The 72,089-nt window shown below is 43.6% G+C and overlaps 3 protein-coding genes across 6 annotated transcripts; all 3 read right to left on the bottom strand.

Annotated features, from left to right (window-relative positions):
• Positions 1-27,217: 27,217 nt before the first annotated feature.
• LOC133890520 (transcription termination factor MTEF18, mitochondrial-like) lies at positions 27,218-29,512 on the bottom strand. The gene has a single exon (XM_062330915.1). It carries the CDS (start codon positions 29,327-29,329, stop codon positions 27,614-27,616), a length of 1,716 nt encoding a protein of 571 aa, XP_062186899.1. The 5' UTR covers positions 29,330-29,512; the 3' UTR covers positions 27,218-27,613.
• Positions 29,513-29,927: 415 nt separating this feature from the next.
• Positions 29,928-35,542, bottom strand: LOC133890521 (uncharacterized Rho GTPase-activating protein At5g61530-like). Of its 4 annotated transcripts, none has more exons than XM_062330917.1 (10): positions 35,303-35,542; positions 34,808-34,874; positions 34,214-34,455; positions 33,547-33,609; positions 33,434-33,452; positions 32,948-33,046; positions 32,786-32,863; positions 32,448-32,692; positions 31,207-31,363; positions 29,928-30,435 (listed from the first exon to the last, which is right to left on the bottom strand). In XM_062330917.1, the coding sequence occupies exons 2-10, from the start codon at positions 34,866-34,868 to the stop codon at positions 30,290-30,292; spliced, it is 1,110 nt and encodes a 369-aa protein (XP_062186901.1). In that variant the 5' UTR covers positions 34,869-34,874; positions 35,303-35,542; the 3' UTR covers positions 29,928-30,289. The 4 variants fall into 4 exon arrangements, with proteins under 4 accessions (XP_062186901.1, XP_062186900.1, XP_062186903.1 ...); XM_062330916.1 differs by having other exon boundaries at positions 35,381-35,541; XM_062330919.1 differs by having other exon boundaries at positions 29,928-30,432; positions 35,381-35,539.
• Positions 35,543-64,547: 29,005 nt separating this feature from the next.
• LOC133891552 (large ribosomal subunit protein eL15z-like) lies at positions 64,548-66,678 on the bottom strand. The gene is made up of 4 exons (XM_062332278.1): positions 66,567-66,678; positions 66,303-66,469; positions 65,087-65,284; positions 64,548-64,994 (listed from the first exon to the last, which is right to left on the bottom strand). The coding sequence occupies exons 1-4, from the start codon at positions 66,568-66,570 to the stop codon at positions 64,749-64,751; spliced, it is 615 nt and encodes a 204-aa protein (XP_062188262.1). The 5' UTR covers positions 66,571-66,678; the 3' UTR covers positions 64,548-64,748.
• Between the last annotated feature and the right edge of the window lie 5,411 nt (positions 66,679-72,089).

Here is a 72,089-nt window from a genome sequence, read left to right as displayed (position 1 = left end):
ACTAAATGAATTAGAAATAGCAAACGGACCCAGAAAAATAGCAAATTTTAACATCGAATATGCTATGTTGTATGTTGAGTGTAGAAAAAGTTTCAAGGTCAAACGACGATTCAAACATTACTTCGGGTTCAAACCTAATCCGTTCCCTCTCGAAACTACAATTCTTCGTGGGAGATGCTTCAATTTCTAAGCATCGTACATGACAACTTTTGCGAAACCTTCTCAATTTTTTATCTCAGCCTCTACGTATTATATCATGCCACTATGGCAAGTCTCATGTTTTTCTGACTTCGTTTGCTTTTTTTAGAATTACAAACCAATAAGCTAAATGTTGCTGGTCGAGTGTTGCCGCCCAGATGTTTCAAATTTCTTTTCATTTCTTGGTTAAGGCCTAAAAATAGACTCAAAAACATGAATATGATTTTTCTACCCATTTTTGTTCATTATTTCATGTACTTGCAGATCAAATTTGACTTATATCCATTAAAAGCCTAGAAAAGCACTTAATGAATTAAAAATAGCAAACTGACCCAGAAAAATGCCAAATTTTAACATCGAATATGCTATGTTCTATGTTGAGTGTAAAAAAAGTTTCAAGGTCAAACGACAATTCAAACATCACTTCGGGTTCAAATCTGATCCGTTCCCTCTCGAAACTACGATTCTTCCTCGGAGATGCTTCGGTTTCTAAGCATCGTACGTGACAACTTTTGCGAAACCTTCTCAATTTTTTATCTCGGCCTCTACGTATCATATAATGACACTATGGCAAGTCTCATATTTTTCTACCCATTTTTGTTCGTTATTTTATGTACTTGCAGATCAAATTTGACTTATATCTATCAAATAATTTCTTATGAAAAAGAGTTGTCCATAAAGTTAGATTTCGATGGAACATAGCAAACATGTTATCCATCCCAGAATCACCAAATGAAGTCGCTTTTTTGTTCCACCACTACTCACTATGCTACCAGCTACCTCCTCTGATGCACTTAACGATGAACCAAGCAAAACCCATAGATCAGAAGGGCAGCTTAGTGTGTCAAGCTAATCTGCTTTTGCTTATTCCACTTGGCAAGCATTGAAAATTCCTTTTTTTAAGGCAAGGAAGAAGAATTGTTATTCTCTTACAGAGCACAACTGATTCCAAGGGCCGCTCCCAGGAGTCCACATCTGCTGCATCTCAATCTTCAAGCACGACTGAATTCTAACTCCAAATTTATAACAATATCATTCTTAAATTATACTGTAGTAGTATCGGAATCGATGTGGCGGCCTTTGGTTGGTTGTTATTACGAGAAAGAAAAGAGAACAAAAGGAAACCAAAAAGGAAATAAATAAATAAAAGGTTTGCCGAGTGCTTAATATCGAGCACTCGGCAAAAATTTATGTTTGCCGAGTGTCCGTTAGACGACACTCGGCAAAGGGGTGACTCGCCGTCAGCCGCCGAACGGAGGGACACGTGGCGCTCTGTTTGCCGAGTGCCCGAATTCGTCGAGTGTTTGTTCTCAATTTTGCCGAGTGCTATGGTTGGCCGAGTGTTTTTTGATGTGTTTACCGAGTGCCTATTTGTTTGCCGAGTGCTTTCGTCTGGCACTCGGCGTAGGTGGTTGTTTGCCGAGTGCCCGATATATAGCACTCGGCATACATGTAGGCACTCGGTATACACATCGTTTCCGGTAGTGTTAAAGTAGAACCTAATGGAGAAGGTTCAAAATTATGGCCAACAACCGAAGATTCAAAACTTTCAACTTTTCAAGAATGACATTGTAACATGATATTGATCCTCCAGAGCATCAAAGACATCAAATAGGAGCCCCTGCAACTGAAAATTACATAGGCCATATTATAGAGGAACAGATACTAAAAGATCAAATTTTGTTAGTTGTTTGGCGCCAGTAGTTGAACTGACAAGTCAAACATTGTATGTTGATACAAACTGATCAGTGCAGCGAAAAGCCTGAAAACGCATGCAAGTATACCAACTCTCTGGACAGATGCTTGGAAACAGCTCATACACGTGGTACGGATGCTTGGAAGCATGGCTAGCAACATACATACAAATTATAAATATGGAACCAGGAAAAACATAGCGGCACGGTAGGCGAGCCCCAACAGACATGATGAGAGCCTTATGAGAAGCTCAAGTTTGAAGATTGAGTCTATAAGTGAAAAGGAGAGAGTGGAAGAAATATCATTTGTGTAATAAAAAAAGTACTAGATTCTCCTTCTCCTGCCCTTAGAGGATATATTCATAGAGAGAAGGGGTAGGAGAAATTACTGGTCTGCCTCTAAAATATTATATTACAATCATATGTCTATAGGAGTACTTTTGACATTTCACTCCTTCACATACTACGTGGTGGCTAAGATACTATGACAGCTATAATAATACCATATTGCACCGTTTAAATATCTCTAGGTTGGGACATTCCCCAACAATACCCTCTCATCTATGGCTTCGAGGTTATGAGGGGCAAGCGGATGATCAGAGAACTAGCTCCAGCCTCACCTAGGTGTTAGGATATCCTGAACAACTTTCCATTCTTGTAAAACCTCTCGGCGATGGCCGCAAGCAGCGGCGATGATGTTTGATGGAGGTGACATGGTCTGAAGCCCGTGACGATGCTCAATGGAGGTAAAGCCGACCGGAGCATCGCAAGGAAGTCAGGGGCGGAGTTGTTAGCAGAGCTGAGGGGCGTGACAGAGGTAGAGTCGTCCGGAGCCCCCAGTGGTGGAAGCCAGAGGCGGAGTCGACAATGAGGCTGAGGCAGCCCGCTACCCCCTCAGCGGTGGATGCCGGAGGTGGAGTCGATGACAAGGCCGAGGGGTGTAACGGGGCAAAGCCGTTTGGAGCCCTCAGCGGCGGAAGCTAGGGGTTGAGTAGATGGCGAAGCTGAGGCAGCCCGCTACCCCCTCAGCGGTGAAAGTTAGCAACAGAGTCATCGGGGAGGTTGAGGTGGCCCGCTACTGAATGTATGTGATGTCACCTAGAGGGGGGTGGATAGGTGATTCCTGAAAACTAAAATTTTACATCGGACAACAGATTCTAGATACTCTAGGTCAATCCGGAGATTTCGGGGTCTGGAGGTTCCGAGCTTAACCCGGATAATCTGGATGGAACTGGAAATTGAAAACTAAGAACACCTAAGCGGTCTAGTGGAATCTAAGGATTACCAAAGGTTTCAAATGAAGCTTAAGGTCAATTTCACCAACCACCTGCAGCTACAAACTCGCAAACATATAGATCGGATAACTTTCCCAAAAGATCAACTAGAACGAGAAAGAATGCAAGAAAGTAAAGGAGACAATAATTTATTTTCTGAAGTTCGGATCAAACGATCCTACGTCTCCGTTGAGATGCTCACAAAATCCGGATCTCTTTGAACCCTTATCCTCACCAAGTGACCACGAAGATCGAGCATGAACTTACTCAAAGCTTCCTCTTCCCTTGCGGAGACGAGGGTGACCTTCACAAACTTCCCGAGGCACTCCACAAGCTTGGGTTCTCTCCAGGTGACGCCTAGCCGTCTAGGAGCTTCAAGCTCCAAGATTAGCAAACGTGAATCAACGGCTTGATAACGAACTCAAGTGCTCAAAAGATGGATTTATGCTCACTAGTACTCAATCTCACTTTCCCAACCCAACTCTCAAAACCTTGTAAGATTTGATGCACTAGAGGAGTTATGAGGGCTATTAAATGGCTATGAATATGTTTGTCTCGAGTTGGTCTAGCAACAACAGCTCTTAAATGGAGAGGGAGAGGGGTATTTATACCCTTGTCCAAAAAAACTAATCGTTACAGTGTTTTTTTATTGACCCAGAGTATCTGGGTTCAACCAGGAGACTATAGGTTGGCACTTTAACGCGTAACCGAGAGCTCTATCTGGAACCCAACACGAAGAGTCCAGATGACTGATAGATCCCAGAGTCAACCCGGAGACTCCAGGTAAAACATAAGGGCCCTAATCGAACACCCCCTACCGGAGCTGGATTCGGAGACTCCAGGTAATCTAGAGTACCCGGGTCATCCCGGAGACTCCGGATACAGACCAAGGCTTAGAACTTTCCGATGTTCGTGGGGTGATTTGTGTCTCTCTTCTTTGATCTAAAAGGATACTTTGAGTACTGAGACATCTTCAAATCTATCTATACACATTTATCTTGATAGTACGGTATACCTATACTTAAATTTGAAAATAAAATCAATTTAAATCTATTGAGTGACTACATGCCACTTCTCTTTTTCTTTTGAGGGATGCCAACGTTATTTAACTTCTTTGATGAGACTAAAACTTGTTCATAACTTTAATAAACTCAGTAGTCCTTTAATTGTTTATCATCAATTATCTAAAACCCATATAAGGGTCTAGATGCACTTTCAATCTCTCTCTTTTTGTGATTGATGACAACACGATTAAAACTTACAAAAGATAATTAAATTAAATATTTTTGAATTCTAAGATATATGTGAGCTCTCCCTAAATGTATGCATTAGATAAATTTGAACTTAAGATCAAATGCACATATTTAAAAGAATTTTTTCTATTGAGAGCCCCCCCTATATCTTAGCATCTGTGGGGTACAAAGAGTCGGAGTGAACATGATAATCCGTGATGCATATGACATGGTATATCACATAATAAAAGAATGGGAGAAACAAAATATTACACCATAGAATGTTATAAAGTCTCACACTAACATAGATAAAATCTTACAAATTTAAAGATTGACAACTATCACACCACAACATAGTTCATCACATATTATTATAATAAGTCTTACATGTCCAACAGAATTGATAAAAAATTTAATAGATAAAGGAGACAGGATATTGCCTAGAACCCGGATACTCCGAGTGAATACGGATACTCCGGATTCAGGCAGAGAACAGACAACAGGAAGATAAAAGCATTCTCTCTCCCTTTATCATCAAGCACCAAAAAGGAAAGAGAAGCAAAGATAAAGATCTAGTCGCTGCCCTCTTGATAGTCTTCATCTCCATTTTCATCTCCACTGCCGCTACCATCATCATCACCTTGGGAGCTTTCCTCGGCACCACCCAAAACCTCTTTATCGGTTTCTTTCTCATCAACCTCTTGAGTATGAGATGTTCCCGCACCCTCTAAAGTAGTTTGAGCCTCATCATACAAGCCCATGAATTCTCAAAAACTTTAGACTCGCTTACTTCTTCTTCGGAGACAATCAGAGAGTAAGGAGGTTCAATCCTCAAATGTGTATGAACAGCCTTTTACCTCTCCTCAATCTTCCTCAACCTCAAATTGGTCTTGTCTTTGTGTTTCTTTATCTTCACGGCATTGTGAGTGCAAACATTAAATATAACTTTGAGGGCACTCTTGATAAATGATGGAGAGTCACGTGTGGAAGATGCACGCCTCGGAGCTGCCCTTTGTGCTACGCTAGGAGCTAACCTTGGAGGAGAAGGTGGCATAGATGAAGATAATTTTGAACCCACTAACCTTACCCTATAAGGCTCACGCTTCAATCCTTGAATAAATTCTTTTTTGTGACCTTCTCGATCATAAACATGATACATGGCGTATAAGCACAACTCCTGCTAGGTGTGTCAGATGTAGTGTGTATCTCTTCTAAAAAAAGTCCAGCACACTAAACTGATCACCCTCATTGGACATCCTAGCGAGCAAATTTCTTATGTTCCCTTGAACATTAGTGGAATCACCACTCTTTGGAGTGAAAGTGAGACGGAACAAGGAGTTTAGACACTTGTAGAATAGCCTCATGCCTTTTGTTGTGCCAAAAGTCACTTCACCTCGATTCTCATACATGAAGTCTATTTCTTCAAAGGAGAGTTGTGGCTCATTATGAATCTTGGTTTTGCTTGTGTCCTGGACATCCAAACAAACAAGCAAAAGACTGATTTTTGATCTTGTATTTCTCTCTTTCGATCATCCAAAACATTGATTGGTTTTCTTCATAGTCGTAGTAGAGAGTGGCACAAAATTGTGCTATGACCTCATCACTCCAATCATATTTCAATTCCATGCTATTCTTGATCCTTTTATCCTCACAAGCTGCAATGACCTCATTGAATGTAAGATCATTTTTGTTAGCTATGTAGTCACAATCAATCCATTGCATTTGGAGTGACTGGCTTTTTCTTCTTGAGGATCATAGTTTCATAGAAATCCGCTTAGAAATCATTCCAAAACCGATAATCTACTACATTTTCTCATAAACATATGGATCTTTATATCTTTCCTTTTTCACCTTGCCAGACCTTTTCATGTAATCAATCACTCTTCGCCTAGCTCACTGAATCTTACACCATTATATGGCTTGTGAAGCTTTAAATGTTGCACATAAGTTCTTTCTTCATCTTGTTCTTCCTTTATTTCCTCTTGCCCTCGAGCCCTAGAACTGGAGGCAATTGCCTTTTCCTTGCCTCTCCGTACTGCTGGTCCCCTTCCTCCTCTAGATGGCAAAGCATCACAACGAGGTACATTGACGGTTTGAGCCACCTCATCAATGTTAATGCCACCAGCATGTGAAGCCTTCACCTTACGAACCACCATGCAAGTATGACCATGTCCACTGTCACTGCCACTGTCTTCATCCTCTGAAGCAGGCTGCTGTGATGGAGAGTCGGTTTGGGCTAGTGGATCAAACTTAGCCTTTATCCTCCTTTGATAAGCTTGACCAACATATTTTGCATGAACCATCTTGAATTGCCCTGAGATAGAGATGGATGATATGCTAGAGATATGAAAAGGATTGGTCAAGAAATGGAATTGAGGAACAAAACTCGATGAACATGATCTGGACAATCCAGAGTATCCATATTCAACTCGGACTATCCGGGTTGCTTGATCCCAGTGCAAAAACTTGGGGTTTGAGGGATTTAACAAATACATTTGCAAACCCTTGGAATACATGATTCTAGTAAGGAAAAAGAGCATCTTCACTAAAGGAAATTGACTCTAGAGATAGGTATAGAGAGATCAGGAGGAACGGTTTTTAGGTTTACCTTGAGATCAAGCGAAGTACTTAGAGTCGATTTGGAGGGAGGGCCGAACAATCTGACCAAGAGATGAGTTCACTTGGTGAAGAACATGGAAATCCCACGGTGAAAACCTTAGATCGCTGGAGGGGAGGTCACCATGGTGGGAGGATGGGAGAGGAGGTGAAAGAGATAGAATGAAAGGGTAACTCCTTGGGCTGGGTATAAGACTGGATAACCCGGAGTATTTGGGTGGACCCGGAGTCTCCGGGTTGGGATATAAAATGTAATCGAGAGGGGCCACCCCGAGGGTAACTCGGAACCTCTGGGTTGAGTGATAGAATCCGGAGTATGCGGGTGAACCTGGACACTCCGGGTTCTGTCAACTCGACAAAGACACCCAGAGCCTGAGGACTTCTAGAATCCAGATACTCCAGGCTAGGCCGGATCTTCCGGGTTCTGGAATATGGTAGAACTTGAAATTGAGCTGAGATTCGGCGCGGATTTTTGAGAGAAGGACAGATGGACATATAAGACATTTTTGCCACTTATGATCAGCCAACAAGCAACAATACATAACAATGATCATAAGTAGCAAAATATGATTGAAAGATTAAAGAATAATTTTTTTGAAAATAGCACTAAAAAGAGACTTTCGCAATCTTCTAACTACCAAAACTATAAGACTAGAACAAACAATTGTGTGCAACATATCAAGCCACGTTGCAAGAATCTAGGATATTTAGCTTACTTCTCAACTCGCAAAACCTTTTTTCGTCTAGTGGCTTGGTGAGGATATCAGCTAGTTGTTTTTTGATTCTCACATGGCGAATATCAATATCCCCTTTGGTTGAGTGGTCTCTCAAGAAATAGTATTGGATATCTATATGTTTGGTTCTTGAATGTTGCACGGGATTGTTGGCTATTTTGATGGTACTCTCATTGTCACACAAAAATGGACTTTGGTCATGTTGTAGCCATAGTCTCTCAAGTTTGCCTCATCCAAAGTAGTTCAGTACAACAAGCGTCCATGGCAAGATACTCAGCTTCGATGGTGGATAGGCTACAGAATTTTGTTTCTTTGAGGTCCAAGACACCAAGGACCTACCCAAGAATTTGCAAGTCCCAGAGGTACTTTTCCTATCCACTTTGCAACCAGCATAGTTAGAATCTGAATAGCTGATAAGGTCAAAGGTTGAACTTTTAGGATACCATAAGCCAAGGTAAAGGGTATGAACCAAATATCTTAGAATTATTTTAACGTCCACTAAATGGCACTCTTATGGAGTGGCTTGAAATCTTACACACATGAACACACTTAGCATAATATCGGGCCTAAATGCACAAAGGTAAAGTAAAAACCAATCATAGAGCGATACACCTTTTGATCCACGGCCTTACCATCTTTGTTGAGGTCGAGATGTCTATTGGCTTATATAGGAGTCTTGATGGACTTGGCATTCTCCATTTCAAACTTCTTAAGTATATTTTTGATGTATTTGATTTGACATATGAATGTGACTTCCTTGAGTTGTTTGATTTGAAATCCTAGGAAGAACTTCAACTCCCCTATCATTGAAAAATACGTTCTTCACGTCCATTTGATATAACTTGAAATCATCATGAGTAGCATAGGCAAATAATATACGAATTGATTCAAGCCTTGCTACAGGAGTATAAGTCTCACCAAAATCCAAACCTTCTATTTGCGTGAAACCTTGAGCAACCAACCTTCCCTTGTTTCTAGTCATAATCCTGTCCTCATCTTGTTTGTTGCAGAAGATCTATTTGGTGCTAATCATATTTTGATTAGGTCTTTTCACCAATGACCAAACTTCATTTCTCCTAAAGTTGTTGAGCTCTTCTTGCATGGCTATCACCCAATCCAAATCTCTAAGTGCTTCTTGTACCTTCAAAGGCTCCAAATACAAAACAAAAGAGTAATATTCATAAAAATTTGCAATTCCAGAATGAGTGGTTACCCCTTTTCGTATATCACCAAGGATGTTGTCAACCGGGTGATCTCTTTGGAAATTTTGTTGAACTCTTGGATGTGGCACTTGGGATTGCGGTTGAATGTCATCCACATTATCAAGGAATTTGTTGGATTTATCATGAGCTTGATCTTGATCTTGACCTAGACTTTGGACTTGATCTTGAGTAATGTTGGTGGTTCCACTTGAGTTGATGAAGATGGATGAGCTTGATCATTATTAGCCACTTGTTGCTCTTAGGGTTCTCGAGACTTGATTTCACCAATTGCCATCTTCTTGATTGCCTCACTTGGAATTTCTTCATCAACCTAAAACATTAGAATCAACTTGCTCTACTTGGTAGCTGTTAGATTCATCAAATATCACATCACGCGTGATTTCAACACAACTAGTGGTTTTGTTGAAAACACGGTAAACGTAGGCATTTGATCCATAACTAAGCAAGAAACTTTCATCTACCTTAAGAGCAAACTTAGAAATTTTGGCCTTCTTGTTTAGAATAAAGCATTTACTGCCAAAAACTTTAAAGGAAGACACAATTGGCCTTCTTGATGGCATGACATGCGGTGTTGACGGCCTCCACCCAAAATTGATCAAAGATCTTGTAGTCATCAAGCATGGTACTTGCTGACTCTATGAGAGTTCTATTCTTTCTCTCGATAACTCCATTTTGTTGAGGGGAGTTGGATGCCGAGAATTCATGTTTGATCCCTTCTTCATCAAGAAAATTTTCAACTTGTGTATCTTGAATTCACTTTCGTTGTTGCTTCTCATCCTTTTTATCTTCATATCGAATTCATTTTGGGTTCTTCTCACAAATTTCTTGAATATGTCTTGTATATCACTCTTATCATGCAAATGAATACTCAAGTAAAACGAGAATAATCATCAATAATAACCAAATTATATTTGTTACCGCTAATGCTTATGTAGGCGATTGGTTCAAATAAATCCATGTCAAGAAGCTCCAATAGCCTTGTAGTTGTCATCACATTTTTGGCGGGATGAGAAGCTCCAATTTGCTTGTCCACTTAACATGCACTACAAATTATATATTTCTTAAAAGAGACATTTATTAGTCCTAGCATGTGCTCCCACTTTAGAAGTTTGGATAAGTTTCTCATGCTAACATAGTCTAGTCGATGGTGTTATAGCTAACCCATGCTAGACTTAGCAATCAAACAAGTCTTAGTCCTCACTTCATCCATTGAAAAGTCAACAAGATAAAAGCTTACCCTTCAAACGACCGGCGAAAGCTATTGAGGATTCTTCCCTTCTAGAGACAGTCACATCCTCATTAATAAAAAGATAATTGTAGGCTATTTCACAAAGTTGTAATACAAACAATAACTTATAACTAAGAGATTTGACTAACAACACATTTGAGATAAAATAATCATTGGAGATAACAATTTTACCTAAACCAATTACCTCTCCTCTCTCATTATCACCAAAAACAATATTTTCATGAGATCCTCCAATTTGTTTAAATGATGAGAATATTCTGTTCTCTCCGATCATATGATTTATGCATCCACTATCAAGCACCTAACTTAATCCATCAGAGGAGTATGCTTACAAAACAAGTCAAGATTTTGTTTTAGGTACCCAAATTGTGGGTTATTTTATATTAGTCACAAGCACTTTTGGCACCCACACATTCCTTTTTGACAACTCGATTCATTGTGCAGGCACCAACATATAGAGCAACAATTTTAATATGGTGGTTCCTTTTCAAAACATAAGATGCATAAAAAGTAGATTGAGGTGCATGGTTCTTTGGTTTCTTGAATTGTGATCAGATCATTTTGCCTGCCTCCCTTGATGAACTTGAGACACTCCTTGCCATTTATCACCATACGCTCACTTGGCTTGATTGTATACATATTGAACTCAAGGCCTCTCTTTTGTTTGTTGTCCTTAGCCTCAATGGTCTTGTATAGTGCATCCTTAGATATGTATGTCTTGATACACCTATACTTAACCAAGGCATTTAGCATCTCATTCTCCTTTTATAATGCTTGCAAAGATTGAACATTAGTAGAACAAACATTTATATTAACATTGTAACAATGATAGCAACCTTGACTAGTGGAGGTATTAGAGAATAAGGTTGCATCATTAGAGGGAGAAGAGCTACTCCTAAGAGAATCAATTTGCACTTCAAGAGTTTTATGACTTTCATCCAAATATTTGAATCTCTTGAAGTGTATAATTGCTACACTCTAGACTAGCAATTAAGACATTGGCCAAATTAAGATCTTTTATTAATTTCTCAACTTTCTCATTCTCTTTAGCAAGGAGCTCCTCGAGTTCAAGGTTTCTCTCCTTTTCAAGGATGAGCAAGTCCTCTTGTTTCTCGAGAATCTCCTCTTGACTCACTATTGTTTTCATTAGTTCCTTTATTTTAGACATGACATTTTTACATAAACCTTTAAGCAAAGATTTACAATCACTATCATCATTACTATCTAGGAGCTTGGGTTGTGATTTTACCTTGTGCCCTTTTGCCAAGAGACACTTAGAGTGTCATCATCGTCGCTCGTGTTACCAAAAAGTGACTTTTTCGGTGTATAGGAGCAGATGGTGATGATGGCAACCCCTTCATCATCGGAGTCGGAGTCAGAGTTGGAGTCCCACTCCTCACCAATGTAAGTTTGACTCGAATATTTCTTCTTGTAGGTCTTATACTTGTCCTTCTTGAAAGACTTGTTCTTCTTTTCTTCCTTTTCCTTGCTCTTTTTCTTGTTAGGACATTCGGAGATGAAGTGGCCAACTTTGCCGCTCATAGCAAGCTCTCTTAGATGTTCTTCTTTTAGACATATCTCTCTTGTGCTTGCTATAGCCACCATTCTTCATGAATTTCCTTACAAAGAAAGTAATCTCTTTGACATCGGAGCTCTTATCTTTACTTGAGCTCGATTCTTTAACTTGTTTTCTCTTGCTTGCCTTAAATGCTACTTCTCTGTTCATGGAGATTGAGTTTTGCCTGATTAGGTTCTTGACTTCATTGGCTTCATCCTCCATGAGCTCATGAGTAAGAATTCTACCGAGCACATCACTTGGTGTGAGCCTCTTGTAGTATCTTCTAAGCAATCTTTGCACCACCTTGTGATCATCTAGCTCTTCACTTCTAAGCCCTCTAATCTTGTTCACTAGCACCATCATGCGGTCATACTTTGCTTGGGGGGTTTCATCATCTTCCATAACAAACCTTCCTAAGTTGCCTTCTAGCAATTCTATCTTGGACTCTCTCACGCTTGTGGTGACTTCATGTGTGATTTGGAGTGTATCCCATATCACTTTGGCTTCCTCAAGCCTATCCACCTTGTTAAACTCTTCGGGGCTCAAGACGCAAAGCAATACACTTGCGGTTTGTGCATTGTGGTGAAGATTTTGTTCTTGTTCGGAAGTAAGTTCTTTGTCCTCATCCGTTAGCTCAAAACATCTGCAAATAATCTTCCAAATACTTGGTGAAGAGAGATTAGATGCAATTTTAATTTTGTGCATCCAAGCAGCATAGTGTGTACCATCAAAATATGAAGCACACCCGGATAGCATGGATAAATAAGAATTAGATGCATTCAATTTATCATAATTCAATTCAATTGAAACTCCCTTGCTTTTACCGTTACCTGAAGTCGAAAGATCATCCTTTGGACTCTTTGGGCTTTTCAGACTTTTCTCTCCAGACGCCAACATCCTCAATTTCCCCAAGCGATGAAGCCTTGTAGGAGATTAGACTCTGATACCAATTGAATGTACGTGATGTCACCTAGATGGGGGATGAATAGGCATTTCCTGAAAATTAAAACTTCACAGTGGATTACAGATTCTGGATACTCTGGGTCAATCCAGAGACTCTAGGGTCTGGAAGTTCTGATCTTAACCTAGACAGTCCGGATGGAACAGAAAATCGAAAAGTAAGAACACCTAAGCAAGTCTAGTTGAATCTAAGGATTACCATATGTTTCAAAGGAAGCTTAAGGATAATTTCACCAACCACCTATAGCTACAAACTCGCAAACATATAGATCAAACAACTTTCCCAAAAGATCGATCAGACAACTTTCCCAAAAGATCAAATAGAACGAGAAAGAATGCAAGAAAGTAAAGGAGACAAGAATTTGTTTCCCAAAGTTTGGATCAAACGATCATTCATCTCCGTTGAAGTGCTCACAAGAGCCGGGTCTCTTTCAATCCTTATCCTCACCAAACGACCATGAAGATCGAGCTTGGACTTACTCAAAGCTTCCTCTTCTCTTGTGAAGGCAAGGATGACATTCACAAACTTCCCGGGGCACTCCACAAGCTTGGGTGCTCTTCGGGTGACACCTAACCGTCTAGGAGCTCCAAGCTCCAAGAGTAGCGAATGCGAATCGACGGCTTGATGATGAACTCAAGTGCTAAAAAGATGGATTTATGCTCACTAGTAATTAATCTCACTTCCCCAACACAACTCTCAAAACCTTGCAATATTTGATGCACTAAAGGAGTTAGGAGGGCTATTCAATGTCTATGAATGTGTTTATCTCGAGTTGGTTCAGCAACAACAGCTCTTAAATGGAGAGGGGAAGGGTTATTTATACCCTTTCCCCAAAAATACTAGCCGTTATAGTATTTTTTTTGTACTGATCCAGATTATCGGGGTTCAACCCTGAGACTCTGGGTTGGCACTTTAATGCGTAACCGAGAGCCTTGTCCGGAACCCAAAACAAAGGGTCCAGATGACTGACAGGTCCTGCAGTATCGGGTCAACCCGGAGACTCCAGGTAGAACACAAGGGCCCTAACTGAACACCCCCTGCTGGAGCTGGACTTGGAGACTCCAGGTAATCAGGAGTATCCGGGTCAGCCCGTAGACTCCATGTACATACTAAGACTTAGAACTTCCCGGTGTTTGTGGGGTGATTTGTGTCTCTCTTCTTTGGTCTAAAAGGGTACTTTGAGCATTGAGACATCTTCAAGTCTATATATACGCATCCGTCTTGACAGTACGGCATACCTATTCTCTAATTCAAAAATAAAATCAATTTAAATCTATTGAGTGACTACATGCCGCTTCTATTTTCCTTTTGAGGGATGCCAATGTCATTTAACTTCTTTGATGGGACTAAAACATGTTAATAACTTTAATAAACTCATTAATCCCTTAATCGTTTAGCATCAATTATCCAAAACTCACATAGGGGACTAGATGCACTTTCAGCTACCTCCTCAGCGGTGGATGCCGGAGGTGGAGTCGATGATGAGGCTGGGGGGAGTGACGGAGCAAAGCTGTCCAGAGCCCTCAGCGGTGGAAGTCAGGGGCGGAGTAGACGGCAAGGCTAAGGCAGCCCGTTACCCCCTCAAAGGTGGAACTGGAGGTGGCCCGCTACCCCCTCAACGGTGGAAGCCGGATATGGCTTGCTACCCCCTCAATGGTGGATGCCGGAGGTGGAGTTAATGGCGAGGCTGGGGGGCATGGCGGGCAGAGCCATTAGGAGCCCTTGGCGACGAAAGCCAAATGCGGAGTCAACGGCTAGGCTAAGGCAGCCCACTACCCCCTCAGCGTTGGATGCTGGAGATGGAGTTGACAGCGAGGCTGAGGTGGTGTGGGGCCGTTCGGAGCCAACATATTCTGAGTTCCACTCAAGTTTGTTGGAATCTCAGCTCCTGCATTGTTCCTATAATTGTTTGGAGAATAATTACCTCTCCAGCATGGAGGGTTTTGCCATCAAAATGTCGAAGATTTTCGAACATAATGTGTTCTGACAGGGAATAGAAAAATTATGTAACTTATCCAGGATCGACCCAGCCTTTTGGCTCCCTAACTCCCCGGCCCCCTTGCTCTTTTTAGTCATGAGCGGGTGGAGGGTGCATTCTATTAGTGCTAATGCCATGTCTTTAGCCGAGGCAAGGAAGCTTCAAAGGCTGTTGTACCACGCGTATGCCTGTGTACGCATGGATGTATGTATGATGTATGAAAGAAATTGTATTGTGTTGACTTTCACCTTTCAACTTTGGTCATACCAACACTTCGTTTGTCTCCCCTTCTTGGCCCCCTCGCACTATGTAGTCGCTAGCGGCTGGAGAGTGCAATTTTTTTAGAGGCACTTAGTTGCGTTGGTTAGGGGCAAAACTGAATTCTACGTTGGCTAGGGGTTTGCCGTGACATGCGTATTTATTAAGTGTAAGGTGTTAGATCTCTCCGGCACGGAGGCTAGGCCTTCAAGATGTTGTAGGGTCCAATGCTAATCTGGCACGGAGGCTATGCCTTCAAGATGCCGGAGGGTGCATGCTGCAACTGTCATAGGGGCTGGCTAGGCCTTCAAGATGACGGAGGGTCTAATGCTGATTTGGTATGGAGGCTAGGCCTTCAAGATGCCAGAGGGTGCATGCCGCAGCCGTCATGGAGGCTAGCTAGACCTTCAAGATGATAGAGGGTCCAATGCTGATCCGTTAGGGAGGCTTTGTCTTCAAGATGCTGAAAGGTGCATGCCGCAACTGTCAGCTAGGCCTTCAAGATGACGGTGGGTCCAATGCTGATCTGGCATGGAGGCTTTGCCTTCAAGATATCGAAGGGTGCCTGCCACAGTTGTCACGGAGGCTAGCTAGGCCTTCAAGATGACAAAGGGTCCAATGTTGATCCGGCACGGAGGCTTTGCCTTCAAGATGCCAGAGGGTTTTGCACCTCTCTGGCACAGAGGCTTTGCCTTCAAGATGCTGGAGGGTTTTGCACCTCTCTGACACGGAGGCTTTGCCTTCAAGATGCCAGAGGGTTTGTACGATAGGTCTTTAAGATCTCTTCGCCACCGAGGCTATGCTATCAGTGAGGAGATTTTTAAGACATCTACTCGTGCGGAGGTTTTTAATGCATCTCTTTCATCGAGGCTATGCTATCGGTGATGAAGCTTGAGCAAAGGCATAACTTAAGCTAAGTTTGGTACCTTACTATTATCGGTGAATAGCTAGTTGTAGTATAAGTTATGAATAGGCCGGGGCTATTTTTAGCACATGCCAAACTAAAATATAATTTAAGTTTTGTTGTCTACTGTGAATAGGAATATGACTTAGGTTTTACTGTCTATTGTCGAATAGAGATATGGCTTAAGCTTAACAATCTACTATTGTCAGCGAATAGCTAGTTGCAGCATAAATTATGACTAGGTCAGATGGCTATTCTTAGCGCATGCCAGACTAAGGTATAACTCTAAGTTTTGATATTTTACGGTTGCTAGTGAATAGCTAATTGCAGTAGAATGTTGTGTAAAGCTTGAAAGTAAGCAGCGATGCTAAACTTGAGGCGGCAACAGTGAGGCATACCTGGTGATCAGTAGGAGTTTAGGTACATCAAGCGCGCGCGGCCAGAGTCCTATCGGGTCAGAGGCGGAGCCGGCGAGGCCAGAGGGGCTCGCACGCATGCCTAGAGGGGGTCCACCAATTTGGTCCTTGCGAAGCCGGGTCTCAACCACTCCTTGCTCCCAAGCCTACTCAAGGTCCTGCTTCCAGCTCCTGAAACACAGAGAAAGTTGTTCTTTTATGTGTGAGGAAAAGAGTGCATGCCTACTAAGCATTAAATACACATGCTACGCTCAGACGCCTAGCACACGTTGGTCGGTCGTCGGAAATTTTAGCTTGCGATGGGCATGGCCATGCACCAGTACTACCTTGTAAAGGATATGCATGCAAAGAACATGCACTAGAAGGGTAACACATACCTTGCAAAGGAATGCAAAACTATGCACTGGTGGTCTAGCACATTCCTTATTATATTGATTATGCATGTAGCCAACTTGCCCCATGTGGCCCAGGATGCTAACTCTCATTGCTGCTCATGGGTTGTAGGGGCAAGCTAGCTCGTTAGAGCTCCTGTGGTAGCCAACGCAACATGAGGAGGCGGGTTTTCTCGACCAACGAGCGCGAAAGGGTGGTAGTCGGAGCGTGGCCTCTGTCGAGGATGGTGGTTGGAGCGAGGCCCCCGGCGAGGAGCTCGACCCTCATCATGGAATATGACCGGAGCACCTCCTCCAGCGAGCAGCTCAGAGCCCACGGAACGTGCATGCACGGGGAAGCTACGTGCAATGATGAAGGCTAGCAAGAAACAGACATTAGCCAGTCTAATGCATGAGCACCCGGGGGAGGACATGAAGCTCCAGCGGGGAGCCCGGCTCTGGGTGACACCTCTAGCGGGAGCACGGAAGGTCTTCAATGAGGTGCGCGGAGGGGTTTTCACCATGTGAAGCTCGGCCTCTGGTGGAGAGTCGATTGAAGGATAGCTCGGCCTCTCGCGTGGACGCTCCGAGATTTGATTACTCAATATTCAATTGGAATGGATTGTTGGCCTCCAGTGAGTACGCGCGGCCTCTGGCGAGGTGGTTCAGAGCTCTGACTTTGGCATGGAGGTGACCAGAGCCAGAGGAAGCCTCCAGCACGGCAAGAGCTTGGAGGAGGTCTCCGATATGGTAGCGAGCCGGATGAGGCTCGGCTATAACCAGAGGCTTCAGAGTCATTGTAGGTGATACCAGAGTGGAGCGGACAAGGACTTCGGAGGCCGGTGCAGGTGATGCCAGAGTGGCACGGTTGGAGGCATCAGAGTGGATGTAAGCGACGCTACAGTGGAGCAGCCGGAGGCTTCGGAGGTGGTGTAGGTAATGTCAAAGTGGCACAACTAGAGGCTTAGAGCCGATGTAAGCAACACTACAGTGGCGCGGCTGGAGGCTTCAGTGCAGTCGTGGCCGGAGACTCCAGAAGTCGGAGTAGGCGTGGCTTGAAGGCTCTGGAGACTTTGAAGGCCGGAGTAGGCACAACTTGGAGGCTCTGGTGGCCGGAGATGGGCTCCGGTCTAGGCGACGCTTGAGTAGAGCGGCTGGAGGCTTCGGAGCTGGTGTAGGCGACGCTGGAGTGGAGCGGCCTGAGGCTTCGAAGTTGGTGTAGGCAACACTGAAGTGGCACGGACGGATGCATCGAAATCAGTGTAGGCAATGCCAGAGTGGCACAATTGGAGGCTTCGATGCAGTTATGGCTGAAGATTCCAGAAGCCGGAGTAGGCGTGGCTTGGAGGCCCTGGTGTAGTCATGGCCGGAGACTCTAGAAGCTAGAGTAGGCACGGCTTGGAAGCTCCGGTGACCGGAGATGAGCTCCGATGTAGGGGGCTAGAGTGGAGCAGCCGGAGCTCTGGTAAGGTGGGTCGGAGCTCTGACTTTGGTACGGAGGTGACCAGAGTTGGAGGAAGCCTCCGACGTGGTAAGAGCTTGGAGGAGGTCTCCAGCGTGGCAACGAGTCAGAGGAGGCTCGACAACAGCCGGAGGCTTTAAGCCAGTGTAGGTGATGCCAAAGTGGAGCAACTAGAGGCTTCAGAGGCCGGTGCAGGCAATGCCAGAGTGACACGGCTGGAGGCATCGGAGCCAGTGTAGGCGATGATGGAGTGGAGCGGCTAGAGGCTTCAGAGTTGGTGTAGGCGACGCTAGAGTGGCACGACTAGAGGAATCAAAGCTGGTGTAAGCGACGCTAGAGTAGCGCGGCTGGAGGCTTTGGTGTAGTCATGGCCGGAGACTCCAGAAGCCAGAGTAGGTGCAACTTGGTGTCTCTGGTGTAGTCATGGCCGAAGACTCCAGAGGCCAGAGTAGGAACGGGTTGGAGGCTCTGGTGGCCGAAGATGGGCTCCAGTGTAGGTGACGCTGGAGTGGAGTGGCCAGAGGCTTTGGAGCTGGTGTAGGCAACGCTAGAGTGGAGTGGCCAGAGGCTTCAGAGCTAGTGTAGGCGATGCAGGAGTGGCTTGACCAGAGGCATCGGAGCCAATGTAGGTGACACCGGAGTGGCACGGTTGAAGGCTTTAGTGCAGGTGTGGCCGGAGACTTTAGAAGCCGGAGTAGGCGTGGCTTGGAGGCTCTGGTGTAGTCGTAGCCAGAGACTCTGGAGGCCAGAGTAGGCACAGCTTGGAGGCTCCAATGTAGGCGACGCTGGAGTGGAGCAGCTAGAGGCTTCGGAGCTGGGGTAGATGATGCCAGAATGGCACAACCTGAAGCATTGGAGCCGATTTAGGCGACACTGAGTGGCGCAGCTAGAGGCTTTGGTGTAGTCGTGATTGGAGACTCCAGAAACCGGAGTAAGTTGCTTGGAGCCTTCGGTGTAGTCGTGGCCGGTGACTCCAAAGGCCAAAGTAGGCACGGCATGGAGGCTCCGGTGGCCAGAGATGGGCTCTGGTGTAGGCGACGCTGGAGTGGAGCTGCCGGAGGCTTCGAAGCTGGTGTAGGTGACGCTGGGGTGGAGCGGCCAGAGGCTTTGAAGCTGGTTTAAGTAATGCCAGAGTGGCACGGGCGGAGGCATCGAAGCTGGTGTAGGCGACGCCGGAGTGGCGCAGCTGGAGGCTTTAGTGCAGTTGTGGCTAGAGACTCCAGAAGCCAGAGTAGGCACGACTTGGGGCTTTGGTGTAGTCGTGGCCAGAGACTCCAGAGGCCAGAGTAGGCACGGCTTGGAGGCTCCGATGGTCGGAGATGGGCTCCACCAATAACGAGGCAGACGGATTCCAGCCGTAGAGCACAGTGGTTCGAGAAGCTGGACAGAGCTCTGGCCGTGAGGTGTTCCTCTCGTGTGTATTCAGTTTGTGAGCTTCTGTGGTGTAAGCAGTGTTAGCTTTCTTCTCTGTGTGCATGTGCTCACGTATGTGTTCGTGTTGAGTCTAAGTGTTAACTTCTCTTCAATGCTTTCATGTGCTCCCTGAAAGCTTGTGTGCAGGCCCGGTCCTGAGATTTCGGGACCCGGTGCGAAACTAAACATAGGGGCCCTTAATATATATGAGTTGTTACCGATAAAAACTTAAATTGCATCCAAAAACAATATTTATATGGAATACTTCATACATATTACCTTAAAAATTTCTTCGGACATTTCTAGATGCGAAGTCATTAATGATGGTATCAATATCAATCTCATCCAATAATTTCTTAATGCATAAAGTTGCCAGACCGTTTAACCTTTCTTGGGACATTGTAGACCTCAAATGCTTCTTCAATAATTTCAACTTTGAAAAGCTTCTTTCAGCAGATACTACAGTCACAGGCACAGTAAATAAGATCCAATAAGCAACAAAAATATTAGGATAACAATCTGCAGCTCTCACAAACTCAAAAATCTCCATAGCAGACATTGGTCTATCTGGTAAAGTCAACTGCATAACACTTAACTCAGAAATTAGATTATTTAACTCAACATCAAATGAACCCTCTAGAGAGAAAGTTTTTGCAAATTTAGTGCAACAGTCTTTTAGTTCAGTACCATCCAATGACTTCAAGATTGTTGAACTCATTAAAAACCCAAATATACTTTTGAATTCTTGGAGTTCTTTAAATCTAGTTTTCAATGAAGTGATTGCCATGTCAACCATAACAAAAAAAAAGTAATCAACTTCAAAAGCTCTCTCAGCTTGCAAATTTGCTTCATCACAATTAGTTTCATCAAACTGTTTCTTCCTAATAGAATGATGCTTTACTGGAAATGATGCCTCTACACCCATTTCAGATGCAATACCTTTGGCTATGATTATTCTAGAAGCAAATCCTTCATTTCTGTAGCTGTGAAAGTAATTCATTATGCCTTCAATTTGCTGTAAGATAGACTCAATGCACATGGACGGTGATTGCAACTTCTTACTCACAGTGTTAACAGCAAATAAATTGTCATGCCAAATAACCATACCAAGTATAAACTCAAAGCTGCCAAGCACTTCAAATAAATTGTTTGCATCGTTCTTATCCTTGGGATCAGTATCATCAGCTTCCCTTAAGTTTAACAAAGCTGACCTTAGCTCAGGAGCTTGATACCTAATTGCTTTAACACTTTTGATTCGACTCTCCCAACAAGTATTGCACAATGATTTCACACTTGAACTTGGAATATGTTCAAGCAAAACTTTCCATCTTTTGGTAGAACCAGAAAACAATACATATATCTGTTGCACAATTCCAAAAAATAAAATAGCTTTAGCACAGAATTTAGCCATGTCACAACGAGTAAGATTAAGACTGTGGCAAGCACATGGCATATACAAAGCTCTTCGATTAATATTAAGCAACTGTCTTTGCACCCCCCCTTGTATTTTCCTTTCATGTTAGAGCCGTTATCATAACCTTGACCCCTAATGTCATCAATATTAAGACCAAAAGACTTGATGAAATCAATTAATACATTGAAAAGCCCAGAACCAGATGTATTATCCACCATCAAGAAAACCAGAAAATACTTCTCTAATTTTATTTTTCCATCGGACATATTAACACATCAAACCAACAAACTCATTTGCTCTTGATGACTCACATCTAGGGTACAATCAAGGATAATGGAGAAATATTTTTCCTTTTTAACGATCTTTATGATAGAATTTGTAATATCAGAAGCTAAAAGAGAAACAAACTCATTCTAAATTTTATGACTAAGATAATGATAATGAATCTCATTATTTTGAATACGTCTAAGATGGTCTTGCATCACCAAGTCAAATTCTGCAACCATCTCAACACAAGCTAAGAAATTGCCATTCTGATCACTATAGAGTTGCTCATTGGATCCTCTAAAAGCCAAATTACGTTTACCAAGCAATTTGACAATGGCAATTATTCTTAGTAAAACTTGCCTTATACATTCTTTCTCCTTTGTGATTTGCTGTTGTAAATCTTTGTCAATTGTTTCACTTTTCCTCAATCTAGCTCTCAGTTCATTCCAAAAGGTCATGTTGGTAATATGCTCGACACTAACTTCATGTTCTTTTAGCCTCTCACTAATATGCCTCCAATCTCTAAATCCAGCATGCCCCAATGAACTCTTGCAATTTCTAGAATTAAAAGTATTACAACAAAAGCAAAACACTCTATCAATGTGTTTCGAATAGACTAACCATTTTCTGTCATGAACCTCTCCATTACTCGTTTTTCTAGAGAAATGAGCATACGAAAAATGTCTATTTGTCATCTAAAGGGAATACAATATTTTCTTCTCTTATAGGCCCCTTCTCCACTAATATGTCCCTAGCTTTGTTGTCAAGATTATCCCAATTTCTTGGATCATAAATATCATATTAAAAACTAGTTGCATATCACCACTAGCAGATTCTGTAGCAGATGAATTAAATATGTTCTCATGACCACTTACATTGTTATCATCCTCGTTGATGTCAACATTGTCTTCCGTAGGGGTAGGGCCCTGGTCTTCATCGTTCATATTAGTTTGTTCCTCCACAGCAACAATCGCCTACTCATCTGGGTTTCTTGAACTGCCCGTATTACTCCTTAAAAATTTGTCCATTGCCCCCTTCTGTGATTCTATTAACTCATCCACTCATTTTCTCTTTTTCCTTTTTTCGCTACCCGATGCGTACTTTCTCAATGACATGATACCTAGGACGAACTGATAATTGAAAAGATTAACATGTTAGTGGTTGTACTCATATAAATTACAAAGTTACAAAACTAAAAGAGATCGGATTAATTGAAACTAATCTAAATCTAACCAATTAGTTGGCTAGGCAATTAAGCAATTACAAGGCTCCAAGCTAACCTAACAAAGCCAATTAGGCAATTAGCCAAAGCCAAAGGTGTTTGTCACTATCTATCACTAACCAGTACAATTGGTAAAGCAACGATGGCATCATGGCAAGGCAAGGCAACGTGGTGTTGCTGCTGCTCACCAGAATCAGTAACGTCACATGCAGACGAGGAGCAGATCGATCGCCAAGACGCGAACTCGTCTAGTCGTCTTGCACGGCAGCCGGCGGCGACGACGAAGCGGCCGTTGCAATCGAGTGGCGACTGGCGAGGCCACGGTGAGGTGAGTTCTAGCCTACTAGCCGCCACGCATACGACAGTCTCCTCCGGTCGATGCGCATGCGCCTCGAGCAGTTTCGGCTGGCATGCGCCTCGAGCAGTTTCGACTGGGCCTTTCCGCGACGCACAGCACATAAACGATGGTGCGTCTGGAAATGCTGAGAGCCTCGTTGCGATGGGCTGTTGTCTACTGGGCTAGAGCTGGGTGAGGCCTTGGCGCCTTGCCGCCGAGGGGGGGTAGGTGGGGGCCCCTACGAGTTGGGGGCCCAGAGCGGCTGCACTGCTCGCCCCCCCCCCCCCCCCACGGTCGACCCTGCTTGTGTGCTTCCTGTTTGGTGCCTGGCCTAACAGTGAGTGTGGAGGGCTCTGGTCGTGAGCGCGGAGGGCTCCGGTAGTGAGGATGGAGCTCCGGTAGCGAGACATGGAGGCGTCGGAGGTCAATGAGGTTGGAGCTCATCGAGGCTGAAGTATGGTGGGGCTCCGGAGCATGTGGGAGGCTCTGGTCCGGCTAGGCTCCGAGCCAGGCTCCAGTGTGGTGGCTCAGGGAGGCTCCCGCTCGACGGCTTCGTGCATGGAGGTGCGGAGAAGTGGAGGTCGTGTTGGCATTGTGGAGCATGAAGGTACCTCAGAGTGCCTGTCCTCTGGCATGGTCTGTGGAGATGGCGCGGAGCGCTCGGCCTCCGGAGTGGCCCGATGGACAACATGCTGATGCAACTCGAGGACCTGCCAAAGCTAAGCACATGCTCTAGGTTGCCCTTGGCCAGCTGCATGAATTTGTTAGAATATGTGTATCGTAGCACGACAACTAATAGGAGCTAGTGGCCACAACAAAGGTGCATTAAATGTTCTGACATGCTGACACAAGATAAGCTTGCTAGTGGTAAGAAAATGTGGGTACCACAAAAGTTAAGAGCTATTCTTCCGTACTGTTCACATGCATGCTACTATCTCTTCTGCATATGGTAAATAAAATATACTACTATTTCTTATACCATGAGAGTAAGTATCCCTAGGTCATGGTGTGAACGCAAAGCTTTTGTCAAGTGTTGCGACGCCATGCTCTGCTGTGGACAATGTGTGCGTCAGGTGAGATAGTCTATTTTTTACTAGCTATCTGCTCTATCTATGCCACTACATGCACGGTGGAGCATTTATAACCTTATCTCATGGTATTTAAACGGGTATACTCTATTTTTCACCATTATCTTTCTAGCTCGAGTGCAAATCTTTGGTGTTAACAAACGAAGGTTTTCAACACCCCAAAGCTGATAGCGACTAAGTGCAGTGGACGTTTGCCCAGAGATTAACACGTAACGATGAAAATACTAGCATGAGTACTAGCTAGTCCACTTGCAGGTCCAACTGACCACCAGTTGATACTAGTAATGAACAAGGTATATCTAATGGTTGCACAATAAATAGATGCATGCACTTACCTTGTACGTGGTGGTTCGCATGGGTTTTACCTTTGCTTTTGCTCTCATATGGGTTAGCCTTTCCTTCTAATGGTCTTGGGAGTGGCTCGCAGTACGCCACAGTTGTCGTTCACACTCATCTGGACCGATGGAAGTGCGGGCTCTTTACTCACAAGATGCCAATGGGGCCATGCTCACGGAATGGCGCTCGCAGCTACATCCCTTTTATCCCGAACGTATTTGGAGGGGCCTAAGAGACCCTCTCATTCTCTCCAGAGGGTGGGTGAGAGCATACTCCAGCTCGCAGTTGCAGGTGTAGACAAGTACGGGCTGGCGTGCACATACGCACGTAGTTTTGGCTACAGCTCATTCGCACTGAGGGTGTTTCCACGCGTGCATAAAACTACGTTTGCTCGTATGGCGATGACACATCCGGACCAGAGATAGCCTGCACACCAGCGTCTTGCTCGCGGCACTTGGTGCTTTCTCTTTCTTTCTCCTTTTAGCAAGGCTCTTTGTTCACATCCCCATGAACAGCGTGCTATTAGGACACATAAAGCAAGCTCCAACAAATATAGCGAGGTCCCCACTCATAAAAGGAGGCTAAAGCTTGAAGACGAATCCTGTGAGTGGGAAAAAAAAGAGCAAAAAAAAATATCGTTTGTGTAATAAGAAAAATTCACTAGAGTCCTCCCTCTCCTATCCTTAGAGGGTATATTTATAGAGAGAATGAGCAATGAAAACTACTTGTTTACCCCTAAGATAATATTTTACAATCATATATCTAGAGAAATACTTTTGATATTTTATCACTTCACGTACCGTATAGTGACTAAGATTCTATAACAGATATAGTAATACGATAGTGCACCATCATAAATATCACAATACATTATCTAAATATCTTAGGCTGAAACGTTTGCCAACAATAGCAAGAACTGAAGTAGTACCTCCACAACAGAGCACAGTGTCTATCGGTTGTGTTGGCCATCAGACAAAAGAACGTTAGCAGGAGAATAGGAATTTTTCTGCACGTGATATGCTTTCAACAGCATAATTATATAAAATAATACTATAAAATGGAAGGGGAAGCCTTGCTGGGCACATACATATAAGAATATACTCTCAAGTATAAAAATTACCCATTTACCTTCCAGAAATCATGGGGCAGCGAACATATCAATCCGAAAGTGCAAGAAAGGAAATTATAACAAGAATCTTAATGAGCTACACCTCAGATATCAGAAAGGAAAGTCTTCTGTGAAGAGTTCATCTCAAAAACAGAGAAGTAAAACAGGAAAAAATGCACCACTGGGACAATTTACTGCTTCCAAAAGACAGGTACCACTGTGTCAATACATAGGCACCAGTTCGACACATTTTAGTGTTCCAACACCCTGCAATTTAGAATATCCCTAGCTAATGCATATACAACATTGGCAGGAAATTCGAGTGCCTGTTCACCCCTAGCACCAGCAAGGTTTTGACATTGCTATACAAACAGAAAATACCAAAAAAGAACAGCACATAAAAACGAGAGCATGCATGGTTTGCTAGTGTACAAACCTGGGTCTCTAAATAGAAGTTTCATTTTCAGTGAAAATGGCAATTGAGCATGAATGTGGATCAGAACAACTTCGCTGAAAACAGTACATTTGCTAACACATCTATGTAAAATAAGCATTGAAGATACAAAATAACATGATGGAATGTTAGGTGTTCAACTATAGAAAAGAAGACCCATTAGGTTGTTGGCAACAAAACAGTGAAATATGTGCTGGGAGATGTATGTAAGGAACTAAATTGCACACAATCACACACAGTTGGAAATACTCTGCCATGCCAGTTTTCTTCTCCAAACTTGTTCCTAAGTTAAACATATCATATAATTCGCTTCTATTGGTTTGAAAGCAGGGTCGGGAAGGGTAGCAATAGACTTCTATTGGATATTTTTTTCCTTTCCTCTGACAATAGCAAATAGCACATAAGATTAGACACTCACAATGATTAGCTCCAGAAAAGCTAAAATGAGTCTACCATATAGGGCATATGTATAAAAAGATACATACCTTTAATCCGTACAAGCGTATTTAACTAAATGAGTACTTAACTGAGTTCTCAGGTATCAACACAAAATAAGGTCTTGCATTAAGCCAAGTAACATACAAGGACTGCTAATCTTTGTCTTTCAGAAGGTCCAAGAAACATTACCCTTTATGGCATGATGTTGTGGCTTGTGGATGGTGGGAGGTTGCGGAGGTAGTAGTCGTGGTTGACGGGAGGGCAAGACCTATCTCTACGCCGCTTCCCCACAGTGGTGTTACCGGAGAAGAAAGGCAAGAGGGGGAGGAGTTCGGCTGGTAGGGAGAGAGAGAGAAATAGGAGGGAGATAGGACTTCTAATTCGTTGCTTAATTATGAATATTGCCTCTCCTTATATAGCGAGGATATTACGATCACAATCTAACTCCAAATCCTAACTTTCCTAACTTATCTCATGCTGAATTGGAAACTAACTCAAACCATATATCCTAACCAAATAAAACCAATTCCCACCAAACTTATCTTTTATCAAAAAGGAAACTTATTCCTAACCCTGATTTTGCTCCTGCCGCCACTGCCGCCACTTTCCTCCCATTGCGGCGGCTATATGTCCTACCCCACATAACACATGAGCTGAAACCGGCAACACTCTTCATCTTAATTTTTTTTCTCCTTGTTGGCTTCCAAGAATGCATCCAACTAAACCATCTAATAATGAAACAATGGCAGAGCCTCTATAGGAAAGCAGAAGTATAGGTAGTAAATCCATATTCATTTTCCATATGATCATTAATTCTCAAAATAACTCATTTGTTTTATTTATCTTGTGAACAGAAAGGATAAGTGTTATTTACTCTCTTCTCCTTCTTCTTCTTTTGACTGAAGGCAAAGGATTCTTGCACACATATGCTCACTTTTTCAGCATAAGCCAACCCAAAGAATAATAATCTGAAAGGTGGCAGAAATCATGCCAAAACAGCATATAGCTTCAATCAAGGGAATCAGGGAAATCTGATGATGTATAACAATGCTACTAAATTACAACTATGGCACCGTCGATAAACTGTCATTTTAACTGTTATCAGGAGCAGTGTTTCATCTATTCATCATATTGTTCTAATCAGTGCAAAGCCACAAAAGGGATTGTGGAAATGTGACTGACCTCAGAGTTGAGTTCAAATTTACAGCACAGTTTTGCCAAATTAAGTTATAAGGTTTGCTATCTGATTGGTATATTCCATTTCAAGCTACATCCTGCGCCCTACAGCTAAATACACAGGAGCGAAGAATTTTGCACAATGGAAAACGATTACAACTAACAAGTACCTCCAACCCACATGATGCACATGACAAATCCTCTGTACCTCTCACAATCATGTCAATAAAATTCAAGACATGTTCTTGAGATAATACTCCATATGTATTCTTGAAGAGAAGCACTCAAGCCACAACTTTGGAGCTGCAGGATGCACAATGTAGAGGTTTGTAATGAACCTCCTCTCCGAGTTAGCAAGCACTGTTGCTGGGGCTAATATTTTTTTCAGCAAGCCATGCTTTTGAAGCCACCGAAGCATTGTATACCTAGGCTTGGTCCTGTTCTGCAAATCAAAGCACAGAAATGCTGGGAAGCAATCAAGGTACTCCAACGAGTAACCCAGCTCCTCTGTGAGGTAGTTCAACTTCTCACTCATTATCTCCTTGCCCTGGTTCAGCACCTTTGGAAAAACGCTCAACATCCGACACAGAATCTTGTACTCCACCCCTCTTTCCAGGAGGTAATCAAACCGCTCCTGCAGCAAATCCTGAGTGCTGTTCAGGAAAGGAATTACCCTTGTGGCTATTTCATTCTCACCATACCCAATGCTCTTCAAAAACTCCAGCTTGTTGTCCACATGCTTTGCTTTCCTCTCAGCCTTCACTTTTGCCATCCCATCCAAGAATGCCCTCTCAACCTCTGTATCAAAACTACCATCCTCCAACACGAAATCTGGTGTCAAATAACGCAAGCTCTCCCCACCAACAGAAATCTTCTCCAGGAACCGATGCTCCAGCTCCATTGCCCGCAGCACCCTGGGGAGATTCTCCAGCCGGTTCTTCCCAACAACATACGGGTGCTTTCCTACTGCTGCATCAACCTCATCATCTGCCAGCCCAACTCGATGCAAGTACTCTGGCACCGAGATCACCGCATCAGAGAAATCAAGGTCAAAAACCCCGGCATTGGTCAGCAAGAACCTTCCCAACTCCTTCCCCACTATCCCCAGCTCTTTGAAGAATCTCAACCTCTTACCAATCCTCTTCTCGTCTACCTCAAGAAACACCCTGCGGCTGCCGCCGACAAGACCCCCAATGCTACCAAGCTCTGCTCCAGCATCATAGAACATTTGCATCCTCCGGCACACCCCCGAGAACGCGTCAATGTCATTGCTGGACCCCAAATCAGATCTCAGCGATCGAAACGCGGTGCCAAGATCCTTAACGAGTGGGTCACCGTCGGAGAGATCGCACTCGAGAAGCGAGGGGAAGGTGAGGCAGGCGGCGATGATAGCGGCGCGAGGGAGCCGGTGGAGGCGGGCCTCGAGTGCGGCGAGGCGCGCAGAGATGAGATCCGGGGGCACACCGAATAGGACGGCGGGGAAGAGGAAGCCGAGGCGGGACCAGGGGAAGCCGAAGTGGGCGAGCGCGGCGACGGAGCCGAGCAGGGAGGGGTGGTCGGCGAGGAACATGAGGTCGGAGCGGGGCGCGCTGACGGCAGCATGGGGTGGCGCGCCGATGGACTCGAGGAAGAATGGGAGCTCGTTGAGCGGGTTGAAGGCGAGGTGGCGCCGGAGGAAGGCCGGGAGCTCGGCGGTGGGGAGGGTGCCCGGCACGGCGGGGAGCGCGGCGAGGAATGAGAGCAGGGAGCGCGGGGAGTGCGCGGCGATGGAGTCGGCGTGGGAGGACGGGAGGCAGCGCGTGGAGTGGAGGTACTCGGAGACGGCGGCGCGCGCGGCGGGGACGGCGGCGTGGCGGAGGCGGTAGGGGAGGTTGCGCAGCCTCGACGGCGCGGGGGCAGCGTCCGTGGAGAAGAGGCGGCGGAGGCGGAGCGCGGCGCGGAGCGGCATGGCGGCTCGCCGGCTCTGCTTGCTCTACGGCATTGCCCAGCTTCAGCTCCACGGGATGAGAGAGAGCGAAAGGGGTTAGTTAGGGTTTCTCTCTGTGACTGGCTGGGGCTGCATTTGCTTGATGAATAAGTGGAAACCTTGCAGTACAAGGCCTGTTCAGATTAGGCCCCAGAAATTCGACATTAGAAGAACATGTTCAGAATGCCAGACATTTCATAATGTTTTCATATCAATTTGATTTAAAGGAATCCAACTCTTTGAAACATGTAAAGGATCTCTTCATGTTTCGAATATGCGTAAATTAGTTTCTCAACAAGAAAGGTATTTTTACGGGAATTTTAGTATTATCAAACAAGGGCATACAATACAAAATCCAGCCAACACGGTTCAGTTTCGATCCCGGAATCGCTAGCCCATCTTATTAGCCGCACGTCATCATCTCCAGCAGGGGCAACCAGTTTAGCCGCTCCTAGAGTGAGAGAGCACTTCATTCCATCTCTAACCTCAGGTGAACCAAGCAGGGCCTACGTCACTTACGCTAACTTCAATTACCAAAGTAATCAGTTCCCGAGATCAATGCCTACTTAAACTGTCAAGATAAATTTGATTATGCTCTATAGATCTGATTTTGTAAGGCAATATTTACATCGATTTGTTGTAGAAGTTATCACCATGTTCATCAGTTAGCCGTGGAAGAAAACATTCGCTATGCAACACCTATCCACTGAATTCAGCAAACGCATCAGAACAGCACAATCACGTCCACCATCTGGTTTACATCCCAGTACTCTTATTGATGAGGCATGACAAACAATACTAGCGTATATACAAATCTACACCGAAAATGTTCCGGCCAAAATGCTTATCCCTAACGATAATGCGCGGTAATCCATCCTCCTACCTGGAACTTGTAGATAGCACGACCTACCACCACCAAGAGATCTAAAGAGGATATGCTGATCATCTCCACACGGTTTCATTTGCATCAGTGAAAATGGCATTGTGATGCTCAATCAGACACTGGATGACCTCAATGGAACTGTAGTCCGGAGGCGAAGCATCATCCAAGGGTATTTGGGATGAAGCGTCCTCGTCGTCCTCGTCTGCTGAGCAAAGAAGAAATCTATGTGAACAAACATAAACGTAGTCCTGGTATCCAAACTAAAAATTATGTGAAACATACAATCCAATTGACCGAATAGTCTACTGTGAACTGAACAACTAGTTACCTTCATGGGCAGAAAAAACTACCAAACAATATAGCTGGGCGTTTCTAGATGAAATCACCTGAAACTGTGCTCGTATGCTGACATAAAACCCATACTGACAACTTTTCAAGGGAATGGCCTATCAGCTCAAGAAGCCTAATCTATCAATCACTACCAGCCTAAGCTGAACTCTGATTAGCATGGCTTTCAATGATGTCCTAAATGTCAGTTGATGTAATGCAAAAGTAGTTAATGGATCACAGATGGGCCGCCGTGTTCACACATCAGTAACTTCTTTTGCTTCTAATTGGATCTCACATTCATTTTCAGTTGGTAGTTGGTAGGCAGTTGCCACAAAATCATCAATTCATAGTGGACCATTGGCATTCACAAATCAAACATACTAGACAATCATATATAGGGCAGCAAGTACCTTTATTTGCTAACATGAGCAAAGAGCAGCCTTAAGTGCGTTATGCCACAATTGGTACAGACAACTACCAGAAAGGCAGCGAGCATGGCCAAGAACAGACTTAAATGCTTCATGCCACAATGGTTAGAGACAATTATCCTATGTGCGAACAAGGAAACATGTGATTGCCTTTTTACCACTACGAAATTTCCTTAACTTATCATAATATTTTTTTAAAAAAAGTAGAATTTACATACCTAACAGGTCCCATGTGGCTGCATTTGATGTTGAATCCACAATTTTTGGAGGCGGTTTTAGGGTAAGTTTGAGGTGATTGCGTAAATCTGTCCCAGCATCGCCTTGCTGCCACATGATCAAAGGTGCAAATTCCACAGCAAGGCTACGAGAGTCCATCTGCGTTAGATACCAAAAATTAGTAAAATCCCACCCAATAAATGCATCTATTTAGTTATACTAGTTTAGGACAAAAGAGACCAACTCTAGAAATGCTAAAATAAAATCAACATGCTTCTCATATGTAAATTACTACATTATGAAATGCTTCGCTGTGGAAAGGTATACAATGTGGTGTATCTACAAACAGAACAGAGGAAGACCATCTAGTAAATTCATGGCTGGTGGTTGCTGTCTCAACCCTGTTAAGTAAGACATTAAACAGGTGCAAAGATGTATGACGGTGCCTTCTGTTAACTACATTGGTCGTGCATAATGTCCGGATCGGACGGGAAGTGGCCACCAAATGCGTGATCGGAATTACAAGTGAGAACAGATTCAACCATTTAAACATAAGCCCATTGGGGTCGACTGGAGATCTTTTTTATATATAAACAGGATATTTAATTCTTTTGGTAATAAGAAGGTTATCGTCAAAGAGATATAGGCAGATCTAATCCAGGACTCTCAAACCGTCCGGTGGCCAACTCTTCAAAAGTCTTTAGACCCTTATAAATGTGTTATACAGTTTATTCAATGGTAATTGGGCTTTTTCGCAGAAATCACTAGGGGCAATCGAGCCAATATTCTCTAAAAAGTAAAAACTGGGTGGTCTATGGGTTGAGTGCTCAGTCCATGCTACTCCTAAAGATGTTATGGACAGTTTTTGCTGATTTTTAGCATTGCTTTACATTATTCAAAGTTTCAAACAGGGTGTGGCTGTTACAGGACTTGTTACCAAAGGCATTCAGAACCCAAACTGTCAAACTGAGTTAAATACCACTTCCTAACATTTGTGAGTAATGTCAAAGTTCATGAGTAAAATACAGAAGACAGGTACAATGTTACAGGCATACAAGTCCACATTTGGTGGCTCCAGATATGCACTGAATCTAAATGTTAAAAGGTGTTTTCCGAACTGTTGCAATAACCCTGTTCATTGATCTGTATTGGCAACTTGCAATAGTGTCCAAGAAACATAAAGAAAAACAACTTGCAAATGGAACAGAGAGAAAAAAGAACTAAAATTAGGGATCGGATCTACCTTGTTAAGTGATGATTTACGGCTTACTCGAAGTAGCAACGCTGTAACAAACTCTAGCGTCATGTAGTTCACATTTGGAAGCTTCTTCAATATGTTCCTAAGATCACGAATGCTAACCCTCGCGTCTCTAAGCTCATCATAAAGTGCAAATGTAGTAAGTGGCTCAGGGATGCTGGCAAGGTAGCACTTCACAAGTGCACCTACATTAATAGGACTAATACCTTCAGGCAAAGATGCGCCCGAGTCTGCAAAACATGAATAAACTCAGAGGCCCACGCTAATGAACAAAACAATGTCTACAAAAGCTAAGCTCAAATATGATTGTGTGGCAGTGATACCTTCATTGTAAAGAGAAACTAATTGCTGAAGAACTTTTCTGTCACCTTCGGATTTGAACAAGTACTCGTTATTCAAACCTAGGAAGAAAATGATTCAGATATCAGATTCAGTATTAAAATGAAATGGATAAAATAATTTCTATGTAATTTCAGCCAGTTCACCTGATATAACCAGGTAGTCTGCACACCTCACTAGCACCAAGGGAACAGCTTTACCAGATTGCTCTCGTTGTACAGTGGCTTCAATAGGAACACCAAAGACTGCAAGATTACAAGGTAATATTGGGTCATTTCTCATTGTTCATTGCTGCTCCTGTACAATGGCTCCAATAGCTATTTGAATTTTGCAGTCAGAGGGTCATTTCTCACTGATAACTATTCACCGATACACAGAACAGAAATGAACTTACAAAAACTATTAATGAAGAATTTGTTAAACAAGCCAGGCAAAGAACAGCAATGCTAATCATGTAGCTACAACTTAAGGCTTACGATTGCAGGACTACGACTATGCTACAAGAAACTTTAGCTGCCAAGATGCTACAAGAAAATATAAGCTGCCTTGATGCTACAAGAAAATTTAGCTGCCTTGGCAATTATGATAGACATGCATCTTGGATAACTAGAGACAACGAGTTGTGAGCATACCATCAGTGCTCGCGACTCCCTGGGGCAAAGAATCAGAAGGAAGTAAGAATCAGCAGTGTACTCCAAAAAAGTGAAAATTGTGTTACCAGGTAATAGAAGTACAAATAACAAACCTTCTGCCAGCGTTCGATATTGTTCAAAATAGTCTTGCTCTTATCTGCAGTTTTTTTAGCAGCCTGCAAGGGGCACATGAGACCAAGAAAAAAATATCAGCCTCCCCAAAGACACTGTTGCCTTTTATAGAGAATGGTGTAACAGAAGGCATCATAAAAGGAATGCAAGGCCCAAACTCCAAGATAACATTATGTTATCAATAGAGGTATTTATGACTTCGATTTTCCCCTAAAATACATTCAAACAGCTATTGAAGATACCAACAATTCTGCCCTGATTGTCATACCCTGAAATGTCAATAACCAAGGTGTGCTACTTGTTACTCTAGAACCATATCAAAAGACCTACTCCGGGGTTGCAAAAGAATAGGAATAAACCATACCAAGCGAAAAACCATTTTACTCCTTTTTTTGGCTGGCATTGATTTAGTTCACTACCGAGCCATTCTTTACGCTGACATGATACACGACAGGTAAATTGCAGACCAACTAACAAAATAAGGCACTGATTTTTCACTTCATTACATAAATTGTGGTAATAATTCTAGAGTTGACAGGTACAATGATCAGAACAAAAAGTTACACAATGAATAAAACTTCACAGCAGTTGAAACTACAACTAAACAAATAACAGGTCAAAGTAAATTTTGTTGAAACACAGACATACCTCTTCAACTTTGACCTTTCCCACTGCAACCTTCTCCTTTGTCTCTGAAATGCCCTTCCTCAAAAGCACCCCAGTGGTGGCAGCAGCGGTGACGAAACGCTCCTGCACTGTCTCACCCGGTGGCCGCCGCTGCCTAGCCTCCTGGAAGACGGCCCACCGGTTCTTCACAACCGACCCAACCTTCCCAGCGGCATCAGCTATATTATCCCCCGCTGATTGCCCTGCCAGCTTCAGCTTGAAACCTGCATTAAAATGTCCAAACAGTAAGGTTAAAGTAGCAGGCAAAGCAGGATCTAACAGAATGCTAGGATACAAACAGTGTGCGCAGTCACACTCTCAGCACTTATAGGTAATTCAATGATAGTTTCCGAAGTACATGAGAATCACTATCTTTATCAGTGCACAGAGGTTCTGGGCCTCTGGCGCCAGAAATGTGCAGTGTACAGTACTAGTAAATCACAACATCATCATTTCGTTCAAGAAATGGGCAGTGCACAGTACTAGTAAATCACAACGTCATCATTTTGTTCAGAAAAAGAAAATCATAACATCATCATGAAAAAGCAAAATGATATTACTGCCGAACAAACTTACTGGAGGTAGAGAAGAAATCTGTGGCCTTCCGGCGCCACTGAGGCGACTCCGCCAGCGGCATCACTACCTGCGCAGGAGCAAGGAACATCCACTGAGCCACTAAGCCACTGCAGAACCACAAAATGAACCTACTATGCTCTATAGCAGTAGAGCATGACAAAGGTGAAATCCAAACCACTCTTGTATCGCAGCAGTAAGAACAACTGGAATAAGCAGACATCCTGAAGGCTGGAACTACAAACGGACCAAACGGAGACGCTAAACCGCACGGATTGCGACCAAACGGAGACGCTAAACCGCACGGATTGCGAGGTCCTAAACCCAAGTCCATGCAAACTCCAAAGCAACCCAAGACTAGATCAAAAGTGGTGAGTTTCAAACCCTAACCGAGGAAAATCACGCACTCCGCGCCCACCAAAGTTTCCCCACAGGAAGAAGCGAAGATCAAAACCAAATCGACGGAGAGAAAAAAAAGAAACGCGAGATCGAACGAACCCAGCCCGATCCGGCGAATCGGCGGGAGGAGCGGAAATGGATGGAGAGCTCAAGCCGATCGACGCGCGGGCCAATTACCTCTCTCTCCTGAACCCGTCGAATGGAGCCGAATCGGAGAGAGAAAGCGAGAGGACTGGTACTCCGTTACGAGGCCACCGTCTGTTCCGCGAGCTGGAAACGAGTTGTTTTTTTGTTTGTGCGCAGCTTCTGCTTTGGATTCTAGAGAGAGAAAGAGAGACAGAGAAGGGGGAGTCAATGGCGGAGGCGGGATTGGGCTTCCCATTCCCGGAGGTGACGTGCGCCGTGCCGCGGCCCGCGAGCCTCTCGCGGTATCTATCTCAGTTGCCTCCACGTGGATCCGGGAGAGTCGCGGAACCCGACGGCCGGTTCTAGAAGTGAAACTGGTGGTGGTGGTGCGGCGCGGTGCAGGGGAGTGGGCTGAGCGGTTGGATTGGTGGACGGTGGTGGATGGGACGACAGGAACGTGCGTGCATTCAATTGACTTGACTACCTGTTTTAGTTCGGGCTCAACGGCAGCTTGCGCCCGCAGCTGCATGTTCACGTTTGACTATCAAGGAAACGGCACTTCTTTGCTTTCGGAGGTGATTATTCCGGTGGCTGTTATCCAATGGTTTTATTTTCCACATTTTCTATATTTCAATCGGCTGAAAATGCTAAATTTCTCGATCGATGGCAGCTAGCAGCGGAGGATTTATGGATCATGGTTGTCGGACTTGAGGCCAGAGGACGCATGGCAGTTTGGTAGGGGCAGTGATGGTGGGTGCTGGAGGACCGTCATATTGATGGTGTCGTGTTAAGGTAAGTGGAGACAGTCGAGTTAAGTAAGTGAAGACAGTCTTGGTGAAGTTAGATTAGTAAGGTGACGAATCTAGTAAAGTCGGATTATTGCGGTGATGAAACTAAGTGGCGGAAGCACAGCTAGAGATAGATATAGACGTCCGTGGAGGCGAGGGAGTGCGCTACTAGAGAGAGAAATCACATAGAAGAAGTGAAGCAACAAGAGGTTGAAGACGATCTCTAGGGTGTTCTATGCAGATCTTACGGTTGTGCTTAAAAGAATTCGGTTTTCAATTGCATATTGATGAGAAATAAATGATTAATAATTATAAATATTTAATATAAATGTAGTATATCCTTATAATTGGTATCTACTATAAATGTGTCATGAACCCGATACAATAGATTTCACAATCCTCATAGGATAAATAAGCCATGTGCCCAAATAATTCATTGTGTTCTACATAGAAACTATCATCAAATAAAAAATGAGTCTTCTAGATATTCGAAAGTTTACAATCTAGGAAGGTTACACTCGAAAACTCAGAGTATGTTACATTTCCTGGAACTAACTATATAAGAAGTGGATGAGATACTTTAGACGAATCAAGGGAATTCAAAGCAAAAAGCCGAATAAGCAATATAGAAAATGCCTAGTGGGACAAGAGCAGAAACAACCCATTAAGATCCAGAATAGAAGTATACTACAACAAGATTCATCCGATAAGGACTTCAAAATCTAGAACGCGGGAAAATTTATCAAGTTCTTTATAATTAGATCTAGACATATCCTTATTGTAATTGTCTTCTCCTGAGAACTCGACGAATTCTCTAATGTTCTAGATATAAGCCTAAAGAACTCGACGAATTCTCAAATGTTCTAAATCTTGAAGGTCTTATTGGATGAATCTCGTCATAGTATATAACTCTATTATGGATCTTAATAGGTTATCTCTCCTCCTATCCGATTAGGCTTACTCTGAATTGCTTGTCTGGCCTGTTGCTTGGAATCTGACTATTTGTCTTGGAATCAAATGCCTTTTGATGTACCTCTCCTCTCTTTGTATAGTTGAGTCAAGGAAATGGAATGTGCATGAAGTCTAAATTGTATTCGAATTAATCAAATTGGTCGTCGTTCAATAAGATGAGAGCTAGCATATGCCCGAATTGATATACCATATTCTAACACACATCTCAAAGCAATAATTGCAGCCACTAAATAATTAAAACAAATTCAATCCCGGTAGTCCCGGTATGTATTTTATACCTAAGATTAGAACATACACCTTTACAACAAGCTTCATCACATCAAGACATAATAAAGAGTGAGTAATTTAAGTGTATTACAATTCTTCAGAATCATTACAAGTTCAACCATTTAAAAGTATTACATGCTAAAAATTAAAGATGGGAGTCAATTAAACAAGTTCGGGCTCTCAACATAATATCGATCAAGAGATAGAATTAACCAAATACAACAAGTTCATATCCTAGTAAACGATCATTACTACGCAACGGAAATTACATCTAAAAGAAGAAAAAGAGATGGTGACATTGCCCTAAAGCAACACCGGAGACATATCAAGTAGCACATTACTACTCTTGCCTGTCACCGATATCGGCGGACACGAAGTAGCTATAGACTAACTCATCCTCACCTACAAAAACTCAACGATAGTGCCATGAGTATAAAGATACTCGCAAGACTTACTCCTATGCTATCTATAGTCCTGACTCCAAGGATTATGTATTTGGAATGAATAATAAGAAGTAGGTCACAAGGTTAAATGAATTTATGTGCAAAAGTAATTTATTGACTTAAGAGTGTGCGCACCTAACATATCTCAAAAACTTATGCTATCCTATTATGAGAACAAAATATAAACATAACCAACATATCACATACAACCACATCCACCTAACATTAGAAACTCCACGATTAAGAATGCTAATAACCAACATCGTGACAATTCAAATTGATTTTGCACCCTATAGAGGAGTACAACTTTACCCACATGACATGAGTTCATCCTCTCGGCCCCTATGATAACCTTTTTCTCACCCATCCTCGACCAGTTGCATAATCTTCATGATGTCGAGGACCACCTAGCTCCTCCGAGACACACACTAGGCTCCCTATCTCATCCACAAATCCACACATGTCACACACTCACATTATGAGGTCATGGGACAAACAACCGGTATAGAATGAGATAATTGGCTCATCCTTTTCATATTCGGATTTGTGGTAGTACATAAAGTGCTTAAGCCAATAGCAAACAACGGTCGGTGCTTATTCGACTAGGTGGGCCCATGACATCTAAGACTTCATTCCCGAACCATCCCTAATACCCACCCAAATCTTGCCTCATTCTCACGTACTCATTAACTCTTCATGATTAATTTAGTGAAAACACAATTGAGTCCTAAAGCTTGTGAATGATGGACAAACCACTGCTCGACTTCTACCGGTGGCCTAAGGTTGCTAAGCACAACACATTCATTTTAAGTTGGATAATTACATATTGACACCCCAGGTTACAATGGATCAAGATATAAACAATATTAAGGTAGAGGCAATACAACAAAATAGGATCTACCTACAAAACCCTGACATTGACTCGCTAAACATGCATGACATATATATAGCAATAATTTATCAAAATTAAAAAACACATTGATCCAAAGTAAAGGTGAAATATGCATAGATGCTTGCCTTGGTTCTCGACTTCACAATTAACAACAACAACCTCGGATCATCCTTGATCACGCCTGCGTCGCTCTCTGGCTCTTCGTCCTATAAAGAAATAACGCATGTAATGCCATGAGCATGAATGAAATGCAATGTGATGTGATCCGAATGCTATGAAAATGCACATGAAGGTAGTGCGCTAAGTAAAAAACATGATAGAACAAGAATTATGTGAGGTAATGCACACAAGCTCATGGTATACAAGAACAAGTGAGGTGCTGTCCAAAATGCCGATATTAAAATAACACGCATGAAAACGAAGTCAACGTTAAAAAAGCATCTAACATGCCATTCACTATTTTTCATGTGTAGTGTCGAATTTGGTGCAGGCCAAAGCTTCTAGATGCTCTACTGAATCCATTTTGGCATTTGTCATTTGGTGTTAGGCTCAGACACGGTGATTTCCATCACGTCTTCCTTCGATCTCATATATACTAATATGCATACATGTATATAACATGTATCCTATATATAGAAACATAAATACAAACAATACAAACACATAGTTATTCAAGCATTTCAACAAGCAAACATGTATTCATATATATAACTTATAATAAGATAACTATCTCTTTCCATATATATACACATATACATATATGCTTATGTATGTATATACATACACATGTGTGTGTATACTGTAACACCTAATTTTAAAGGAACAAAACCAGGTACAACACATATATGCTATGATCAAGTTTTCATATATGTGTTACATCATCAGTGTATCATCACAGTGTCATTATTACAATAACGATATAACTTATTACAAAAGGACATGAGGGTCTAAAGGAAAACACAGCAAAAAAAAAACTTTTAGCCAGAGGGTCTTACATCTTCCACAGGCTTCAACCGGGGGCACACCAGCCTAGAAAAGGAGCTTCGGGTCGAAGTCATTTTCATTGAAGGATGTAGCTTCAATGATGGCTTCTGAACAGCAGAAGAACGCAATAGAGGGGAAGCAACGGGTGTGAGTACATAATATACTCCATAAGTGTAGGAAAGCATGATATGGAGCTTAAATCAAGGAAAGGTTAGACACTGGCTAACTGCACTAAACAACCTTAACCTATGACTCCAACAACATGCATCATATTTACTACGTGAAGACACAACTTTAACAGAAGGAACAACTCATTGGATTACATCTGACTACCAAGACTCACCAGGTAATTCCATTACCTGGCTGCCTGACCAACCATACAAAAACCCTGATCCCAACTAATCAAGAAGAAGTCCAAGGCCACTCTTGTCCGTGAGCACGGCTGATCAATCAGTTTGATATTCTACAGAGTTTGCACAGCTTTCCTCATGAGTTGTGATTCCCGTGTTGCTTCACACTTCCGTGGTGTGGAGTTGGGGTCTCACTACAAGGCCTTTACAAAGCTTCCATCAATCCGTAGGCACCCACTGAGGTTTCACTGCTAGACAATTCCATCGCTGCAGAAGCCCCCTCTTGTGCCACTAAACCATTCATTAGTGCCCACAGAATCGAAGGGGTGACTAATTAATTGGCCAGGCCGTACCCATATAAGCCTTGCGGCTGTTCAGTTTAACTTGGTTACACGCTTCAAGAAGCGGTCCTTATGATCCCACATAGGAACATCCACAAACCAACTGTGCATTACCCACACACGTGCATTCCCGCACCATCATCACACAAACATCCTGTTATGATCCATATACCATGTTGCTGAAAAAGATTACCATACCCGGTTCTTGTTGCATAAACATTAGTCAAGTTTAACATTTACCCCAACCATAATAGCAACTAGCAAACCTACCCTTTTCTTATCCGTGACTCTCTTCTTGCCCCAACCTTCCTCCTCAATCCCGATCAGATGGTGAACATAAAGAAAGACCAGCATGGTGAGGACACAAACCTGAACAACAACGATAATAACCAGCAGATGCCACCTCAACTCAATAAGGAACAACTTTTGGTGACGCAAACTCAGATCCTTCAAAGCATAGCTTAGAGTATGGAAAGTCTACTACAGATTACTAGATCTCTGAGTGCAAAAGACTAGCATAGACAACATGGCAGTAACAAGAAGATGGAGATGCCTTTCCCACAACAGCAATCAAGAAGCAATTCTTGTCTTCAGACTATAACACCCTTGCAGTGTCAAGTTCAGCCCCGATACATTGATGATCAAGGATAGAACTCCAAGGACCAACAATATAACAGAATGCAAAGCAGTCCTCAGGGTCTCAACGTCAGTGATTGGGTGATTACCTACAACGAATTTCAACCAAATAGGGCCAAGCGTGTCAAGAAGTGCAAAAATCAAGTTGGATAAGTGCAACAAAGCAATCCTATCAGTCAAGTTCCAAAGAAACCTAAGAAGAGGAAGATGTCATTTCAAGTACAAGGAAGCAACTCATGCCTTCTTGTGTCAACTCAAGCTCCTTAGGAAGGGCATTTGTTCCATCCCAACAGTCAGTACAGGCCTCAACCTCAAGCACATGTTCAGCACCCCAATTATCAAACACCCTGTTCTACTCCACCTGCCACTCCTTAAGCCAAGAACAGCTCAGCTACTTCCTCCTCAGGCAAGAGATGTTACTATTGCGGGAAAGAAGGACATTTTGTGAGATATTGTCCTAAGAGGTATCCAAAATGGGTCAACACCAACACTTTGAAGCCTATTCAGTCTCAACCCCAAGCACATAATATAAGTTATATGCTGCTCAAAACAACCTCGGACAGCCAAACTTCATCCATGAGCAGGTTAACTATGTCACCATAGAAGAAGCTCAGTAGACACCAAGAAGTTGAGAATGATAAATCACATGTCAAATGCAATCTTGTAATAATGTGGATCCGATGTCGTCTCTTCATATCACAGACTTGAATTGAAGTTTTGTCTCCCCTCGTTCTACCTGAGAATTGTTAATGTTTCTCCACTCCATCTCTAGTCTGTCTACTACTCAAGAACTGGAAATACTTGTCAAAGAAGTCCGCTCTTTTTAAGAGGAGTAGACCTTCTAGCCAATTTGTTGGTTCGGGAATCCAAAGACCCAGACATCATTCTTAGAAGAGGCTAGTCAGCAAGAGTAATGGAGTGATAAAGTGTGCCAAAGGAAGGATAATACCCAGAAGCTACACTCTGATTCCAAAAATGACCGTTAAGAACAAGTATCCATTACCCCAGATTGATGACTTGTTTGATTAGATGAAAGGAACACGAGTGTTCTCCAAGATAGCACAACCTATTACCTCGTTGCTATAGAAAAATGTGGTTTTTAAATGAAGCCCAGCTTGTCAAACAAGTTTTGAAGAGATGAAAAAGAAATTGATCAAAGCCCCAGTGCTAGTTCTATCGGACATCAGCAAGAAATTTGATATCTACTATGATGCTTCAAGACAAGGACTTGGATGTGTTCTTATGAAAGAAGGTCAAGTTGTGGCTTATGCTTCAAGATAGCTAAGAAAACATGAAGAGCATTACCCTACTCATGACATGGAGTTAGCAGCCGTGGTTCAAGATAGCTAAGAAAAGTTTGAAGACCAAGTTCTCTTATCTCTTCTCCGCTCTACCCAAATATCGAGAGCGAGGTTCCTTAAAGGGGTAGATTTGTCACACCCTGATTTTTAGATTTCTCAAATTTCTAAATTTTCCATAAATAGTTATAGAATAAATACATAGAATAGGAAAAATCCTATTTTCTAAATTCGAATTCAAATTTGAATTAGGTTATAGTTGGTTGAATGCATTCATGCTGAAGTAGGCATTTAGGCTTCATTTTGAGCTGTTAGTTTTCTCTGGATTTTATTGGATTTTGTTTCAGCTCCTCTGGAATTTATTTGAATTCTTCTGAGTTAAATTTTAATTTCCAAAATATCAAAATGCTTTCATGAGTCCAAAATGTTTTTATTAGCTTCTAAAGTGTTTTCAAAAGCTTGTTGAAATTTTCTAGAATTTTTAGACTTCATTTGAAGTTTTATTTGAATTTCATTTGCTATCTTCCTTTTGAGGAAATTCCAAAACAAATAAAAACCCTAAACTAATCCCAGACCCAGCCCACCCTTCCTCTCTCCCACCCCAACCCAACACTAGCCAGCCCATTCCCTCTCCCTCTCTTTCCCTTTCAACACCTAGGCCGCCAACCCGAGCCGACCCGCTGCTCCTCCCACCTTCTCCCACCTGGGCTGTATCACCGAATAGCCCAGCTCACCCGCGTGCTCGCCTAGCCGCTTAGCTACTCCGTAGCGCAGCTCACCAGCCTGCTCACCGAAGGTTCCTATAGTCGACCCGCCTTCACCTGTCGTCATCTCTGAATCAAACTCGTCACCGCCATCATATCCGAGAAGGAGTCCATCACCACCAAGAGTTTCGATGCGTCTGAGCCCCTCCATCTCGCCAATATAAGCTCAGGAACTCCCTCCCATTCTCATCTCATTCCAAATCCACCGCCTCCCGAGCCAAGTCGCCGAGATCTGGAGCTCCACCATGCCTTTGCTGCCACTTCGGTCTAGCCTACCGCCGCACTGTCCTAGCACTGTTGAGCTTCACCTGAGCCACCCATCAGAGCCGCTTGCCTCTATTGGAGCCCGAGCCGTCATCATCTTTGCCTTTTGGCTGCCGGAGCTGCTTCCAGTTGAGCTCCTGAGATCCCTCGCCATCTCCATCACTATTGACCATCCTCTGGCACTGCGCCGCTCTCAGTAAGCCTCCAAATAGATTCGCTGTCGCCTTGTCAACGTATTCCGCTGCTCGTCGTCGTGCTCCGAGGCCGGCGATGAGGTCAGCGCCCTTCTCCAGCAAGTGCGCTATCGTGATCTCTTTCAGCTCCATCGTGTTTCTCTCCTCCGGCAGCCCCTCCCTTTCCGAGCTATTAGATCCAAGATGCACGACCCAGATTAGATCATCATTATACCCCTTCGGCCACCAATCACATACCACCACCTGTCCACTTAACCCAATTAGGTATACCTTGACACCTCATCTTGCCATGTCAACCCAGTCAACAATTCAAGATTTTTTAGTACAAAAATAATCCCAAGAATTCCAGAAATAGCACTTTTGCAGAAAAGCCCCTAGATCTTCAAAGTCTCATAACTTCTCCATTCTTGCTCCGATTTGAGTGATTCTTGCACTCAAATTTCCCTAAAAACAAGATCTATCCAACCATGCCAGTTTCAAATAGCCATCCTCTCATCTTTACAGTAGTTTTCCCTCATTAACATCTAGATCTACAACATAAGGATATTATTTTGATTAGTTTATATTTGTGACAATGGCATATAATTCCTGATCAACTTTACATGCCATTGCATTACAAATGAATTGATAACTAAAATAATGTATTATTTTGTAGGTCACACATGTAAATGCTTCAGTCAATATGTTCTATCATTTAATGTGAATCCTTTTCTGTCATTCCATGTGAAACTTTAATTCAAATCACATGTTCTTTTCTCATAAGAAGTCTAGTCAATTCTGTTCTCCTCGACTAGTCCATCCAAAGATTCTAGCACATCGTTCTATTCCTTTTATATTTGCAGTTTGGAGTCTATTTGGTGTTTATTCGATGTTGCTTTTGTTTGTCGATAGAATTCATGAATTAGTCGATAACGCATCGGATCTGTTCAAGGGACTTCAAGACCAAGATTTTGACAACACTGAGTAGCACTGGGTAAAAAGCAAGTGTCCTTGATCATCTTGAACTTATGTTTTTAAATGTTTTTGTTTTATAAAACTGCATGCGATGCCTATCAACTTGATGGGTAGTCACCTATATTAGGGTTTACCTAGTTCTTCCTTTACATTCATTGAAACCTAAGTGGTAGTTAATATGGGTCTTTTGGGTAAAATTGCTTAGCCATGTTGTCGGGATATTGGGAAGTGTCATATAGTTGATTAATGGACATATGCAACTATGATGATAAACATGACATAGCAATATGGAACTTAAGACTTGGGCAAAGAGATAGTTTTGTTAATGTTGGTGGGCTTGTGGATACATTCCAAGCGTAATGATAAGTTCTGGATGTCCTTTAACATTTTCTACAGTTCTAGATGTCTGTTAACATCTGTATAGGTTCTGGATGTCCTTTAACATTTGATGGTTATTACCCGGTTGGATAGTCTTTGTCCAAGTGTAAATAAGTGAAACATGTGTAACCTGATTAAGAACCAGTTTGTGGAGCGACAACCTAAGAAATATTGTTCAAACATGAGGCCGATATGGGTAAGGCTTAGCATATTAGTTAGACGTCTGACTCGCATTCGTTGGAGTACCAGCACCTAATTGATGGGCCATGCTTCGTAGTGATTCTCTTGGAGGCACACCACTGGCGTGTGTTAAGTGTCTTGAAAACACGGCAAAATGGATATCACAACTCGTGGTTAAAGTTGGACAACCTCTGCAGAGTATAAAACTGTTATAACAGCCGTTCCCACAGTTATGGGAGGCTTGGATCCTCACACGATTAGTTAGTTATGGGTATGGTTTGGTGTTGGCCTACTTTTGTTATAAGCCTGCATATCATTATTTTCTTTCCCCCACTTGCCAAGTACTCCATGTGCTCACCCTTGCTATCTTCCCAATACATATATTGCTCAGTGAAAGACTTTCAAGACGATGACCTAGAGTACTAGGAGTGTGTTCCCTAGTCGGTACCTGTGGAGTTGTTGTGGTCACCGATGCTTTCGTTATGTTGCCATCGTTTAGAAGCTATAGTTTTGTTAGTAGAGTTGTTTAGGTGAAGTCTTTGTGTAAGAGTTAAAACAGTTGTAAGTTAAAGTATTGCTTTTATTACTCCACCTATGATGTCCTTATGTGTGTTAAACTTTCTGGACACACATAATCTACACTTGGTTTTGTCCGTTAAAATCAGGTGTGACACCGACGTCGGGCTCCAGATGGTTCTGCCTCCTAAGCCTCGCGGCGGCTAAGGGCCGAGGGGTTTGCTGGTTGCCTCCCTCGGCCCACTCTCGGCTTCGCCTCCGGCAAACCGTGGCCATGCTTCGGATGGCTCTGCTTCTGGAGCCTCAAGGTGGCTAAGGGCCGAGGGGGTCGTGGGTGGCCTCTCTCAAACCACTCGTCGGGTTCGCCTCCGGCAAACTATCGCCAACCCGCCGAAGTGATCGCGTAACAACGAATCAACATGGCTGCATAAACCAACCTTTACGAGAGAAGGCATACTAATATTAAGTGAAAGTTCAATCCGCGTAACATAGAATCTAATATTAGTCCTCTACGTCCCATCACACGATCACTCAAGTCGTCAGCTTCGCCTCCTGCAATCGCTGCAGGGCTCCAGATGGATTGCAGTGAGCCGGAAATCTGGAACAAATTTAGAGTGAGAGTCTGCACCAGCTTTGGATAAAAAAGAGGGCTCGTTGCTCCGACCGCCAAACAACCACGGCATGCAAAGAGGCCAAGGAAGGTACCCTAGTTAGGGATCGAAGGCACATAAAACGCGTATTTGGCCACCTATTCGCGAGATCGCCCACATTTTAGTCCAAGGAAAGACATCAAGTAGTTCCCAACGATTCAGTTTCATTACTAATAATTTGCACATCCAAAGGACATTTACAAAGGCGCCATTGATGAACGAAAAACAAATCCTAACAAAGCAATCCAGGGGGTGAAAGAGTACAAGGTGACGATCAAGGATACTACAAGCCCTATCAGCGATGCATGTCACGGCTAATGTGCTTCATCTGCGGCCTACCACTACGAAAGCTACTACAATAGCTAATCCCTGAATCACTAGAGGAGTAGGAGGAGGATGGAACAAGCTTCGTCGAGGCTCTCTTTCCCTCCTCCTTGACCTTTTCCTTCCGTGCCTTGACTGCCTCCTTCTTCGCCTCCGCCTTCTCCTCTGCATCAATCTCCCTCTCCAGAGAATCCCAGTCGACCTCCTCTTCATCATCAGAGATGTCGATTGTCTCAACTAGAGCAACCGCTTAGACTAGAGACCGAGACGTAGCAATGGATGGTAGCCCCCTTTGCAAGGAGGGGAGTACAATGTTCGCTGGCTCCAATCCTGTAAATGCCAATGCCGGCGCTGAGGGCGACCTCGCCATCAAGAACATCGACATCTCTGATGATGAGGAGGAAGAAGACGCCATGCTAAGTCAAGGAGAACCGCTCACCTACATAAATGGTTACAAATCAACGGAGCGAACCTCGGCTTTACAGTTGGGCCAACTAGTTGCACACGCCTGGGGATGCAAGCGGAATCGCCACGGGCATCGATTCATGGCAATTCCAATTACTCCCCTGAGGGGCCCGTGGTCATGCCCCGACTGATCCTCGGCCACGTGGAGCCATCCTACAGTGGCACTCGGGCTTTTGCACACACATCTCGTCGCATTTATAAGACGAGTGCCTTTTGGCACATATCAAGAGTTATGGGCACAGAGCCCCAAGCTACACATGACCCTATTAGGCGCACCACCATTAACTAAAGGGCTTGTGACCGCACCCCGGCTGACCCATGTCCACATGGCGACACCCTACGATGGCACTCTGGGTTCCCATGCACATGTCTCATCGTGTTCATGACCTGAGCCCCTTTCGGCGCATGCAAGAGTCATGGGCGCAGGGCCCCAAGCGAGACTACACATAACTCAGTCAGACACACTGTTATTTCCACATGCCATCAATACTTACATCAAGGACAAAGAAAAAATCTTTCCTCCACGCATGACCCCTGCTAAAACGGCTCAAGTGCAAGAAGACTTACCATCAGAAAAGCAGAAGGGCTCATTCTAGCCTCCGCACGAACTCCAAAATATGGTGCCTCTACCAGCATTACAACAGCCTTCGGCCTTGATGCCACCTACACCACCGAGCCTCGCCGTCCCCTTATGGCTCAGAAATTGTCGCTCATAGTTATCACTGAAAGACTCCTATATGAATAGAGGCTACAATATGAGATATCCAGAGTACGGGGCTGGGATGGAGTTAGTTCCTTCTACATCTGCTCACCCCTCCTTACCTCAGGCCAGCAAATGAGGAGGTATTGTTGGGGGGAAATACCCTTGCCCATAGATATCACTAAAAGATCGCCACCAGGAGCTCTGTTGGAACCCTTGGGTTTCAACTCCACAGAAGAAAGCCCGGCTTCCAGAGGCCGTGGGTCCCTCAAAAAGCTATCTCCAAGATGGGAGAAGAAGCCATCCTCTTAGGGAGGGTGGGGTCGTCTCTAGGGACCCTCAACACCCTCGGAGACACAGCCTCCTGGAACCCCTGTCTCCTGGAGCCCTTGATGCCCCCAGAGCCACAGCCTCCTGGAACCCCTGTCTCCTGGAGCCCTCGATGACCCTGAAGCCACAGCCTCTAGGAGCCCTAGTCTCCTAGAGCCCTTACATCCGTGAAGCCACGACCTTCTAGAGCTCCTATCTCCCGAAGCCTGGGTAGGCTCCCACGAAACCCAGAGGGGGGGCATCTAATCTTGGAGAAAGATCATCCAGAGGGGGGGCACTAGCTGTCCTCCTCCGACAAGTGACTGACATTCAATGCGATGCATGTGGGAGCCGTCCTGACTTCCCAAGTGCAAGTGGGGGCTGGACTGACACCTTGGACAGTGCGGCACCGCAATAGGTGACCGGCTGGGCGCCACGTCCCTAGGGCCACTTGCATTAGTGTATTGCCATGGTAGATAATATCTTCTGATTAGGGGTAAAATACATCCTACCTAGACCCATGTTGAGTGATTCGACTGGTCCTAGGTCCCTGTGGGATAGCGATAGTTCGTATCGCTATCTCTGTAAGGGTATATTAGTACATTTACACCTTGCATGGCACAATAAATAGAGACCCTTGGCTATAAGACTAATGGACCAATCCTTCTTGACCATCACATACTGATGTTCCTCCCTCTCCACTTCTTTTCCAAGCTTGAGCACATTCATGTGAGTGTACTCTTATCGTACTTGTTGATGCAAGACATATTCTTGCGCCAACAGCCATGAGAAGGGGATCGTCCGTAGGGCTTGAGTAGGTTAATTTACTCGTCTGCTATGAAATTGATAGCTCGTACACTTTTTTACTAACTTGCTCGCATCATGGAGAGTTGTTGGCCAATAGAAAGCTTGTCTAAATGTTATTTCGACTAGGGTTCGGAAGGAAGCGTGAGACCCACACACCCCTCCATGGATTTCTTCGAGTGGTTCTCTACCCTGCTTCTGAGAGATGCATTTCATGAGTACTCCGTGAGCACCTCTTCGATAAAGAACGCTATCCACCAAGGTATACATATTGGGTCGATGGGAAATTTTCTCGGTTAGTGCACTGTACTCAAGCACTACTTGATCTTGAAGGTACTTTCAGATTGGGTCCATCCACGAAACTTCATTTTTGAGCTGAGCCACGAGTTCCTCTGCGTTTCCTTTTGGGGGCGTTGGTCCCTAGCGGGCCCTTGAGCTGGTTATAGGTCTTGTAGACTACAACTCCTTTGGTTGTGTCCTCTGATGATTTCAAAGACGACTTCAAGAGTTTCTCTATAAAAATCCTAGGTTGTCCTAGAGATCATGAGGATGCTAGGAGGGCAAGACTATCAGCGAGGTAGTTATCCTTCCTTTGGATATACTTGATCTCGAGTTTGACAAAAAAAATTTGCCAGCTTCCTCACCTCTGCGAGGTAGACCATCATGGTCTTATCCGAGGTTTGATACTCCTTGCTAACTTGTTTCACCACCAATTGTGAATACACTTTACAAGTAGGCGATAGATGCCAAGAGAAAAAGCTACTTGGAGTCCAGCGAGTAGACCCTCAGATCCAGCTACGTTATTCATGGCCAGAAAATTGATCTGCAAAGCGTATTATAGGCTTTCTCGTGTTGGAGAGATCAGTATAATTCTAGCCCCCGGGCCTTGAAGCATGAGTCATCCATCAAAGAATAAAGTCCATACATCTGATATGTTGCCATGGTCATCTTGGGGTTGATATGGTTCTGTCCATTCGGCGACGAAGTCAACGAGTACTTGCGACTTGATTGTTGTTCGAGGCATGAAACAGACGTCAAATTCTTCGTGTTCAATGAACCACTTTGAGATTCAGATGATTGCCTCCCTACTGTGCATAATCTCACCAAATGGGAATATTGATGCTACGGTAATCTTGTGAGCCTAGAAGTAATTTCATAACTTACGAGAGGCCATTAGTACAACATATAGTAGCTTCTGCACCTATGATAGCGTTATTTAGGACCATGGAGCACTTCACTGATATAGTTCATCGGTTGCTGGCTTTTTCTCTAATTTGTCTTCTGCCTCTCATTCCACCACAAATAACCTACTTATAGCACATGGTCCAGCCATGATATATAAGAGCAAATCTTCATTAGGGTTGGGAGTGATTAGCAAACGGGGGAGAAAGATACCTCTTCAAATTTTTGAATGCCTCATCAACCTCTTTGGACCATTCAAAATTGTCATGTTTTCTTAATGACTTGAGGAAGGGAAGTCCTTGATCTCTGAGCCAGGAAATAAATCGGCTAAGGGCCACCATGCATCTGGTTAATCTTTGAACTTCTCGCGCTGACTTGGGACGTTGCATCTCTTCAATAGCTTTGATTTTCTCATGATTGACTTCTATTCACTAGTAAGACACTAGGTATTTGAGCAATTTCCCCGTGTTGACTCCAAACACGCACTTTTTTAGGTTCAACATGACTTGATTCTTGCGTAGGTTGTTGTACATTTCTTATAGGCCGGCGATGAGATATTCCTTCTTTTTGTTTTGATGATGACACCATCGACGGAGGCCTCGACATTCTAGCCGATCTGATCATGGAGTGTTATACGCGTTCCCCGTTGATATGTGGCACCAGCATTCTTCAATTTGAAGGGCATTTTAACATAGCAATAGACTCCAAATTGAGTGATAAAGGAGGTCTTCTCCTCATCCTCTAGATGGATACTAATCTGGTGATAACGAAAGTAGGCATCGAGAAGGCTTAGATAGTCGTAGTCAGAGGTAGAGTCAACTATATGATCTATTCATGGTAGAGGAAAAGCATTATAGAGCAGAATTTGTTGAGATCAGTGAAGTCAACACACATTCACCATTTGCCTTTTGATTTTATGACCATGACGGAGTTCATGAGCCACTCGGGGTGATCCACCTCCCGAATAAAACATGTCTTGGTAAGCCTTTCGATTTCCTCCTTAATGGCTTCTTTTAGGTCAAGTGTGAACCATCGTAGTTTTTGCTTGACAGGCATAACGTTGGGCCGGATAGCTAGTTTGTGCTCAACCACCTCCCTGGGGATCCCAGTCATGTCTGATAGCTTCCAACCAAAGACGTCGGTGTTTGCCTAGAGGAAGGTGATAAGCGTAAGTTCCTATTTGAGATCCAGGTTGGAGCCAATCCGAACGGTCTTGGATGGCCCTGTTAGGTCATGATGAACTATTTTGACTTCGTTGTGGGACTTCACGACAACCTTAGGCCTTGATTTTTTTTGTCTCCTTGTCAGGTTGATGCTGTGTGGTCATGTCTAGACTCTGTTTGTCACAGCGTAGCCTTACTTTCGTGTAGCCCCAGACGGTGATGACTCCATTGGGTCCCAGGATCTTCACGTACAGATAAGCATAATACATGGCTACCATGAATTAGTAGGAGTAGGTCTTTCCAAGATGGCATTGTATGTCGTCTCAAAGTCAACCATGTCGAATAGAATTTTTTCTATCTGGAAGTTGTCATACTTCCCGAAGGTAACGGGGAGCGATATATGGACTATGGGAGTGGCCGAAGATTCGGGTACTATACTGTGGAAGGTTTGAGTAACCAACTTGATAGTAGACCAGGAGATCTGCATACCTTCGAGTGCATTAGCGAAGAGTATGTTCAGGGAACTCCCTTTATCTATAAGAACTCAGGTAATCCTACAATTATTTATCATAGGCTCGACCACTATTGGAAAGCGGCCTGGTCATACGAAGTTATTAGGGTAATTTTCTTGGCTGAAGGAGATTTCAATATTTGACTACTTAACGGCCTAATGACCCTTGGAGATGGCAGCTAAGACTTCTGGGGCCACCAAGCATGTAGTTGATCATCCTCTTGTCCGATTGAAAAGACATCGGATCCGTGTCATCATCATTACCGCTGGAGTTGGAATTGCTACTTTGGACCATGACCTGGGTCTTCTTTCTTTTGGCCACTTTCTCAACCTCTGCTTTGACCATCTTCTTCCAAAGGCGGCCCTCGTGGAGTCTATGGTTGTCGCTCTGGTTGAGGCCACACCAGGGCTTACCGTCATGTTCTCTAAAGCCTGGTGTAGAGCTCTTTCCCTAGGAGAAATCGGGACGCTTGTCAGGACGGGTGTCAAGCAGATCTGTAAAAATTTCCTCATAATTAGTTTTCTTACCCTTACCTCCCTTGGCGTTCTTCTTGTGCTTGGCCTTTTTTTGTCGCCGTCGAGCCTGGGTTGAGGGCACTTGATGCCATAAGTCTTCTCCTTTATGAAGAGAAGCACGTCTTCAGCCTTAGTGGACTCATCGACGATCTTCATGAGCTCCTTGTCTATCTCAGGCTCCTGAATGGTGATATCTTCAATGCATCTCTGGGTCCTGACCCCCTGGGTTAATGCTTGTATGACATCGTACTCATTGACATTGGGGATGTTGTTCCATATGTTGTTGAAGCGGCATACAAATTCACACAAGATTTCATTCTCCATCCTCTCGCAATGGTATAGATCATTTTTCATGTTAAGGCCAACATATGTACCCTAGAAGGTTGCTCGGAATACATTGCACAATTGTTCCCATGAATAGATTATTCTCAGCGATAGGTTAGCCAACCATGTCCTAGCTGCACCTTTGAGGGTGATAGGGAGATAATTTGTCCTTACCTTCTTATCCCCGCCAACCACTTGGATGGCCATGGTATAGATCTAGAGAAACTTAATGGGGTTTGTACTTCCATTGTATTTCTCAATTGTGTCAGGGTGGAACCTTGTCGGCCAGCTTACATTCTGTAGATCTGAAGAGAAGACTAGGCATCTGTTGATGGCGCTTTGCTTCGTTCCAGTAGCCTCGAGAGTTTTTCCCACTGAGATTAGGGATTGGTCCCGAATTGATCGATGCCAGGACATTCCACGATTAGATTGATAAGGTATACGAAGCTTCTTCAGAAGCCCTCATGCGCCTTTGCCTGTCGTCAATGATCTCGCACAAGTCACTGATCGGATGACCTTTGACTAACAAGGTTCGGTGGCAGTTGTTCGCTAGATTATCATCCCGGTAAACTCTATTCCGGGGAGTTACACCTCTTCAAGTCTGGTGCGTCTTGTGATGGGGATTGCCTGGTTTACCTTGATTAGCACTATTTCTGGCCAGTGTCAGATGAGAGTTCTCAGCCTAGATGATGACCTCCTTTGTCAAGTTGATCGTCGAGTTCATCCAATCCTTATTGAATGTGGTATTTAGATCTATGGTCAGAAGGCACATGAGGGTCTCTTATAGAAGACGGATCCTCCTAGTAGTTGCAAATTTAAAGTGGTCAGCCCCCTGTTGATGGTCAGGAGACGGTAATACCAGGGCTCCGTTAAGGATCGGTGGAGGTGTGCTCATCTGGAACTGACCATTTCCCGCATCTAGAGTCGAGGGACCCGATCTATTTGTAGTATTGTCGTCATGATTACCTAGATCGTCACCCTCATCTCTGATGGTGAAAACTTCTCAGGGTAACCTCCACTGGAGGAAGTTTCTAGATCCACCATGGACGTTTCATTAGATTACTCCAAGTTGGTATCTTGACAATCCATGTTGTTAGAAGCTACGGATTGATCCCGACTTGCTGTGAATCAGAAATTCATAGTTATCTTGGTTGTCGAGTGGTTCAAACTCAATGCTGTAATCTTTGGTGTATTGATCCATAAATCAATTTACCTTGTCACTTGAATCATCGCCAGAAAGTTCATCGTTGAAATTCACCCGATTGATCACCAGCTCACCAGGAAGAGTGTTAAAGTTGTCGTAGAACCCCTCATCTGAAAAACCGATTCTCGGTGAAGGCTTGGGTGACATCGATGGCATGTTCCATGTAGATTCTTCAGCACCTATTGTCATGATCCCCACGGATGGTGCTAGCTATTGATGATTTGTGAACCACCAATCTAACAAACTTGTTGGAATAGGGGGTGTTTTGAGTAGACGAATCACAGGAGAACACAAGGGGGTTATATAGGTTCGGGCCTCCTTGAGGATAATAACCCTACGTCGTGTTTGCCTTATATTGATATGAGCCTGTTATAAGAGGGCTATGTAGCTAGCATAGATGGATCTAAACCTAGTCGCTGACTTCCTTGCTCGGCTTCAAGTGTCTTCTGGTTTGTCGAAAGGTTTGAGTGGCTTCTTTGACTTCTATTGGCTTGTCCACCACAGGGCCCCCTGACTCTGTTTGAGTGTCTTTTGGTTTGTCGAAAGGTTCAAGCAACTTCTTCGACTTCTATTGGCTTGTCCTCCGTAGGGTCCCTTGGCTCCGTATATATATAGGGGTGTTGTACATCCACTAAAGTCATCCTTCTTGTTCTTGGGGATAAACCTTCTTGTTTACAGGATGCCTTGGGTACCTACGGGTAGAGTTATGCCCCTAGAATTGCGGGAACCAAGGATATGGTAATTATCCAGTATTCATCGTCAGTATATGCATAGCATCCAAAGTAGCAAGAAATAAGATATTTAAGGAACTTCCACTAGCGACAAGAACTCAGTTTACCTTATAATCGTTGATGGTATGCTCAACCACAATCCGATAACAACTAAGGATAGTCATTCTGATCAAACTTGATTGGAGCGTCTGACCACTTGAGTACCGTTCGGTCAATACACTTGTATTGTTGCTTTGACTCGTAGGTGGCAGATCTCCCAAACATATGATTGATGGTGCACCCCCTGCTCTGGAATGACATATCTTTGTCCTCATCATCTTCGTCAGGCTTTCAGAGTTTAGAATCAGATGGTCTGCTTGAGGACTTCATCTTCAAATTCTTCTCCACCTGTTTAAGTACAACATGGCAACTAGCCAAATCTTGTGTATCTATCTTATGAAAAGGACTATTGATAATTGATAAAGTCAATTATGCAATTAATTATTTAAATTAGTGATGCATGTCATCAACTGTGTGTATCAAAGAAGAGTACATGAAATTTTATACAAGTTTATGCTTCCCTCAGGACAATATCCCTATAACATGTTTCGCTTTGCTTAATCTTAGCAAAACACAACTACAACCGGGATGTGTCTAGATCTAATACTAAGGATCTCTACGGGTTCTCTCATGTTCCAAATCCTGAAGCCCTTACATAAAGGTTTCTAACACAAAGTTTTTAATGATGCAATGTGTGTAATATAAGGACTATATTATGCACAATGTTCACGTAGATGGTTGTCTAGCGTGTCTAGACGATGATTAGATGCTAGTCGATGGCTTGGCGTCCAATTTAGTAGGTAGTTGCACCTCGAGAAAGCTAGACCGTCTAGATGGTCAATGTTGGTCAAAGATGGTCTGGTCGATGACACTAGACGATAGTTCAACACGACTAGGCGACCAGATGAGCAACTAGTCGACCATCCCAGAGATGGAGCTTCTTGGTGCGGCCACGCTAGAGGAAAGTTTTTGACCGTGTAGGAGAAAACTTTTCATCAGCGCCTGACGATAACTATTGGGTAACTATCATATTCGGGTACCCTAGGGTTTTCCATAACTCTTGGGGCATATCTCTATCTCGGAGAAGGGGATGCGTAGATGAAAGGAAACCACCCATAGGAGCCCAGGCTATCTTGTAAACAGAGAAATTTATCTCCAAGAATGGAAAGAAAACTCCAGAGGACATACGACACCCCTATATATATATATATACAGAGCCCTAAGGCCCTACGGAGAAAAGAGGTCAATCGAGATCTATTAGAAGCAAATACAAGCCATTATAACCAGAGCAAGCAGAGCAAGGAAGTCACCGACTAGGTATAGATCCATCTAAGCTAGCCACATAACCCCCTTGTAACAGGCTTTGTTCAATACAAGACAAACATGACGTAAGGTTATTATCCTAAGAGAGGCCCGAACCTGTATAAAAAAAACCCTATATGTTTCCCTATGATTCATCTACTCAAAGCATCCCTAACCTATTCTACAAATTCATAAGCTCGGCAGTTCACCAATCACCGATAGCTGACACCTCTACCTAGATCCCGACCCCGGCAAGCGCCTCTAGGAAGACGTCAAGAGCCACGTCAAGTTGACAACGAGCAGTTGACATGTGGGTTATATCTACTTTTTTATATTTTCCTTTTGGCAAAATATAAATTACTAGATTGGCAAATAGTAAAAACAAGGTGAAATTCGAAACCCAAGTGGTTATAGAGCTTAATTTAGAGGAGAATCCTTCGGTTTTTGCCTTGAAGGTAGAAACATACGCGACCTATCCAGAACTTGAGGCATAGGCCGTACCAGAAGGCTAACTTCTCTACAACCAATTTAATGAGATTGCGGGTTAGACCCCAACCATTGAAAATGACAATTAAAGTCAAGTTCTGGCGATATTGAAATAAAATGAGGCATTTTAGCAACGTTCAACTGGCCAGAGTTGACCTTTTTTAATCATTTAAAGTGATCCCTGAGAAATCCTTTCATTGTTAATTCCTTATCTGGGTGTGGTCCCCTCCTGTGAAATAGCTTCTTGGGCCATAGAGAGTTTTGCAGGGTGACATGATTAAGAAGATAAAGTGGATTAGTAGCATAGCGAGATATCAGAAACTTACCCTTCATCCTGTCCTCCAGCGCGGCATCCACCTTCTCCTTTCTCCTTCTTGGCCACCACCCGAGAGAGCTAATTGCGCATTTCGATAGCCTCCTTCTTGAGTTTGGCTACTTGGGCGGTGGCCTTATCGACATCACGGTGGGTCTTGTTCAAGCGATGCACGAACAACTACAGAGAATGTCAGGTTAGTTTTGTAATTTGTTAATTAGACAACTGACCTACAGATAAGAGTTTACCACGAAGTAGTTGAACACTGTATCAAAATGGTGGCATGATGCCCCTTCGATCATGTCCCCCCAAGTTACGTCTAGAGGGATCCCGTACATCGCCCTTGCACACGTTATGATGGTCTCTTGGGCGGTGACCTTTAGCTCCTAGCCAACGGCCCTTGATACCAGGGGGCTCACCAGGCTGATCCTGACTCCTTCGGAGGAGGTGTCACTTGGGGGCTGAGAGGGCTAGGGCTTGGGGGCTATCGCTGGCGCTCCGATTAACTTGCAGAAATACAAGATTGAACAAAGCAATCCAAGCAACATAGGAGATAATGCACAACATACCTGAGCGGTTTCTTGGTCATGGGAGCCTTCACTAGGACCAGGAGATTCGCCAACCTCTTAGCATCTTCTCAAGGGAACTCCCTTTGCTCCCCAATGTCATCAAGGCTGTGGGAGTACCGCCCGATGAACTCACAGGAATGATTGCTTTCCCGTGCTCCTAGGCCGAAGGCTAGAACGTGCCCAAAAAATTAAAAACAGATACGACCACAAAGGTTCTGGATAAAAGCTCAACTTACTAGAGTCAGATCTTCTATTGGTATTGGCACTAGATTGGTGGAAGTAGAGGAAGCTAGAAAAATCGGCATCGGTGGCCTAGTGTCATCTGGTGGTGAATCAACCTCCACAAAGTCATCACCCTATAGCATCATGCCACTACCAAAGGATGCGGCTTGCAATACACCACCACCACTCCCACTCAGACTCGTGCTCCCTGTGATGACGACTTCATCCAGGTCTATAGCAGGGGCTCCTGCATCTCGGCCTCCGGGTCGGACTGTGCGTACCCAGGAAGTTGTACAAGTCCCCGACGATTTTCATCAAAACTATGACTATTCGAAAAATAAGAACAAAATCGAGAAGGCTTGAGAGGCTTACTAACATGATTCTCCCTCGCGCATATGAGTCCATCTCCATGATAGGAACCAGAACATTTGAGCAGCTAGGGGAAGGAATTCCTTCAAAAAGAATCTTGGCCCTCTTGTTGGCAACCTCCAGTAGAAGCAGAGTGAGTAGACTCAATTGACTATGGGGACTAAATTTGCAATTCCTTCAAAAGCGACTACTCAGGATCGAGGAGTACCTCACCTACTCGAGTCAGATCCAATTCGATTGGAAATTGACAGGTACCGGTAATCCTCAACTTCAGAGGACTCAAGCGATGTCTGATGAAGTCCTGGCAACGTCATAAGCCATTAGATTTATGTCCTTCAGATGTCGTATCTCTCAGATGAGGTTCCAGCAAAGGGCGGTCATCACTGACTCTTCAGTCCCGACGAGCTTCGACAACGGTGGCAAGCCCTGGTAAGAAAGGCCCGGTGGGCCGGGCTAGAAGTAGAACAATTTCTTGTGCCAATCTAACCAGGAGGATTTGGTGATGAAGTCAATGTAATCTACCGACTTACCCTCTCGAAGCTGGAATCTAGCATCGCCGGTGATCTTGTTCTAAAGCCTCTTCAAAAGGTAAAAGTACCTGAAGAGGTCGAGGGATGGGCGCAAACTAAGGAAGGCCTCGCACAAATGTGTAAAAACGCTCAACATGATGAGTTCCAGGATGTAGAAGTTAAGCACTTCGAGAAGAAAAATGGAAGGGGGGAGCGGAAGCCATAGCGAAAGAAATCAAGGAAGATCACCGTGCTATGGGTGTTCAGGCTCAGGATTGTCTGCCCTGCCATTGGTGTGCAAGGGATCAGAGCCTAGGGAGGAATCACCTCCTTGATCTCCGCCTTCTCCAAGGCCTCCTCTGTAATTTCGGACTCTTGCCACTCTGGGATGGTGCTTGTCATCTCATCGGTGGAGGAGCTCTCTTTCTCAATCTTCTTCTTGCCCATGGCGACAGAGAGATTGGAGGAGGAGCGTTTTGGGGAGGTTTTAGAGGCAGGGGTGCAAGGAGAACAAAGAGTGTGATGGAAAGGAAATGATGATGGTAGGGCAAACATCGAAGTGGGCTCACCCTTTGCCTTTATACCAAGCAAGGGCTCCCGAAAATGGCGCTTTGACTGACACTGTGGCCCGACTTGAGGCCACAATCTCTAGCTTTATCATCACGTCGCATTTAATGCCCAACGCATGTGGGGCAGTTGGCGCCGTACCCCAAGGAGCTCGGCTCCTCGCACTGCTACCATAATCATGATACCATGACAGGAAAAATATTCTGACCACTACCAAAAATCTCAACCGTGACGGTCCAACTTTTGAACTCAACCAATGACAAATGTTTTTTTTTTCCTCCTGAGGGTGAAGCAAACAGAAAATCTACTCAGATGGAACACCTTCTCGAGGATTCTCTTGAGAACTTAGAGGTGGTTGAAATCCCGAGTAGATGATCTAAGGACTTAGAGAATCTGGTTAGATGCTTCATCCTAATCAGAAACCTGAGTCTTACTCGATGACATGGTCGGACAAAAACTTATCTTTGTTGGCCATGTACTTGATCCGTCGAAGTCTCATTTTATGTACTGATGGGGTCCTTGATGATGACTATTTGGTAACTACCATATCCGAGAATCCAAGGATTTCTTGCAATTTTGGGGCATATCTCTATCTCCGGGAAGGAGATCCCTGGATGAAAGGAAAACACATGTAGGAGCCTAGGGTATATCATAAATAGGGACTTTTATCTCCAAGAATAAAAGAAAGACTCTAGAGGACGTTTGATACCCCTATATATATACAGAGCTTGGGGCCCCTACGAAGGAATGAGGCCAATCGAGATCCATTAGAAGCAAATACAAGCCATTAGAACCAGAGCAAGCCAAGCAAGGAAGTTGCCGACTAGGTTTAGATCCATCTAGGTTAGCCACAATCCCTCCTTGTAACATGCTCTATTTAATACAAGACAAACATAACATAGGGTTATTATCCTAAGGGAGGTCCGAACCTGTATAAAAAACCATCTGTGTTTCCCTGTGATTTGCCTACTTGAAGTATCCCCAACCTATTATACAAATTAGTAAAATCAACGATTCACCAATCGTCGATAGCACCCATCTGTACAAAGGCCCTAAATCAATTCAATTCATTCCCCATCCGCATCTCTCGGTCTCTCCTCTCATCCTATATCTTCCATCGCCACCGCCGAATGAAGTAACCCCTGCGCTACGCTCCCGTTGTCGTCCGTCGGATCCAGCCATCCAAGTCCCCTCATCTCCGTATCTCCTCTCCGCTGGATTCGTGCTCTAATCCCCTGCTCCTTCATCGTGGACTCCTTCGCACCTCCTCCGTCTGCCGCGGCCCCTCATCTTTGACAATCGACCATGAACTCCTCCACAAGCCACAACTCCTCTTTTGCAATCGATAGGAACACTGTTTGCTCCTCTATTCCTCTTGGTACTAGAGGACAATAGATGATTGAAGTTGCATTTATGTCCTTGGAAGGTATGTCTCAAATCTCACTTGAAAATATAGTATTGTAGTATGGAACATATAGCTATTTGTTTGCATTTTTGCTGCTACAGTACAAAAGCGTCTATACCGTCTAGCCGTCATCTAGACATCCTAGACGCTAGTCACAGGGTGATCGTCTATCTATGTCTAGCGTCTAGGTGAACATTGATTATGCATCTAGAGATTAGGGGGAGAACATCGCTAATTGCACAATCTCATAATGCAAGGCAAATAGGTCACCAAGAAGAGAAGTCTCTAGCATACATTTTTTTATCTTGTCTTGATTGAATCTACGAGTATGGGCCTACTTGTGTTTATACTATTTCTATGCAAAATTTAATTCCATGAGAAAGGTGAGCAAATACAAGGGAAATAGGTTACCCAGAGCAGAAGTCTCCATCGTACTTTTATCATTGAACGGACCCATGTGTCCATATACTATTTATACCCATAATTTAACTACATGAGAAAGGTGAGCAAACACAAGGCAAATAGATCACCCAAAAGAGTTGTCACACCCGGTTTTAAGGCCAAACCGAATGTAAACTATATGTATGCCATAATCAGTTACACATACATATAGCGACATCATTAGTGGAAAACAGACACATTGTTCATTATTACAATGTTATTTATTGTAAAATGACCACACGGGTCTAAAGAAAATTACATAGCAGCGGAAAAGAACAATAGCGCAGTGCCCACTCCACAAGCAGTCAACTGGAAGCTCCACAAGCCTAGAACTTTGCACCGTCTTCAGGATATTCTTCAAAAACTTCACCTTCTGAAAAGTAAGCATGAGTATTTCCAATACTCAGCAAGTGGTGGAAAGTATGACATGGAGGATTAAACCAAGATTTTCTATGCTCTAAGGTTCAATTTGCATAAAGCCAGTTTTTAGACTATAACTACATAAAGCAATTTTTTTAAAAAAGGAAAGAAGTACAAAAGATCTCCTTTAACCTCTGAGAATTCAACCATTTCTTAACCATGGAAAACATCCATCCAACTAATCATGTGAGGGTCCATGCCACTCGTAACCGTGAGCACGGCTGAATATTCAGTTTTACACTCTGTAAAAGTTGGTACACTTTACCCATGAGTCATGATCAACTCTTTTGCCGATACCCGTCGGTATCTTACACACTTCTGATGTGTGCACCGAGAGATCACTACTAGACTTTTCTGAAGAGTCTCCCAGCATGTATTTGCTCACTGAGGTTTCACCGCCGTACATAAGTGGAGTAACCTCCACCCCAAAAGCACTATCTTGTGCGAGGTAGAATCGGGAACCCCTTCCTTCTCTACACATCCATTTGGCTCATACACCACTAGGAGAATATCTAGTTACTTAGCCAAGATGTACCATATAGGTCTCGTGGTTGTACTGTTGTTATGGGTGGTTGCTCCACAAACTGCTCCTTAACATAGTCTGGACAAGACCGCCAACTAATCAACAAGAATAATCACTAAACATATACATCCAAGATAACCATGCCTGGAACACATCAACAGGCACATACCAACATTTCCTTCTTGCCCAAACCCTAGATTCCTTGTTGCTAATTCTCTTAACAACACCAATTATCTTAACACACTTTTATCTCAACTTTTAATTTCATAGCTCATGATTCATCACCTACATACTACATGTTCATCTAAAAACATGGCTAAGCAGAAACATGATATTATTTGAGAATTAAGCATCTACAAGGGTAAAACCTGTATATAAAGCTGGTGTTTTGCTATCCTACTTATTTCACCATAAAAAAAGGATGCATGTCTTGTAAACTAACTTTATATAAAAACTGGGCTCTCAACATGGTCAAGACACTTGCCTTCGTCAAGGTGATGCATGGTTCCATCAAAGTCTTCTTCTTGGAAACTTCTGAACTGCTCTTGAACTGATTTGTCTACACGAGCACACAATAAAACATAAGAACAGTACACCAGACAACACTAAAACTTGATTTAAAAAACCCTACAAAAAGATTCTACACATCGCTACAAGAATTTAAGCACAAAAATCGTCTAAATCGGAGCTACGAGCTACAAGTTGTAAGCATTTGAAATTCTAGGGGCTAAACTACAAAATTACCTAATAACAGAGATTAAACCAATTATTTTTATATATATAAAATCTCTTTTACTGTACATGCTGACATCATTAATAATATTTGAAATATTTTTATTATTTAAAATCATGTGGACCGGGTCTACACAGCTATGAACTGAAGGGGGGCCCTCGGTCCACGGGTCCACGATGGACCAGAGGCGCCAGCAAGGCACGGCACAATGACAGATGGCCAGAGAGCAGCTGGAATGGCGCTCCTGGGGCTAGGGAGCTCTAACGAGCGGCGAAAAAGGGAAAGGAGGTGCTAGCGAGCTCACCCCGAGCGAAATCAAGGCTGGAGCGAGGTCGACACGGTCGGGCGACGACGGCAGTCGTTGTGGCGTCGGGGAAGGTGTTCCGGAGCCGGATCGACGACAACGACCCACATGATCATCTCCAGAGGCACCTGCGGAGCCAGAGAAGCGATTAATTCGTTTGAAGATGACACGTAGACGCGAGAAAAGTAGTGGCGGCGCATCTTACCGGAGACGCGGGAAAAACAGCGGCGGCGGCGGCGCTACGGGTGAGAAATCAGGATGTGAGCGGGTGGAGGAGTTGAGGAACCTAGCCGCGAAGGCCACATGCAGCTTAAATAGGCACGAGATCGAGCAGAGCGACCAGGATGCGCGGAGGAGAAACGGATGGTGATAATGGCCATTAAGGCCGGCGGTTAACGCACTAACCCGAGCAATAGAGAGGATTGCAGAGGGGAAAACGGATGGGGACGTCTTGATGGGGCTTGATACTTTGGATTCGGCCATTTCGGGTAGGAGAGAGGGCATGGATTCATGGCGGCTGGCGGAGGGGAGCGGGAGCAGTCGGAGGTGAAGAAGGGGAGCCAGTGGCTTGGTGGCTCAGCACGGCTGAGGCTCGATGCGATGGCTTGGCTCGATGCGGGTCCATGTGACAGAGAGAGTGGTGGGAGGCGGAGGCGGCTCGGCTAGAAGAAGGCTGGCTCGGTCTGAGAGAGAAGAAAGGGAGAGGGAGAAAAGCAAATGGGCTTTTAAACAACACCTTCTAGCGAACTTTTGCAAATATTTTCCACACATAAAACCTAATGCAACTACTATGGCATGAATATATCGAGCATTAATATAACCTATGGCAAATTAAATTTAGAAATTAGTTTTTCTAAATTTAAGCAGAAATCTAAAACTCCTATTTAATTTTAACTATTAAGAAAATTTGAAAGTTAGGGTGTTACAACACCATATATTTTTGACTCTTATCTTCATTGGATCTACGGTTTGATCACTGAACGAACTCACGTGTGCATAAACTATTTCTACCCATAATTTAATAACACGAGAAATTTAGCCACCCATGTTGAGTCTAGGACTCAAAGCCACGTGGACAAGATCCCCATAAGGATCCTTAACAACTGAGCTATGCCTCTTATTCATAATACTCTTTGATTTGGAACACATAAGGATGCTCAATTTGAAACATTAATTTGAGCTTCTTAGTGAACACTGCTATATGTTAAAATGAAATTTAGTAACAATTAACTGGCCTATAATATGAACGCATCTTTTTTCTAAATCTAACATGATCGATCTTTGCACCTATTAACATAATCTTTTATCTCCAAATATAACATGCTTGATCTTTGCACCCATTGAGCTATTTGGCTACCGGAGTAATCTCAATCATTCTAAGCATCCCATCAAAAAGATCAGGGAAATTGTAGTGCAGAACTTACATGAATCAATCAGTGTTTTTTTACGGTTTATGACATGGCGATTTGTGAATCAATCAGTTGTTGCTAGGCTAGTAGAGATGCGGTGTCCCACATTAAGGTTCTCGCTCACAGAATTGAAAGAGCTGAAAAAGAAATCTAGTACTGTTATCCGCATGCAACGATTTCTGTCACCTGACTGCGACAGATTTATGTTACGTAAACTGTACATATCATAACAAAGTAAACTGTACATATCTAAGGTATAAGAGCGAAATGCGAGCTCACAAAGTTTGCTTGGCTACAGTCCGGAACATCAGCAAGATTCATCGGGATGTTTTGAGCAATAGCAATCATGCATTACACAAGAAACCAGTACTCACAAGTATCACCGGCAACTAAATGTGAATCGGGATAGATACGATAACATGCCTGCTATCAACAAATGCCAATCAACAATCACCACGCGGCTGTAAATCCAATCGTGCCCGAGAGTGAATCACTAGAGCACATATCAAAACCTTAACTTCGACTGATAACACAGGTAAATCGCAAATATAGTTCACGGCATTTGATCCATAGTACACTTCTAACAGAGGTCTAGGGGCTAGAAACATAAGTAGCAAAATTTGACAACACAATAAAAATTCCAAATACTATCGAAGTCTGCATGGGACTGATTCCACAGTAACCGAGCATCAAGGCATATGAGCTCAACGGTAGCGGCGGAGGGAGAGGGTCTGGTTGCGCTTCCAGGTGGCTCTCCTCGAGGGCCTGTTCTTATGGTGCCTGTGACCCTTGCCACGCAGGCCACGGTACTTCTTGCCTGCAGAGGTGAGACCACGGAGCTCACGGTGCTTGTGCACAGCCTTGCACAGCCAGTTGATCCTTGGGTCGTTGCGGATGGCACTGTGAGCCACATCCACAAGGATGATCTCAAAGTACTTGTAGGTGCTATCCTGTGGTGACAAGGACAGATAGAGGCGTTAGTACAACACAGAATGAGAGTTCTCATGACATTGTTAATCAATTCCTGTAAAATCAAGCATACCTCATTCACCCAGTAAGAGTTGAGAACCCTGAGTCCACCAAGCTTACGTCCAGCTCTCTCCTCAGCAACAGACCTTTTGTTCCTCTGGAACTTGAGCTGGGTGATACCCTGGTGCTTGGGCTTGCCGTAGACAATACCCTTAGGCACAGGCCTCTTCCTGCCACCACGCCTGACACGGACACGGTAAACTACATACCCCTAAGATAAATGACACAATGTTAAGCTAAACCATTTTGATCATATGGCCACAGGTACTCAAATTTCATTCATCAGATAGAGGAAATTAGTTCAAAGTACCATGCATAAAAGTACAATGTGCTCATGTATACACACAAAAAAAACTATCATAATGGATATGTATGGAACAAATCAGATAGCTCGATAAACAGCATGAAGAATATGAAGTGACAACATGTTGACAAGCAATAATACCACTGCAGAAGTCATAATCTAGGCAAAAAGGCTTCATTGACAAAGATGGAAGCCTAGCATAACTACTTGCTAAATGGTGCAACAATACTGCACCCAAAATCAAACTACCAAGTGAATCACAAATGCAACATAAAGTGACCAACACGACTGGACTCATCTTAGGCTAATCACTACAGAAAGGCATAAAGAAAACTACTTCAAAGCACAATGGACAAAGCACCGAGAGAAACTGGCATACACCACCAAAACAAAATACATGTTTTGCCATACAGATTAAACGACACTGCACTATCTTAAGTTTACGTTCACGTCGTTATCATTTAGCAACTAGTGACAAATAGAACGAAACTTGCAGCGACAGGTTCCAATCTATCAAATTAGTAGTTAACACTATCTACCACGATCCGACTTTAAATATCATACAATTCAAACATCATACACATGCACAAGCAAATGCTCTAAACATTCCTAAATGGTAAACTGAATCGCTAATTGGAGGTCTCCAGTACCTAACAAACCTTCATTTCGTCCAAAAGATTGTGTCATCTGTCACCAGAAACACTACACATGGCTTACAGAAATATTTGATGAACACAAACCAGCACGCGATGGTAGCACTCCACAAGTCACTGCCTAAATGACGGCATGCCCCCTACCACCAAACCCACAAACCCATCACCCTTTCGGCAAAAGAAACTACACACGCGTCAACAAGACCCGTCTGTCCATGGAGCATCGGCAAGAGCGGAGAACTACGCGGAGATCTAGAGGGGGGGAGATCCACCTGCTTGGCCTTGAAGCCGAGGCGGCGAGCCTTGTCGGGGCGGGTGGGCCTGGTGAGGCGGACGATGGCCGGCTGCTGTCTGTACTCCCAGCACCGGACGCGCTGCACGAACCTCATCACGTCCGACTGCTTCCTCCTCCATAGCTCCGACACGTACTTGTACGCCCCTAGACCACCACGAAGAACAAAACACACCGTCAGAACCGACGCGCCGAATGGGAGAGATCACGGGTGAGAGACAGGAGATTGGAAACACGAGCTCACCCATGGCGAATGCGGCTGCGTGCAACGGCGGCGGCGAGGGGGGTGGAGTGCGCGGAGAGGAGCCTGGGGTTTGGGTGTAGCCGGGGAGGGGGGGGCCTTATACGAGGGCGATGGGCGCCTCATGGCCGTCGGATGGGGCTATAGGGTTTTGGAATGCTGGGCAAAGGATGGGCCTAATGAGTTGGGCCTTCCGCGGCACAGATGCATATGGGCCTTGGCTATTCTCCCGCTGCAATCTACAACCCGGCTTCATTTGTGATGTGTTCAACCAATTCTCGTAGATTTGCTGATAGTTCTCAGAAAACACAGGCATTTCTCTATTTCCGAATTTTCCATGCAACTAGTTGCACAAGTTTGTCAAAACCTTTCCTCCGCTCCAACTGAATTCGCAGTCTACTATCTTCCCAGTGGAGAGATTTAGCCGATGCCCTTGCGGTCAAGAACGGTGAGCCAAATTTGACTTTGACAACAGAGCCGAGTGAGCAGATTTTTTATAAAGGAACTTTTATTGACTTTTATAGTCACATTAAGGAGATAAAACCGTGTAAGTGTACATTCCTGATCTTTGCATGACTAAAAGGCACGTAGCTAAAGAAAAAACAAAAAACAATGACAGGCACCAGGGCATGACAAAAAGGAGGGAGACACTGCAGAATAGGTATATGGAGGTCTATATCAATCCATAGTTTAGACTGACATCCAAACTGGGAACAAGCTCCCGGTCCATTTGTAAAGAATTGCAAATTCTCTGAACTTCTGAATTCAGCACACACTGTATTGATCAATGTTTATATAGAAACATGAGCAGGCAACGTTGCCAACTAATCACCGAAATCTAAGCCTAACTAATTAGAGATTCTAACAGAGTCATATGGTTATGGCCCACCTTTTAGTCAACTGAAGAATCGTGCATTGCCTGTAGAATCGGGCAGACGTCTAACTTGCCTATTATCAACAATAACGCTTACACAAACAGTAACTGATGAAGCCGAACCAATTGTGCCAATTCTGAATATCTTGACAGCCTCCCTAAATCACAACATGGGCGTCTCATGTTGAGATTGTAACAGTTGGCGTGAAAATGAATCCTCGACAGAGCCTTAGTGAATATATCAGCAAGTTGATCCTTGGAAGAAAAGAACCAGACCTCCATTGCCCTCTGAGACACTTGCTCTCTCACAAAGTGAAAATCCACTTCTATATGCTTGGTTCAAGCGTGGAAAACCGGATTAACCGTAAGATAAGTTGCCCTAAGATTATCGCACCAGAGAATTGGTGATTTATTATACATAGCAACTTCTAGCTCCTTAAGTAGGGATTGCAACCTTATTATCTCAACTGTCACATTTGCAATGGCTTTGTACTCTGCCTCTATCTGTTGCTTGCGTGAACACCATGACACAAGATTAGGTCCTAGAAATACAGCAAATCCATTTGTCGATTGTCGATCATCTGGACAGTCGGCCCAGTCAAAATCACTGAAGACACTCAAGCTCACAATTGCTGAAGGATGAAGTTTCAGTCCAAGATCAAGTGTCCCTTTGATATATCTCAGTAACCTCTTCACAGCTGCCCAATGATCATTAGTGAGGGTCTGCATATACTGACATACACGATTGACAGCAAAGGAAATGTCAGGTCAAGTAATAGTCAAGTATTGAAGTCTCCCAACAACACATCGTTACTGAAACTGTTCGGACTCATTCATCATTGTCCCTTGTTCTCTTGTCATCTTTTCATTAGAAGCCATAGGAATTGACACAGCCTTGTAAGAGTCCATCTTTCCTCTTTTCAACAAATCCATAGCATACCTTTTCTTGGAGGGTAAAACTCCTTTCGTCTCTAGTTTATCTTCAATGCCTAAGAAATATTCCAGTGAGCCCAAATCCTTTAATACAAACTCAACTTTCGGTTTTGCAATCAGTTGAGTTGTGGCTTGCTGTGTTGAGCTGACAATTATGATATCATCTACATAAATGAGCATATACAGTGTTACATTTCCCTGATTGTAAACAAACAAAGATGGATCTTCTTTCGATGATCTGGAACCAAGCTCTTCCAACTTGCATGTTAACCGTTACTGCCAAGCTCGTGGCGTCTGCTTGAGACTATATAATGTCTTCCTGAGATGACACACATAATTAGAAGGGTAATTTGAATCTTCATAGCCTTGTGGCTATTTCATGAAAACCTCTTCTTCTAGTAGATTGTGCAAAAAGGCATTCTGAACATCTATTTGATCCATATGCCAGCCCTTTGAAATTGCAGAGCAAAGGATAACATGAATTGTGGTTGGTTTCACAACAGGACTAAAGGTATCACTATAATCAACTCCATACCTCTGCTTGAAGCCCTTGGCTACCAGACGATCTTTGAACCCATCTGCCTTTCTTTTCACTTTATAAACATGTATGTTGTCAATAAAATTTATACCTTTCCTTGGTGGTACTAGGAACCAGGTGTCGTTCTAGGTCAGTGTTGGATACTCTTCATCCATAGCAGTTCTCTATCGAGGATCACTGAAAGCCTAGGTAAAGCTTGTTGGTTCTGAAACTGAACTGCCAGCCAAAGGTGTTGTTGTCGGATTTTTGGTTGTCATGTTTCCAATGAACTGTCCATCAGTGAATTCTTTTGTGACCCCATGTATTATCACACATTCTTGTGCATATTAGGTGATGTCTGAAATCAGAAGAGTGCAAATGTGTGAGATCAGACTGGGCATCAGCTTGTTGATCAACATGCTCAGTGTCAGCATTACTTCTATTTTCTGACAATTCAGTAGACCCTCCAACTGAAACACTTGTAGGAGAACCACTAGTAGTTGACAAGTTTGGGTTAACTTCAAGAAAGGATGAGTCATCACCCACATGAGAATTCACTATTGCTAGGCTATTTGAAGGAAGATTTGAGGGAGGATTAACAAAACCAGTGAGGGCTTGTTCTGAATACTGAATATCTTAGGACACCATGGGAAAAATATTTGGATAATGCAAGGATGTAGGGCACTGCACATTGGATGAATCAATTTTAGCAACGGGAAATACTTTTTTTCATCAAAAACTACATCTTGGGAGATATATACCTGACCTATAGAGGGATCAAAACACTTGTACCCCTTGTGAGAGGAGTTGTACCCTAAGAAAACACATTGCTTTGTTATGAAGCTTAGCTTCTTTCTATTGTAGGCTCTCAAATTTGGCAAACATGTACAGCCAAAAACTCACAGAAAGGAGTAAGCCGGTTGAATATTGAACAATCTGTGCATGGGATTATCATGATCAATAGTGGGATTAGGCATCCTATTGATCAAGTGACAGGTAGTTTCAAAAGCTCATCCCAAAACCATAAAAGGCGTATGAGATTGAGCTAAAAGGGTAAGGCCAGTATCTACAGTATGTCTATGTTTTATTTCAATAACCCCATTTTGTTGGTGTGTGTGTGTGTGTGGACATGACATGTGGTGTGTGATGCCTGAGCGATGAAAATATGCATGAAGTCTATGAATCTCGCCCCCCCCCCCCTAGTCTGATTGGACACACTGATTTTTTATGTTCAGAGAGGTTTCAACAGTTTTCTGAAACTAAAGAAACTCATGTTCAACTTCAGACTTGCTTTTGAGAAAATAAATCCACACATATTTGCTATAATCATCAACAAAATAAACATAATACTTGGCATTATGATTTGAGGAAATGGCAAGTCCCCATACATCAGTGTGAATGATCTGTAAAGGAGCATAAGTTTTGTGGGTGGAGGAGGAAAAAGGCAGCTGATGTTCTTTGCCTTGTTGTACATGCATCACAAATGTGGCTAGATGCTTCTAGCTAATGGACCTACATGTAACTTGTTGTCTTGAAGAATCTGATGGACAACATGAGTGGCTGGATGACCAAGCCATTGTTGCTAGAGCTGCTGGGTAACCTTGGTTGACAAAAGCGCTTGACGAGGAACATTATTAGGAAGAACATAGAGGCTATTCTTGAAGGTAATATGTCTCAGAGGCAATCATAAAGATAATTATATCACACGTCTATATTAATGTACTTTTGAATAATATGTTATTCCAAGAATGACTACCTTTTACATTGATTGGTAAGTATGTGACTTGTTCATGATACTCTTTGTTTGTATCATTATGTTATTCTTAGTCGATCTCTGGTCGCATATCATTGTGATGATACATAAGACCAGTACATGTATTGGTTGATGATCACGTTTCATGGATCATAGGTATAGAGATACCAAGTAAATAATGTTGATATTTATGTTAGAGAACATGATGTTGGATAAACCCACCTTGAGGTACTGCTGGGATTGTTATTTATAATGTGCCATCAGTTGTTATCTCAAATGGTGATACCTGCAGGATCCTTAGACCTAATATCGTTATTGATTCTCAGAATGTGTAGTGGCATACTTTGATGTTGCTAAATGCTATTATGTAACTGAGTAGTCATAAAGGTAGTTTTCGGGCTTGTCATGAAACAAGTCGTGAGGTGTGAGCGATCAAGATGGAATTTGCCCCTCCTTGATAACGGGAGAGATGTCTCTGGGCCCCTCGAGGTATTTGGATCGAGAAAGTGCATGGCCATGCCAATATGATTAAAAAGTTAGTCATGATGAATCCACTACTTGATCGAGAGAGTGGTCGAGCTATCACAAGGGTGGCACGTATCTCGCCTTAAGCTTGACTAGTATTGTGAGGCGAAGGGATCGGTGCATGTGTATATCAAGGTTCAGCTGATATAATCTTTTGTGTATACTCGGGAGTCAACATGTCCCGCTAGGGACCGCTATTGATTTCAGTTTGAAAAGGGTTTCTGAGTCATGGCCATTTGTACATGAACCTAACGGATCACACACTTAATAGGTTGGAACAAAACATGCGAATTGGATTCGTATATGGGTTTTGATTGGATTGTGATCCATGAGAAGTTAGAGTCCTAAATGGCTTCCAACGTGGGAGCCCATTGGCGAGCTTTATATAAGGAGAGGTGTGGGTAGGGTGCGCTAAGGTTGAGCCACTCTGAAACCCTAGCCACAGCCTTCTATACAATCTCCCAAAACCCTAGCCGTGCATGCGGTGCTAGCACATTGGCGCTCGGCGTTTCTGCCCAGTACGTGTGGATACCATAGATGCGCTACTGCTATTACGGCGCTAATCTTCTCGGTGAGTTGATCACGATGTGTTCGGGACTGGTCGCCGACCGTGACGAACCAGTCGATGTACCTGCTCGTCTGATCGCGGAGCACAACGCGATCATTTGGATCTAGTCAGATAGCACGACAGACCTGATCGGGAGTAGGCCGAGGAACTGGTCGAGGAGTAGAACCACCTGCTCAGAGTTGGTCGGGGAGCGTGACCACTTGCGTGGGGCTGGTCACAAATCTGATCGAGAAGCTGCTCGAGGAGTTTGACGCGCATGACGTTGGATTGGTCTACTCCAACTCTTCTTCGACTGCACCGCGCGTCGAGCGGTAACGATCTATGATCTCCTATTAGCATGGTTTCCTGGGTGAATG

This window comes from Phragmites australis, chromosome 14 (assembly GCF_958298935.1).
Source record: "Phragmites australis chromosome 14, lpPhrAust1.1, whole genome shotgun sequence".
NCBI lineage: Eukaryota > Viridiplantae > Streptophyta > Magnoliopsida > Poales > Poaceae > Phragmites > Phragmites australis.
This window is presented reverse-complemented; position numbering and strand designations above follow the sequence as displayed.

Excerpts from the sequence above, each read along its gene's own strand:
- LOC133890520 (XM_062330915.1), bottom strand. The coding sequence starts at position 29,329 with ATGCCGCTCCGCGCCGCGCTCCGCCTCCGCCGCCTCTTCTCCACGGAC.
- LOC133890521 (XM_062330917.1), bottom strand. The coding sequence starts at position 34,868 with ATGCCGCTGGCGGAGTCGCCTCAGTGGCGCCGGAAGGCCACAGATTTC. Across the intron at positions 34,456-34,807 it reads AGATTTCTTCTCTACCTCCA|GTTTCAAGCTGAAGCTGGCA; the intron begins GTAAGTTTGTTC and ends ATTTTAATGCAG. Across the intron at positions 32,693-32,785 it reads AGTTTCTCTTTACAATGAAG|ACTCGGGCGCATCTTTGCCT; the intron begins GTATCACTGCCA and ends CATGTTTTGCAG.
- LOC133891552 (XM_062332278.1), bottom strand. Across the intron at positions 65,285-66,302 it reads TCGGCTTCAAGGCCAAGCAG|GGGTATGTAGTTTACCGTGT; the intron begins GTGGATCTCCCC and ends CATTTATCTTAG. Across the intron at positions 64,995-65,086 it reads ACTCTTACTGGGTGAATGAG|GATAGCACCTACAAGTACTT; the intron begins GTATGCTTGATT and ends TTGTCACCACAG.